We start from the raw sequence: 72,089 nt of genomic DNA, 5'->3' as shown, positions 1-72,089 counted from the left end.
ACTTCTTGCATCTGTTTTGTAAAGACCCTGGTGATTACATGAGGCTTCCCTGCATAACATCTCGCCAATACCAGATCCTTAATTTAGTCACATCAGCCAGCCCTTTTCACTATATGATGTGACATATCCACAGGGGATTGGGATGAGGGCATTTGTTGGGGTGGATTATTCTGCCAACTACAGGCCCTCACCAAATGCTCCACTGTGTGCCTACGGCATCCTCTGTGCTGTCTGGCTCCTACGTCAGCAACCGTGTTACAGCATTTTCAACTATTTGCTAAAAATTCAGTCGTTTGCCTGAGAAATCCCAGCCCTTGCCATTTGTGTGGTCCACTTGCTTGCCCTTGGATCTATTTCTGGGCTGTTTTATGCTCTGTTCCTTAACATAGTGGGACTGGCCCCCAAACCAGGCCTGCAGCCCCCATCTGCTGGTTTTGGGTTGGGTTGGGGAAGTCAGGGGAAAGGAGAAGCTGGGACTTTCCTCTGCTTCCCTCTGTGCTGGGTGGAGCTCCTGGCCTCAGCTGTGTGTTCTCTGTGGTTTCCCCTCCTGCTGATGGTTCCATTCCTCCTCTTGTCTTCTCCATTTGTTTCTCCAGTCTCCTTGTGCTGCTAATCTCTGGGTTGCCTCCCTTTCTACTGTGTGTGCTTTCAATTCTTCTAAACACCTTTGCATTTAATTCTCCCAGTTATATTTCCCTATTAAATTATCTGATGGGGATTTTGTTTTCCTGGCTAGACCCCGACATACCCGCCGTTTCAGCAGCAGTGGAGAAGTAGAGATAAAAATGGTTTAGCCTTCTTCTCTCAGAGGTTAACAGTGTGGCTGAGGACACATCAGAGCAGTGTTGCGCGAAACACGATGAGATAAGGGTGACAGGTGCCCGTCAGCAGGATGCCATGGGGGCTGCAGACAGGTTCTCCAGAGAGATGTTAAGCCTAACATCTGGTTTGGAAGGACAGAAAGAATTTCAAGGCAAAAAGGTGGGGAAAGGACATCTCAGGAGGAGAGAAGAAATCGGTAGACACGGAGGCAGGACCCTGCAGGGAGCCCTTGGGAATGAAGAGTACCAGGTGTGGCTGCGGGGCTGGGTTCACACACCCAGGAGGGGTGGGAGAGAGTGTCCTAGGGCCACTGGAACAAACTAATGTACACCAGCTGGCTTAAAACAACAGAAATCCACTCTTTTGCAGTTGTAGAAGCTGGGAGTCTCTAGAAGTCATTGAAGTCCCATATTCATGAGCTGTAGGGCCATGCTCTCCCTGAAAAATCTTCCAGTTTCTGGGGGTGGCCAGTTATCTTTGGTGTCCCTGGCTTGTGGAAGCATCACCCAAATCCCCACCTCTGTTTCCTGTGTGTGTCTTAGTGTCCAAATTTCCCTCTTGTAAGAACACCAGTTGTTGTATTTAGGACTCCTTGGATTTAGGACACCTCTGTCCAACAGAAAAACTCCCTCCCTACATCTTCACCTAGCCAATGCTTACTTGTCTCATGCTAAAAAAGCGGTAAGCAGAGAAAGACAGTGAAGAGCTGAGTATTGCAATTATCTTTCTATGATTATCGATTCACCCACCCTCCAATTCTCTCCCCTTAGGACAGACTCCACCCAAATCGAGTCTGACCTCATCTTGATTACATCTGCAAAGACCCTATTTCCAGTTAGAAGAGAAGTGATGTTTGCAGGTACTGGGGTTAGGACTTGGACATATGTTTGTTGGGGTCATAATTCTGCCAATAATAGGCTGGTTTATGAAGAGCCCCAAATGCCATGCTCAGACATGTGTTTGGTGCTAGGCTGTTATGTTATCTGGGAATGACACGAGGAGCATCTCCTCTACTGTTACACTGTCATGAGCATTTAAACCAACCCCAATCTCCTTTATTAACAAAAACAAAAACAAAACAGCAAGTTTCCCAACCCCATGAGTCCCTCTGACTCTCTTCCTTTTAGAAACCAACTTGTCTACCCTTGATGTCCCAACTCTATACCTTGCATCTATTCCACCACTCACTGAAATCTACATTCTGTTCCCATTACTCTCATCTGCTCCCTCTGCTATCAGCCACCATCTTTCCTTCTAGCTGCAGAAGATGCTTCTCTCTGCCAAATAGTGTCACTTAGCTGCCGCACCCCATCTGTAACTCAACTTCTCCGAAACCCAGTTATTCACTTCTCTATTTTTGAGTCCTCTGTGAGAGCAATGAATAGCCTTACTACTGCCCTAGCTCCCAAACCAGAGCTCTAAAGTCAACCTCAACACCTTATTCTCACTCCTGCAATATCCCTAACTCTGCATAATTGCACTATCTTTCACTAAAATTGCTGCAACCATCTCCTAAATGATTCTCAGGCTGTCGGTCTAGGTGCTATGAAATGCTTATAGCAGCCACAGAGCTCTTTCATGAATGGAAATCTAGTCATATGGCTCTCCTGCTTGAAACCTCTCCATGCCTCCAATTGCCTCCAGCACAGACTGGCTTCTCATGCTGCTGACCTGGCCCTGCAGGGCTGGACCCAGCTTGTTTCTATTCCTATCATGCAACGTATATATTGCCTTACATGCACTATCTCAAGTACTATACTACACACATTTCTGACCCCTAACTATGCTGCTTCTTGTCCTGCAAAGCTTTCGTCCAACAGAAAAACTCCCTCTCTACCTCTTCACCTAGCCAATGCTTACTCGTCTCATGCTAAGGAAGCATGAAGCATGAAACAGAGAAAGCAAGTGAAAAGCTGAATATTGAAATTATCTTTCTATAATTATCTACCCCCCCATCCTCCAATTCTCTCCACTTAGGACAGAATCCAGGTGTCCTCTCTCTTGACACCTCAGGATGCAGGAGTGCAGGGCCAGCAGACAGCCCCCCACACTGAGCACTAGGAGAGGCCAGGCAATTCCCTAAAGGAGGGGAACATGTCAAATACTCTTCGGTTCCCAAATGGACAGGGTAGAATTGGCAGTTAAAAAAGCTCTTTGATTTCCAAGCCAAGAAGATATATTTTACATAAATGACAGGAAATTTGTGCTCCTTTACATCAAAGCCCTGTGCAGTGCAGCATGGACTTGACCATCTGTGGGGGGATTGACTAACAGAAACCACTTCTAAAAGCAAATTCCAGTGAAATTTGCCAATTTGTATTTTGGGAGATATCAAAAATGTCAATGCTGAAAAGGGCCTTAGCCATCACCTAGGTTCAACTACTTTGCCCTCTATAGGTAAGAGCATGTGGATTCAGAGAGATCAGATGACTCACTTAAGGTGATTTAACTCACTGAGGGATGAGCAGACGCAGGCAGTGAGTGTCCCAAGCTCCATGCCAGTGTTCCTTTTATAGACACTTTCTATCATTTCTGATGATACTTTCCATTCCCATTATAGTGAAGAGAAAAGGTCAAAGGAGATTTACAGTCTAATCCTGTTGAACTGCTTACCAGCTTTGTGATCCCAGGGAAGCCATTTGTTTAAGCCCAGACTTTCCATCTCTACCATGAAGATGTGGTTTGGCTGTGTCCCCACCCAAATCTCATATTGAATTGTAGTTCCCATAATTCCCATGTGTTGTGGAAGGGATTCAATGGGAGGTAATTGCATCATGGGACCAGGTCTTTCCCATGCTGTTCTCTTGGTAGTAAATAAGTCTCACAAGATCCGATGGTTTTATAAAGGGGTTCCCTGCAAACATGCGCTTGGCTGCCACCATGTAAGACCTTACTTTGCTCCTCCTTGCCTTCCACCATGATTGTGAGGCCTCCCCAGCCATTAAACCTCTTTCCTTTACAAATTACCCGGTCTTGGGTATGTCTTTATTAGTAGCTTGAGAATAGGCTAATACAGTAAACTGGTGCTAGGAGTGGGGTGCTTCTGTAAAGATATGCAAAAATGTGGAAGCAACTTTGGGACTGAGTAACAGGCAGATGTTGGAACAGTTTGGAGGACTCAGAAGAAAGCAGGAAAATGTGGAAAAGTTTGGAACTTTCTAGAGACTTGGAGGGCTCAGAAGATAGAAAGATGTGGGAAAGTTTGGAACTTCCTAGAGACTTGCTGAATAGCTTTGACCAAAATGCTGATAGTGACATGGACAATAAAGTCTAGTCTGAGGTGGTCTCAGATGGAGAGGAGGAACTTGTTGGAAACTGGAGTAAAGGTCATGCTTGCTATGCAAACCAACTGGTGGCATTTTGCCTCTGCCCTAGAGATCTGTGGAACTTTGAATTTGAGAGAGATGATTTAGGTTATCTGGGGAAGAGCTTTCTAAGTGTCAAAGAATTCAATAGGAAGCAGAGGATAAAGGTTTGGAAAATTTTCAGCCTGATGATGTGATAGAAAAGCAAACCCCATTTTCTGGGGAGAAATTCAAACCAGTCATAGAAATTTGCATAAGTAAGAAGAAGTCAAATGTTAATCACCAAGATAAGGAAGAAAATGTCCCCAGGACATGTCAGAGACCTTCATGGCAGCCCCTTCCATCAGAGTCCTGGAGGCCTAGGAAGGAAAAATGGTTTCCTGGCAGGGCCCAGGTGCCCCTGCTATGTACAGTCTAGGGTCTTGGTGCCCTGTATACAAGCTGCTCCAGCCATAGCTAAAAGGGGCCAAGCTACAGCTTAGGCTGTGGTTTTGGAGGGTGAAAGCTCCAACCCTCAGTAGCTTCCATGTTGTGCTGAGCCTGCAGGTGCACAGAAGCCAAGAATTGAGGTTTAGGAACCTCCACCTAGATTTCAGAGAATGTATGGGAATGCCTGGTTGCCCAGGCAAAAGTTTGCTGCAGGGGTGGAGCCCTTATGGGAACCTCTGCTAGGGCAATGCAGAAGGGAAATGTGGGTTCAGAGCCCCCACACAGAGTCCCTACAAGGGCACTGCCTAATGGAGCTGTAAGAAGATGGCCACTGTCTTCCAGATCCCAGAATGGTAGATCTGACCATGGACAGCGTGTACCATATACCTAGAAATGTCGCAGACACTCAATGCTAGCCCATGAAACAGCCATCTGGGGTGCTGTACCCTGCAAAGCCACAGGGATGGAGTGGCCCAAGACCTTGGGAGCCCACCTCTTGCATCAGCATGACCTGGATGTGAGGCACGGAGTCAAAGGAGATCATTTTGGAACTTTAAGATTTGACTGCCCTGCTGGATTTTGGACTTGCATGGGGCCTGTAGCCCTTTTGTTTTGGACAATTTCTCCCATTTGTAATGGGTGTATTTATTCAATGTCTGTATCCCCATTGTATCTAAGAAGTAACTAACTTGCTTTTGGTTTTACAGGCTCATAGGCAGAAGGAACTTGCCTTGTCTCAGACGAGACTTTGGACTGTGGACTTTCAAGTTAATGTTGGAATTAGTTAACACTTTGGGAGACTGTTGGGAAGGCATGATTGGTTTTGAAATGTGAAAACATGAGATTTGGGATGGGCCAGGGGAAGAATGACATGGTTTGACTGTCTCCCCACCCAAATCTCATCTTGAATTGTAGCTCCCATAATTCCTATGTGTCATGGGAGGGACCCAGTGGGAGGGAACTGAATCATGGGACCAGGTCTTTCCCATGCTGTTCTTATAATAGTAGATAAGTCTCATGAGATATGATGGTTTTATAAAGGGGAGTTCCCCTGCACACATGCTCTTGCCTGCCACCATGTAAGACATGACATTGCTCCTCCTTGCCTTCCACCATGATTGTGAGGCCTTCCCAGCCATGTGGAACTGTGAGTCCATTAAACCTCTTTCCTTTATAAATTACCCAGTCTTGGGTATGTCTTTATTAGTAGCATGAGAAGACTAATACACATGGGGTGTCATCCATCCTGTTTCTGTCTTTGTCTTATAGCAGAATTTAATATTCTCAGATAATACAGCAAATGCACATTATGCTTTTTCTAAATAGTTCTTTAGTTAGCAGAAAATTTGCAATGTAAATTAAGAAGTAGTTAGAACAACAGTGAAACTCTGCTTCAGAATCTGGTGGGATGCTGCTAAAGCAGCACTTACTGGTACATTTATAGCCTTAAATGGTTTTATTTAATTTGAACAAATAAAATTATATTTAATATTTAGTCTTACTAAATAATAGACATATAATAAGTACTTAAATATTTAAAGATTGGAATGAGAAGAAAGGTGAATCAATTATTCAGAAATTACTATGAAAACTGAATGTCTAACCTAGGAAAAAGAAGCCTATGGAAGGATCTACAAAAGGATGGGTGAGACTCAGTTTATTTGATAATTTAGGGATAAATATAATGTACTTGTTTGGAAGTTATAAAAAGTCAGATTTCAAGCCGTTGTAAGTAAAAGACATCCATCTAACAACTGGGAGTGTTCAAATGGAGCAGGGTGCCCTGTGGAGTTGCATCCTCTTGGTTCTTTCCGGAAACAGTTCAAGACAGTGGGATTATCTGTGAGTAATGGAGAGAAACTAAATGAGAGATTCCTTCGCTTGTAGGAGACTCTGGATCCTGAGTCTATTGATCCAGAATAATAATGTGATACTGTGTAGTCAATTCTAGTATTTAAGAGCTGCTTTCTACCAACAAAACTCTATTATGTATAAATTTTAGACAAATGTGATCTTGTAATCATGTTCCTGGGGCAGTGAGAGCCACTCCAGATTACTTTCTTCCTAGCACTCATTATGATTAGCAGCTATCTTATTTATTATTTGCTTATCTGTTGCTTATATTATTATATACTATTTTCTTATCTGCATATTGCCCTTGTTCTCCTTCCTGAGAACAGAGGCCACTTTTTCTGAGATCTCTGCGTACTTGGTACCTAGTAATGGACTGGCACATAGTTGATGCTTGGTACATATTTGTTTAAAGAAAGAGTCTAGAGTTCCCAACTTTCTAAATCGTCAATATGTCTGGTTCAAGAGATACACAAACTCTTGAAATTTGCATCTAAATTGGGTCTGTTGGGGGAGAAAGTCTATAGTTTCTATCAGATGTTTAAATGGCCCCCAGATCCAAGTAGGGCTGAGACCATGAGTTCAGTAAGGGCAGGAAGAAACAAGCAGGAGTTTATATTTTTTCCTCTAGAACATTGTGGAAAATTTAGATCTAGTGCAAAGTTCAACATTGAAGCTGAGCTTCAATGTACTTGCTCTGTTGGAAAAATCTTCATGTGACCTTTCTAGAAGTTGACAATTTGTATAGGATGTAAATCTGATGATTCAGCTTTAATCACAACACTTGACTCAACAAATTCCCTCTCCTACCCTATTAGATAATAGATTTATTCTGGATATTTTTTTTTTCGGTTTTGAGGAATATTTGTATTTCTTAATACCATGAAAAAAATTTCAGAGATCCCTAAAACACCTTTCTCTCTCTTTTTTAAAGCACCCACTGGTTTTAGCACAGTGCAGACTCCTGGGGTGGAATTACTGCTCAGAGAAGCCCTTGCAAAAACACAAAAATATACATGCTTGTGCACACACACACACACACTGGTGCACACACACAGAGACTCACTGTATACCAAAGGGGGAAAGAAAGTGAATTTGGACAGTTTAGATGGATAATCTACATCATTTAACTGGATCATTTTCATTCCTGTATGAGTAATTTATGATTATCTCATTATGGTAGAGACTGTGGCTCCATTCTGATAGGAGTTAAATATACACTTAAAATTAATCCCACTGGCAGCTATGATTGGAATATAAAAATAAAAGTTGATAAGAAATCATAAAATAGTCTGGGCCTTGGCCTCTTTCTGTCTTTAGATGAGTTACTCTTGCTTCTGCAGGTCTCTCATTCTCTGTCTTCCTTCGTATCTATTATTTGCAGTCTCATAAAACTCACAGAATATTACAATCAAACCCCAGATTGCGATGGCAGCCCTGAAACGCCAGCTTCTTTATTCCCATCACCTGTCTCCTTCTTACAGGACTAGTGGGCTCTTTGACAGAGGACAATAAAATTGGTCAGGCATGTATCACCATTCTTCCAGCCCTGTCCAGCCCTGAAATGCAAGTAGAAGTCCCACTTGAGAATCTTCTGTGTGACCCCACGTGCAGGAAAGAAAGTGTCGGCCCTACCTGTGGACGCAGGTGAGGGAAACCTTTTTATTATCCAACGTGATGCTCATTCAAGAGGGGTAAGAAGGTTCTAAATGAGAAAATATAGCCTCAAAATATTCTTTCCATTTTGTCCTTTGACCTGGAGCTAGAAAATAAGTCAGAGAGACCTTTTTTTCTTTCTTTCTTTAGGGGGCAGAGATGAAATGGAGGGAATACACCTAGTTACTACTTCTGACTTCCAGAGATTCTTTTCAACTGGATAGAAGAAGGAAATCTGTCTAAACCAAGAACTAATACTATGAATTTGTAGGGTAATTGCATGTTCATAGACCTTGTCCCCTGGAGCATGTGTTAATCTCTTTATACGTGGAGCATCTGGGATTTTCGGTAATTAAAAGAAAGCTTGGAGCCAGATATTTCCGTAAGGAGCCTGGAGAGATTTAGGCTCCAGGTTCTGTGTAACCCCTGCCACTCAATGACATTTCCAGTACATTGGTTTAAATTGGGCATTGTAGATATATTTGGTGGTGAGTACTGGCAACTCGAATGCAATAGGGATGCATAAATGCAGGTAGGACAGAGGTTCGTTTGTGGGTGTCAGGCACTCACACCCCAGCTGGAAGTGTGTTTCTTGCAGTTATTTGTGCCAGCAGCCAGTGGCTGTGGAATTTGCATGTGTCCTGCACTGTCACTTGCTTTGGGCCTGGTCACTTCCTCCACAACTGTCCTTTCCCCTGCCTCTGCCTGGGTCCTTCTCTACGAGATCCACATTGCATCCCCTGGCTTCACGCGGGGATGCCACCCAACCCGTGCCTGAAGCTGCTCCTCCTTGATTTTGTGATCAAACAGGCTGTATTTCTTGTTGCCTTCCTTTTTCTCCACTTGGCCCCGCTTTTGTATTTTCCTATCACCTCTGTGAATGAAATTGGTGGGGTCATGATTTCCCAGGGGAAACAACATTCCTCCCCCACTCCCTAGCACCACATTTGAAAGGGAATTTTTTTTCCCCCCAGCTACAATCCATAGAATTTCTGTATTTGGACTCAACTTTTATAGCCCGTCTCTCTGCAGCCGTTCAAAGCTTCCTGGTATAAAGGGGCAACAAGTGCTGACCACCTGAGTGCTCACTGAGCTTAGGACCACTTGTATAAAGGGCATCAATACTGACCAGCAAAACAGCCCATTGTGTGTGCAGGGCTGCCCTGAGATGGTTCCACCCTTGAGTGATGAGCAGGGCTCAGCTGCTCCCAACTTGAGGTAGCACCCAAATTCATGATCATCCCGAGGGCTGCTCTTTGGATTCCACACCACGCTGTGCCATGTAATTGCAGAGTTCAGGTAGATGCAAACACCCTCAGAAGCCATTGCTGCAGTCCATGTTAATTACTCTTCTTCTCCTAGGAATTCAGCGGAGTCAGGCTCCAGGGTTAAGAACTCTCACCCTGCCAACTCCAGGCTCTGTCAGAATCACCATTCGAGAGCACTGGGTAAGGACCACAACAGCCCCTCCTCAGATCTTCCCCGGGGCATTTCCTGTCTTCTCAGTGAACACAAATGAATTCCCTTCTTCATACCTAAATAAGGCAGCTGATGGACGTGGCACTAAAAGGTGGACTAAGGCAAAAGGGCAAGAGCGAGAATGGGAAACATTCTTTGGAGCCCCAAACAGGAAACACATTTACTTTTGCATTTCTGCAGACATTCAAAACAATTCCTGAACATTAAGAATCGTGCACCCATTTGGAATAATTGAAACTGAAATGTGAAAGGAATTACATTTCACTAATCCATTTACAATGGTATGAATTGCTTCTCATAGCCAACTGCCAGATGGGCTGCTTTATTTAATAACTTGAATGCTAAAGTTCCCCCAGGCAAGGAGACAGTTCTACCACCAACTGTGGAATTTTCTTTCCCTTTCTCCTTTTTCTTGAGGTGGCCTGGCTTTGGTCCAAAACTTCCTGAGCTCTCAGCCAACAGGAGTACCTGCTCGCCTCTTCCCAGTTCCACCCGCCCATGCTGTGCCTCAAGGGGACAAAAGGGGAAATAAAGAACATGTCCTGTTTTGTTCCCACCCCATGACGGCTCAATTTCTCATAATTCATAGAAATAAAATATGCATGACGGCTACACTCAAAGCACGGGAACAGGAATTCTTAGGACTTTGTGTCAAATAGAATCATCAAAAAAACAAAAACAAAAACCTTTTGAATCAAGGGCACTTGGGGAAATGATGTCAGGAAGGCCATCTTGGTTGTGCAGCATAGCAAGGCTCAGGGAATTGCTTTTCCCAGGAATCAAAGCACTCGGAGGGCGCTCCAGGATAGTCCTGTTGTCCTCTTCTCAGAGACTCTCAGCTCCTTTTTAATCAGGTTTGATACAGAGTCCAATTATTTGTCTATTTGAAGGTTTGAGATTGCAGATATGTCAGGAGGAAAAAAAGGGTTAGGGCAGAGGTTCTCCACGTGTGGGCTGTGGAATCTCTGAGACCCTTTCTGTGGACCATGAGGTCAAAAGCACTTACATCATATAACCAAAAAGATTTTCTTAATGTAATACTATGGTGCTATTTGCCCTTTTCTTTTCACTGTGTAGACATTTGCACTGATAATGCAAAAGTGATGTTAAGTGTATCAGTCAGAGTCCTCCAGAGAGAAACAATAGGATAGAGAGATAGAAGAGTGGGATAATACATATATATACAAGATAGATAGATAGATAGATAGATAGATAGATAGATAGATAGATAGATAATTTTAAGGAATCAGCTATGTACTTGTGGGAATTAAAGAATCTGAAATCTGCAGGGTATACTGCAGGTTAGAGACTTAGGGAAAAGTTGATGTTTTAGTCTGGAACCCAAAGGCGGTCTGCAGACTGAATTTCCTCTTCCTTCAGAGAGTTTAGTTTTTCCTTTTAAGACCTTCAACTGATTGGATAAGACCCACCCACACTGTGAAGAATAATCTGCTTTACTCAAAATCTATGGATTTGAATGTTAATCTCATCTTTTTTTTTTTTTTTGAGATGGAGTTTCCCTCTTGTTGTCCAGGCTGGAGTTCAATGGCACGACCTTGGCTCACTGCAACCTCTGCCTCCTGGGTTCAAGTGATTCTCCTGCCTCAGTCTTTGGAGTAGCTGTGATTACAGGCACCCACCATCATGCCTGGCTAATTTTTTGTATTTTCAGTAGAGATGGGGTTTCACCATGTTGGCCAGGCTGGTCTCAAACTCCTGACCTCAGGTGATTCACTCACCTTGACTTCCCAAAGTGCTGGGATTACAGGCGTGAGCCACCACCTCCAGCCTAATCTCATTTTAAAAGTACCCATGCAGAAACATCTAGATCAGTATTTGATCAAATAATTGAGCACCACTGTGTACTCAAGTTGACATAGAATTTAACCATCACAGTAAGTAAAACTGCTGGTACTTTAGGATAAAGGAAGGCCATGGATTCAAACTTAATAGGAGTCAGCCGGGCGTGGTGGCTCAAGCCTGTAATCCCAGCACTTTGGGAGGCCGAGGTGGGCGGATCACGAGGTCAGGAGATCGAGACTATCCTGGCTAACATGGCGAAACCCCGTCTCTTACTAAAAAATACAAAAAACTAGCCAGGCGAGGTGGCAGTCGCCTGTAGTCCCAGCTACTCAGGAGGCTGAGGCAGGAGAATGGCGTGAACCCGGGAGGCGGAGCTTGCAGTGAGCTGAGATCCGGCCACTGCACTCTAGGCTGGGTGACAGAGTGAGACTCCGTCTAAAAAATAAAAATAAAAAAATAGGAGTCATTGAATTCTTCTTGATGAAATAATCTGAAATAATTAATTTTATTAAACCTCAAATCCTGAGTTTGTCTTTTTTAAGTTTAAAAATCAATTTTAATCTCATCACCTTTCACTGTTACCATATTTGTATAATTCTTTTCATATTTGCAAGCATAGCATACATGCATTTTGATACCCTTTTTCATTTAATTTTAATTAATTATTTTGTTGGTATATAAATGTGCATATTTTGGAGGTCCATGTGATATTTTGATATTTGTATAAAACGTGTGATGATAAAATCAGGGAAACAGGGATATCAATCACCTCAAACATATATTGTTTTTGTGTTAGGACCATTACAAATCTTCTTTTCTAGGTATTTTGAAGTACACAATAAATTGTTATTAGCTATAGTCATCCTACTCTGCTATTGCTATTGAACTTTAGAGCTTATTCCTTCTATCTAACTGTATTTTTGTACCCCTCAACCAACTTCTCTTCATCCCTTCTCCCCACCCGCTCCTTTCCAAGCTTCTGGTAACAATAATTTCCCACTGGGAAGATTTCCCTTCACCACCATCCTTCAGGGGTGTCCCAGCAAGGGGCTGTGGTGCTGCAGCTGTCCACTTCTGGGTGGTGCCCACACATGGTGCAGAACCGTCTGTAAACCAAGCCCGAGTCTTCCCTTCCTCTGTCGCCTGATCATAGGGAACTTCCCATGAGGCCACGGTGCAGGCTGGAAGAGAGAAGGCAGTGTAGCAGGAGTGGGGACCATGGAAATTGGGGTCAATTCTTCGTGTAACTTACTATTGTTTTAGGGCCTGCTTGGGCCCAGTCACGTGCAGACCACTCCTGTCTGATGATGGACTGCTCCTGTGCATGCCCAACTTTATGGCGTGGTAGGTCATGTGCATGCCCAACTTTATGACCCAGTTCATGATGGGGACCTCAGGTCACATGGTAACCTGGTAGCCCATGGCAAAGTGTTTAGTTTCTATCAAGGCCCAGTTGCCGGCCAAGAGCCTGTCTCAAAAGAAGAGTGGTTGTTTGTGGAGGATGGCAGAGCCTTCCTCCAAAATCCTAGAGGTCTCCACTGTGATTCACCTATAGGAACTGCCTAAAGCTCCACACTACATTCCTCTCTGCCACTGACACCTCCAGCACCATTGGATCTGCTGGGTCATATAGTCCAGGTGGCAGGGCAGTTTGAACAGCAGCCTGGGCCTGTTGCAGAGCCTTCTTCTTTTCTGATCCCCACTCAAAACTAACAGCTTTTTGGATCACTTGATAAATGAACTGGAGTAACACCCAAATGTGTTCCCTCCAAAATCCAAATGGTCCCGCTAGGTGTCGTCCCTCTCTTTTGGTTGTAGGAGGGGCCAGCTGCAGCAACTTATCCTTCACAGTAGAAGGGATGTTTCAACAGGCCCCGTACTGCTGGACCCCTGAAAATTTCACTAAGGTAGAAGGCCCCTGAATCTTAAATGGATTTCACTCTCACCCTCTGACATGCAAATGTCTTACCAATAATTCCAGAGTGATTGCTACTTCTTGCTCACTAGGTCCAATCAGCATAATGTCATCAATGTAACACACTAGTATGACATCTTGTGGAAGGAAAGGTGATCAAGTTCCCTGCAAACAAACTTGTGACTAGAGAGGTGGATAGGACTAGTGAGATGATAGGCCCTTGAGGTAGGACAGTGAAGGTGTATTGCTGGCCCTGCCAGCTGAAAGAAAACTGCCTCCTGTGAGCCTTATGGACAGGATGGCAACAAAAGCATTTGCCATATCAATAGCTACATACCAGGTACCAGGAGATGTGTTAATTTTCTCAATCAATGAAACTACATTTGGTACAGCAGCTGCAATTGGAGTCACCACCTGGTTAAGCTTATGAAAATCCACTGTCATTCTCCAAAATCTGTCTTCTGCACAGGCCAAGCAGAAGGGTTGAATGGGGATTTGATGGAAATGACCACCCCTGCATCTTTCAAGTCCTTAATGGTGGCACTAATCTCTGTAACACCTTCAGGGGTGCAATATTGTTTTTGATTTATTATTTTCCTATGTAGAGGCAGCTCTAACAGCTTCCATTTGGCCTTTACTGCCATAGCAACCCTGATCTTACAGGTCAGGTAACCAATGAGGGGATTCTGCCATCTGCTAAGTGTGCGTCTCTTCTAATTATGCATCCAGCACTGGGGAAATGACCACACATGGGTCTGGAAACCACCTGGGCCTACTGTAAGTCAGAACTGAGCCAACACTCCATTAATGACTTGATCTCAATAAACTCTACCCTAATTGAATGGACCCAGTGATGTTTTAGGTTCAGAGGCAGTGTCTAGTAGGTCCTTGAAAAATCTGATTATTTCCTTTCCCACAATGCACAGTCACTCTGGCTAAATGCCAGAGGTCCCTTTGGGAAAGCATCAGAGAAAGTTTAACAGTATACATTTTCAGTAGTGTACCAGTGTCCTTCCTCAGAGAGACCTGGTCTCCCTTTCATGCAAAGGGCTCTGCATCTGAAACTGGCTCATGTCCAGAAATTGGTTGAGGGCTCATGATTCAGTTTTTATGATTTGAGTTAGACTTTTGTTCACCTGACCTGAAAGCTTTTTGCTTATACAGACCAAGTAAGAATGTAGTAGACTTCCCATTTATTCCATTTCTAGGAACACCATGATTAACTCCAATGTCATAGGCCAACATGAGTCAGACTTCTGATTGCTGAATTGCCTCTGCTGTCCATTATGGTAACTGCACCCACCTTGCCTTTGGGGATTGAGTGCTGCCGCTCGACTCCTGCCACACCAGGATCCAATTATCCCCATTGCATTTCAGTTTTCCAATTGAGTAATCATGGTTCCCACTGTAGGATCTGGCGTACAAGGAACAGCAATCACAGAGATCTCCAGGGATGCTGGGGCTTCCGTACGAACCTGTTTCTCAAGGAGTTGGTGAAACATCTGTTTTCTGGATCCACCAGTGTGGGTGAGTGGCTTTTAAGCGACAAATCCACTCTAGCATTCTGGTCTGCCTAAGCCTTTGAGTCTCTGCCTCTATATTAGCCCAAGGGAGATCAGGTGTCTCCAACTCACTCATAGCACACCATCTTTTGGTCCGTGTTTCAGCCAACCAACCAAACAATTATTGCCTGTTTAAACTCCCTGAGCTGCAACGTTAAACGCAGAATCCCTGCTTAGTGGGCCCCTATTAACACAATTTTCCTGATCTAACTTTATGTTCCTTCCATCATTTTCTAACATTCTTAATATGCATTCCCACATGTTTTCCAGATTTCTGCTTGTATAAATTAGAAAACTCAAGTCATGTTTTTGACTGTACCACACCTCCTCATGTGTCACCCTGTGTATCTGACCTTTAGGGTCCAGCTGGAACTTCAGCATAGTTACAGGTCTGGAAGCAGAGGGATGGTGGGGCTGGGTCCTGAGGAGAATCAGCATTGTCTTGCCTGGCAACTGCCTGAGGGGAGGCCATTACCATTTCCTCGGGCAATGCAGGGTTATGCCTCTCAAACAGGTGGAGAGGGCTACATCACCCGGGATGCCACTGCCATTGAGGGTGAAGAGGCTGCTTTCCCGGGAAAACAAGATTCATCAGAATTTAGGACATCAGTGTCCTGAGCTTCATCAGGGTCTTCCCGCATGGCCCCATCCCAGCTCACAGGGTCCCATTCTTTCCCAATCAATGCCATGATTTTAATAGTAGACCCCTGGCAAGACTGGGAGTTCCCTTTTCATTGTAAGTCAGCCAATCTCAGGATGAGGGCTTGTGTTTGCTTTGCAGCAATGTTAACCCTGTGGCTGCAGAAGAGGAGATTCTCCTTCAGGGCACATTTAGAAGCTTTTGGGCTATTTATGTGCATCTGGAGCAGAGAGTTGGAATCCCTGAGCTCATCCTTCTTTCATCACTTTGTCCAGTGATGTTAGGAGCAACCAACTGATGTTACTATATTGTGTGGTTTCCCATAAATGCTCAAAAGTGTCATCTACAGAGTCAATGAGTTCTTTGCTTCATAAAGAGGTGAATTAGGAATATTAAAATGATTTATTTTGTGTATCTCTATTAACAGTTCATGCCATGGACTATCAGTGCTGTCTGTACTATTAGTACAATCTTTCGCATTTTTAGGTCTAATCAGATTAGAGAGCCAAGTTGAGAAACTCCAGAACCATTTAAGAAAATTCATTCTTAAAATTCCGTTTCTTTGGAATCACTTTTGGGAGCAAAATCTGTATTAGAGATTGAATTACTGATTGAATCTTACTGATTGAATCAGTGAGATGTATGGAAGGGGATTTATTAGGGGGAATTGGCTCACATGATCACAGAGGCAAAGTCCCATGATAGACCCACTGCAGGCTGGAGAAGCAGAGAAGCCATTCATGTGGTTCAGTCCCAATCCAAAGCCTCAGAACTAGGAATCCCCTAGGGTAGCCCTCGATTAGGCCTAAACGCCCCAGGAGGCTGTGGTGCAAGTCTCAGAGGCCAAAAGCTGAAGAACCTGGTGTCCGATGTTCAAAGGCAGGAGGAGAAAAAGCATCCTGCTCCACAAGGGAGAGAGAAAGCAGAGACAGCTCTCAATCCCACTTCTTCTGCCCGTTTTGTTTCAGTCAGACCCTCACCCAATTGGATGCTGCAAACTCACAGGGAGGGTGGATCTCCCTCCTCAATCCACTGACTCACCCACCAGTCTCCTCTGGAAACATCTCACAGACACACCCAGAAACGATGCTTCACCAGCCATCTAAGCATCCCTCAACTCAGGCAAGTGGTCACCTAAAATTAATCATCTCACAGCTTCACTGCAGCTGACTCTACCTTTTTGGCCAGGCCAACTGGAATCAATGTGCGCCATACTGGGCACCTCCTCACCATGCTTCCTGTCCAATGCCCCTTTCCTGGCCTCATGTTCTTTCCTCATCTTTTATCTTTTTGCAGACCACTCAATCTCTAGTTCCTGAGCGACGTGCCCTTCAGACCCATCTGGCCTCCAACTCTTCTTATTCAGTTTGGACACACACAAACCCATCTCAGATTCTTCCTCTGTTTCTTCTATCAGGGACATTCTTCTGACACTTGCATGGCCCAGCATCTGCCTTCGTTCATTCTCTGCCCACATATCATCATCCTTGGGACACCTCTCTGAGAACAACCCTCTGGAAAGGGACATGCTGGCCATTTTCCATCCTCTTACCTTGCTTTATTTTCCTTCTTAGTTGATATGGTTTGGCTGTGTCCCCACCCAAATCTCATCTTGAATTGCAGTTCCCATAATCCCAACACGTCATGGAAGGGAAATGGAGATTATTGAATCAGGGGACCATTTCCACCATGCTCTTCTTGTGATAGTGAGTGGGTTCTCACAAGATCCGATGGTTTTATAGGGGGCTTCCCTTTTCACTTGGTGCTCACATATCTTCCTGCCACCATGTGAAGAAGGACATGTTTGCTTTCCCTCCTGCCATAATTGTTTCCTGAGGCTTCCCTAGCCATGCTGAACTGTGAGCCAATTAAACCTCTTTCCTTTATCAATTACCCAGTCTTGGGTATGTCCTTATTAGCAGCATGAGAATGGACTAATATCATCATTTGCCATGATATTTCTCATTTCCTTTTTACTTGTTTATTGCTTTTCTCCTCCTGTTTCTTTCACTACCATGGACATGTGCCTGTTTCATTCACTATCATGGCCCTTTATTTAAAACAGGACCCGGCACATAGCAGGCACTCAGTGCATATTTATTGAAGAAATGAATTCACTCCCAAAGTCTCCTTTTCCCTTTTGATGTACAAATAAGAGTTCTTAAAACTTGCGTTTTTTTACAAAAGGAAGAAAAATCATTTCATTCTGGAAAACAAAATGCTTTCTTTCCTCCCCTTCCTTCTTCAATTCCTTCCACCCAGCCACACCCCACGACTCAATACCTCTTAGAGACAGTGTCCCTTGGTGGCATAACACACATGGGGTCAGCATTTAACTTCTTGATTTGGGAGTGGCGTGGACACAGGCTCATTTGCCCCAGTCAGATAAGATTTCTGTCCCCACATCAGGAACTCCAAGTCATTGCCCAAAGTGGGAGTGGGAATGAGATGAGAAAGGAAGAATTTTGTAATTCATCCGGGCTTCAACTCTAAGCATTTATTTAAAAAATACTTTATTTTTTTTACTATGGCAGCATATATATTGTAGAGAATTTGAAAACTATAGAAACTTAGTTTTATTGATTGATTAATTTTGATATGCCCATGTAGAATGCTTTTCCAGTGCTAGACACTCTTCACAACAACTCTGTAAGGTAGGTACTATTATTATCTTCTTTTATAGATGAAGAAATTGAGACACAAAGGTTAAGTATTTTGCCTGAGGTCACACAGCTTTCAGGGGAAGCAGAGGTGGGGTTTAAACCTGAATCTGCCTCCAGAGTCTGTGCTCTTAAACACTGCGTGAAAATAAAATAAAATAAGATGTGTGATTTAGAGATAACCAGTGGCTATTTTTCTCTCTTCTTTGTGAGATTTTGTTTTCCTTTTTCTTGCTCTGTCTCTGTCTCTGTCTCTGTGTGTGTGTGTGTGTGTGCATGTGTGTATGTGTGTGTGTGTGTGTGTCTATAGGCAAATTCTGGGTCATATTATAGATTGCTGCTTTGTTTTTAAGTAACGTACTTCATAAAATATTACATACCTTACATTTTCTCATGTCATTAAGTGCTTTTAAGACGTGATATTAGGCCGGGCATGGTGGCTCACGTCTGTAATCCCAACACTTTGGGAGGCCGAGGCAGGTGTCAGGAGATAGAGAACATCCTGGCTAACATGGTGAAACTCTGTCTCTACTAAAAATACAAAAACAAAATTAGCAGGTCATGGTGGCGCGCACCTGTAGCCCCAGCTACTCGGGAGGCTGAGGTGGGAGAATAGTGTGAACCCAGGAGATGAAGCTTACAGTGAGCCGAGATCACGCCACTGCACTCCAGCTTGGGCGACAGAGCAAGACTCCGTCTCAAAAAAAGAAAAAAAATATATGATTTTAGTGGCTTCACAGCATCTCATCCTATGGATGTCTCACCGTGAATGTGACCTGCTCTGATTGTTGAACACTGAGGTTGTTCTGTGTTTTCACCATGAGGAATCCTTTCCATCTGCTGGCCGCTTCCGTGAAGCCTTATGGTGACAGCTCAGCTGTGGCCGCATTAACCTCGCTGCTGTGGTTCTGCGGGATTGGATTAGGAGAGTGAGGCTTTGGCTGACATCACTAATGGCTTTCTTGTATTTATATATTCGTGATATTTTTACATCTGAATCCAAGCATGGGTTTCCATCATCATCCAATGACACTGCAGTCAAGAACAACCTCATTTGCTTAATATGCAGTGAACACACAGGTGTGACTCACCCACCCCATGCCGGGAGTGAATCGCCTGATGGTCCCCACCAAGCAGCGGATTTATGAGGCTGTGGAATAACCTTTGCAGGAAACAGAGAGCTTCTATTCTACCACTGCCCCATTCCCAGACTTTCCATCTCAGCATGCCAGTATCACTGATCTGCGAGCATCTTTGAGAGACACACGCTGCTGAAGCACATTTTCCAAGTAACAGAAGCCATTACCTTGGAAAACGTTACACATTTTTGATGGAAATGATGCTAACATTCAGCTTCTCTAGAGCAGGGGTGTTCACAGCATCCCCAGGGCTCTGACCTATGATCAGACCCTGAACAAATGCTTGTTAATGTCCAGAATAAATGAAGGTGGTGAGGCAAGAAACCGGCGTCTGATTCTGCAAAGTGAACCTGCCTCTTCCTTTTCTCCAGGACCCAGGATGATCCTCTCCAGCTCTCATCCTTCCCTGCATGTTCCCCCAGTGGCAAGCAGGCAGATGGCCACTCCTGCAGCAGGGACCTTTGCTGGGGTCTTAAGATTGCACCTGCTCTTAGTGGTTTCTCTCTTCCCGCACCCACTGCTGCTGTGGTGCAGCCTCTAATCTGATGTTGGCCCATAATGACCAATGAGCATTTGTGAATAGTACAGTTAGCAAAGAGATGTTTACCCATGACGTGTAAAGCAACGAACAACCAAGTTTGTTAGCACATGGATGTATTTTCTACATCTGAGGGATGTTTCAGCCCACTAATGACAAGCCTGTGGCCTGTAGAGCTACTGTGTAGGGGCCAGAAAACTACAGGTGCCTGTGGATGGGCTCAGGACTTGGTTTGATGCCATTTTCGTCACTGTTTTTCAGATACACAGAGACATTTGCTGCAATTTTTTTTTTTTTTTTTTTTTTGAGACGGAGTCTCGCTCTGTCGCCCGGGCTGGAGTGCAGTGGCCGGATCTCAGCTCACTGCAAGCTCCGCCTCCCGGGTTTACGCCATTCTCCTGCCTCAGCCTCCCGAGTAGCTGGGACTACAGGCGCCCGCCACCTCACCCGGCTAGTTTTTTGTATTTTTTAGTAGAGACGGGGTTTCACCATGTTAGCCAGGATGGTCTCGATCTTCTGACCTCGTGATCCGCCCGTCTCGGCCTCCCAAAGCGCTGGGATTACAGTTTGCTGCAATTTTTAAGGTAACAGGGACTTGAATGATTTTATTAACATTTCTAAAGAAAAAGCATTTATTAGCCCTGGAGAAGGGCAGCAGCCAAAAAGGAAGAGCATTTGGCCTGAGTCCAAACATTGCTTGGGGACAGGGCTGGCTTCTGGAAACTCAGTTATAAATAGAGAAAAGGGGGTCCCTTTATTTTAGGTGAAGAGGGGATCCTACCTGCTGGGCACTCTGTACACAAAATTTCTGACACTGTGCATGTGGCTTGGGGTCCTCCAGGAAGCTGTACCTAGCAGAATTTGATGTGCAGGAGCCTTCCTGGGGGGCTGTCCGTAGTGCAGGTGGGCAGGGAGGGCTTCAGAGCATCATGGGGTCTGACACATGCAAGGAAAGGAGGAGGAGGTAGGGTTGGGTAGAAAGAGCCTCACTCTGAAGTAGAGCCCTCAGAGAGTCTTGAGCAGGCTGACAGGGATCCCAAGACTGCCTTAGAGGTGGCCTGCATTGGCAGAAACGGCCTGGCTCTTGTACTGTATCAGAGCTGCCTAGGGAGAGAGTGGCCTCCGCGTAAACACGGCAGCAGATCTGGAAGATGTGGCAGATGGGTGCTGTCCACAAACTGCACTCCTGGCTGCAGCCTTTTCTCAAAGGGTGGGCTGAGTTGCCCATACCCATAGCTGCCCCACAGTGCATGTCTACCCACATAGGTGGAGGGGCCCTGGGGAAGGTGGACTGTCAAGGGTGGTCCCCTTCTCCCTTCTGAGCTCATCCCGAACTGTCCTCATGCCCCTGGACCTGGCTGTGCACAGGAATTCCTCTCCCAGGAATGCTGGTCCAGATCAGAAAAGGGCCACCATGGTGTGAAAGAGGAAACAGCTGATGGAGAAGTAGAGTCATCAAGAAGGTACCAGGCAGGAAAACACATGGCCCTGACTTCATTTTCCAACACCACAGTTACCAAGAAAGAAGACACAAGCTATAGCTGCAACACTGAGGGATCAAGGGAGGGTGAGACCTTTGACATGGAAGCTACGGCTGAGTAGCATTTCTCCTTTTAATCTTGGTGATGGAAGGGACACTTCCAAGGAGAAGAGCTAATCCTATCTATGTAGCATAGACCAGGTATTAAGCAGTAAGCACTTAGCCATCACACGTATTGTCTTATTTCCTTCCCATCCCATTGGGTACTGAGGCCATTTTACAGAGGAGGAGACTGAGGCACAAAGATTAGATAGCCATGCAGCTAATGCATGCTAGAACCTGAGATTAAACCCAAGGTCTTTGACTTTATAGTCCACATCCAACCTTATGTATGTTTTCTTCTTGATAAGTATTTCATTTCCTGATTTTTCTTTGATTTTCTCAGTAAAATGTTTCAGATTTTTCTATAGATCAATAGCTAAAATTGATATTATTTTCAAACATTGAGGTATAATAAAATATTTTTTTCCCATTTTAGGTTATTAAAACATACAAACTGTTGTGTCATTGACCTAATTTGGACTTTTTCAATTCTATTCTTAATATTTGTTTAATAGTCCAAATGTCTTGACTTCATTTTTCACTGTGGTGGAACTAGTATATGCTGGACTTAGTTCAATTACATTGCCAATGAATAGTGAGGTAACATTTGTCATAGAGACACTCAGTTAAAAGTAGTTATGAGAAGGAAACTAAATAGAATGAAAATATAACATTAAATAAAGTATATTCATAATATGCCATATATGTGATTAAACTTACAAGCAGACTTTACCTGTACGCTTTCTTAGTGTAATTTGTTAAAATTTTTATTTATAGATAAATTAGTTAAACATAACTGTTTTTAATACACGGCTCTTATTTGAAATTGTTATTTATGTTGAAATGATGGTTTGAAGTTCCCTTTTCATGAGTTACCATCGCTGAAGTTCAAATGGTGTGTATACTAAAACCCACATAAGCATAAAATGGAATCTCTGACGTAGTTTCTAAATGCATTCCTGGCCCCAAACCCATCATGAGTGAACCAAAACTTATCACCAAAAATTTGTTACAAGAGGTAAGACACACAAGACACTTTGACTTTTAGCCCCTCCTCTAAAAAATAATTCAGATATTATAAGCCTGTCTCTCTCAGCTGTAACAATCTTTTCTCTTTCATGTTTCTTTTCATTGTGGTAAAATATACATAACCAAAAATTTACTATTTTCAGTCTTTGTAGTGAACAGTTCAGTGGCATTAAGCACATTCACATTTTTGTTCAAATGTCTCCAAAACTATTTCATTTTCCCAGATGGAAGCTCCATACTCATTATATCAAGGTTTTTGAAGCTTGACTCAGCACTCAGTATATTGTCTACCTGTTACAGCTAGTGTCACGTGAACAACCGATAACCCTATGGCCACCATCCAATTGCTGATAAAATACAAATGCCAGAAGTCAAGATTATAATCCTTCTACATGCCAATACAGAATCCATTGATCTCTATAACGACTCATTAGTCAGCACTCTGGAAGCAATTGTCCAACTGGCTTACAGTTCTTCTAATTATTCCAAGTTTTCCTCATCAGTCTCCATTGCATTCACAGAATGTAGGAAAGTCTTTGTCAAAGGACTCCCTGAACTCAAGCCAGCTTTCCCCTGGGGTCTTAATCTTTGAGATGAGGTCTAACAGATCATCCCGATCTAACAGATCAGTACTCTTGCCAGAAAAAGAAAAATGATGCTTTATCAGGACATCCTCTTAATGACCCCATGCTCGCTAGTAATTGCTGTGTTTTGCTCATGAACGCATCTGCAAGGCCAACAGGTGTCCAGCATGTTCAGTTGTTTTCATCAGGAGGATTAGCCAGGGTGCCTCCTTGTTCATACTACAAAGTGAGAGGGACAGCAGTGCAAGCAGAAGGTACCTCTTAGGTGGCTGCTCACTGGCTGGCCTGGCCATGCCATACCCTGGTCCCAGGTGGCACACATGCCCTCCACTTTGGCAACCTATCACCTCCTCCACATCTTGGCACTGCCTGGGACTCCTTGGACTGCCTACCAGACAACTAAGTGACCCTGAGCCCTCCCAGGTGTCACCATCTCCTGCAGTTCTTTTACAATAGCATCCCTTCTGAATTTTCTAGTAAGCTCAAATCCATCTTTTCTAAACCAGCTTTGTGTGTCTGGTTTGTCCTGAATTCCTTCTCCTTACTATTATGGTCTTCAAGAGACCACATTCACTTTGTCCCAAGATTTCTGGAAATTTACTTTTGGAAATGTTTATTCAACACCACCTAGCACTTGCCAGACGTTGTTCTCTTTTAACCCTCATGACAATCCTTTCAGCTAAGTACTGTTTATTGCCTCCAGTTTCAGAGGCAAGATGGGTATGAAAAGGTTAAGCAGCTTCCCAAGCCCTGGGGCCATGTGAGGCTATCTGGCCCCAGAGTCCAGGCTCCTAGCCCTGTGTTCTCTGTATGCTGTGTCTCCAGAACAAACCAGCTCTTTCTTGGCAGTTATATTAAATGTCCCCTTGTTTCTTCTTGGGATAAAATTTTTAGCATTACTGGTAAGCCAATAATGCATTAGATGTTCTCACTAAGATGAATGAGACTTCCCTTAGACCTCTTAGGCTGGAAACCCCCACCATTCTGGCCCCAGAAAGATGCAGATGGTGTTTTCCTAAGGCCCGTTATAGGGGAGTCCCTTCTTTTCCCCTTACACACAAGCTCTTCACTGCATAATCACACTCTGTGGACTTTCACATAGTCCAGTGTCCTCTGAACACAGAGTGCCTCAACTTCGTCTCTTCAATTAAACATTCAATTATGAAAGGAATAAAGCAAGGTAAGTGTTGCAAGTCCCAAGGAAAAAGTGTTCTTATCTTTGGTCTAAAATCGTAAGTGTTCTTCATAGAAGGCCTAGCCCATCTTGTTTCTTTCTGCCTTGCTCTTCTCATCTCTGAAATGGAGTATTATCCGTAGCTAGCTCATAAAATTGTTGTACAAGTAATCAATAGATAGCAACTAATTCACAAAACTATATCAGCAGCTGAGGCATGGTAATTGCTTTCTACCCTCCCCCTTGAAATTATTCAAAAGACAATTTTAGCTAAATACATCAGGTACATTCTCTAAATAATTTATTTTTCTCCTCAAATAAAATTATATAGCTGCTTAATTCAAACAGGCATTCAAACCCATTTCCCCTTTAGAAGTAATTCCAGGTTAAAAACAGGAATGAAGTCCATATTTACTGTATAAATAAAACAATCCAGAGAGATTTTAGTGAGCTCAAAGAAGTTAGCGAAGTTTAAAAACATCTCTTAAGTCTTACAGCTTTGGCTCTGAGAAAGCATACATTAAAACTCAAAGCTTCAGGTAACCACAAAGACACTTCTTAATAATAAGGTATTTCCTGTATTTGTACCATGAACAATTTAAAGTTTTTTATTACTCATGTTTGTGCTCCCAGAAGTTACTGTTAAAATTATTGTAGCCCTCTGGTTTCCTTTTTGTTAGATTTGTAATAATGGATCTTTCTTCGGTGACATTTACCTGACTTTGGCCATCCCCCATTATAGAATTCCTGGAATAGAATAAATTATTCTCCAACAGAGCTTTTTGAATTATAAAGTTTACTAATTCCACTGTCTCACTGAATCCTCCCAGCAGTCCTGGAACGTACTATAACCATGCCCACTTCGCAAATTCAGAAACTAAGACTGTACAGAGTCACAGTCGTCTTTTGGGAGTGAGATGTAGAGGTTTATATAGTAAAGCTTTTTAGGAGGTTGAGGTCATACTAGAAAAGGAAGGGCTCTGGTTACACTTTGGATAAATCATATTGTCTTATCAGACTTTTTTTTCCCCTTATGTTACCGGTAGTTTCAATCAATGATCTGTAAATGATGTATGATTCTAAGCTCTTGGAATGGAAAATATCCGTATGTACCATGTGGCAAAACCTCTTTGCTGTCTCTGGGTTGACATGTTTAATTTGGTTTGTCTCAGAAATTTAGACTTGAGACTTTCAGAAGCAAAGTCGCGTAATTGCGTCGTTTGACTCCCAAAACAGCCAACATGTTTCCTTAAGGCCTGGTTACACATGCCTGGGATGCTGTGAGTTTCTTTACTGAACAGAGAGTTCCTTGAGAAGCAAGAGCATGCCCGTCATTTCTTTCTTCCTTGGTCCTTGCCACATGGCCGGTGATTATTAAACATGTTTCCAATGGAGTTCCTACCATATGGACATCATTAGGTTAAGGGCTATGGGGGATACACGCCATGTTCTGTGCAGAGCTGGCTCTAAGGACCGCCAAGCTTGGCCAAGGAAACACGGGGTGGCTTCCTCAGCATCAGGGCTGTCACTGTGCCAGGTTGGACCGCAAGGGCTCTGGGTCTGAGAGAGGAGCAATGGTCAGGCTGGAGAGAATTGGAAAGGCACTGGGAGGAGCTGGCACATGGCTGGGCCTGGAAGATGGCCAGGGATTAGATGGGAGTGACGAGTCTGTCACTATGGAAGATGGAGCCTATGGTCCAGGTGTGTCTGGGCCATGACTACTAGGACTGATTCCTCATGGGGAGGGGTTGTTTTGGGAGTAGAGAACAGGGTCTCAGTCTGTCACCCAGGCTGGAGTAGAGTGGCACAAACATGGCTCACCGCAGCCTTGACATCTGGGGCTCAAGAGTTCCCACCTCAGCCTCCAGAGTAGCTGGGACAATAGGCACACATCATGTGATATGGTTTGACTGTGTCTCCACCCAAATCTGATCTTGAGTTGTAATCTCTGTAATCCCCACGTGTTGTGGGGGGGACTCTGTGGGAGGTAATTGAATCATGGGGATGGTTCCCCCACGCTGTTTTCATGATAGTGAGTGCGTCTCATGAGATCTGATGGTTGTATAAGCGTCTGCCATTTCCCCCTTCACTTGGCACTCATTCTCTCTCCTGTTACCCTGTGAAGTGGTGCCTTCAGCCATGATTGTAAGTTTCCTGAGACCTCCCCAGCTATGCAGAAATCTGAGTCAATTAAATTTCTTTTTTAAATAAGTTACCTAGTCTCGGGTATTTCTTCATAGCAGTGTGAGAACAAACCAGTACATCATGCCCAGCTAATTTTTAAACTTTTGTAGAGACAGGATCTCACTATGTTTCCCAGGCTGGTCTCAAACTCCTGAGCTCAAACAATGCTCCAGCCTTGGCCTCCCAAAGTGCTAGGATTACAGTTGTGAGCCACTGTACCCAGTGTGGGGAGAGTTTTTAATAAAAGTTGAGTTGTGGGAAGGTTGGAGATATCAGCTCTGACCCCCCGAGGTGATGACTCTCTTCCCAGATCCCCTGTCTCTGAATGCTGCCTTTAGTAACTGGACTGCTGACAGGCGTGAGATGCCTGCCAGCAGTGGCACTGAGCTAGCCCTGGGTGCTGCCAGCCACTCATCAGTGAAAAGCAAAGGCCGTTTTCCTTTCAGGTAGAAGAGAGAAAGGGAAAACACAAAGACCAAGCTGGGAGACCAAACACTGTCAAGGTGGCATTTTGCCAACGTGCCACAAAAGCAAGCGCAGACGCCAAAGCACGAGCAGTTGGCTGGAGTAGAGACAACACCAGGAAACGGAAGGAAAATGGTGAGAAATGAGGCAGAAGCCACGTGGATGGAGAAATATCAAGATGACATGCACATTCTAACACCAAGCCTGTCGCCATACGTATGGATGGGTCAGAAGTATTTTTTCTCACCCCATCCCTCACTGTGTTGTCTTTGTTTATATCAAACATTTTCTATTTTAATCACTATATGCATCAACATGCTAGGACACAATACTGTGTGATTCAGGTAAAACAGGCAAATTTTCAAAACTCATATTTGAGGTATTCCTAGTAACCACCCAGAAGTCATGATTTTTTGTACAACGTGTGAGTTAGGGAGTTGTTGACTTTGCGTTCTTGTTTTTCAGATTAGTTAATAGTGAATGGTCTGTTGCTACCGATCTTGGCAATGCTCACGTGGTTTGGAAGGTTTTCCCCTGGACCCATTGGCAGTAGGAGATAAACAAGCCATGTCCCAGTAGGGCGACGTGCAGGCTCAGTTCCAGCTTGGCACCTTTCCTCTGCTATCTTCACAAGCACTCCCTGGAAATACTACCTCCAATCTCATGATGAACTGCACTGTGGAAAAACACCTATTTGAGTAAAACCAAAAGCTTCCTAGTCATCATTCATAGATAGTGCAGTGCAACGGACTGCACATTTTGTGGGGCAACCATGGAGTTACAATGATTCCCAAATGCTATGTGGACTGATCAGTAATATCAGAGGCAAATACTTGGCAGGTGAAGTTGCTGGAACTCTTGGAGTTTTGGCCAACACAATGTGGATGTTTTTGAATCGTACTTTTTGTCAGCTCATAGCTTCAGTGGTTTACCACTATCCCTATCATTCTGTCTTATATCAAACCCTCCCAACCCTTCTGTTTCTCACCTGGTTTGAACTGGCTAGGCCTCACAATTGTAGATTCTCATGAAAGCCAGAAGTCTTCCTCAGTTACTGTATTACACATTCATTTTGAATACTTATCTGTTTATGTAACTGTCTCTTCTCCGATATCAAGAAATAACCATAAAGGCAGTAACCACATTTATCTAGTTGTCTGTTGCCTTCCCAGGATCTAGCAGAGACTGCATGCATACTTGTTGAAATAATTGTTAGCTAGCTGGTAGGCACTGCAATGTCCCTGAAAGAATGCAGGAGGGATCTGTTACTTCACCAAGATTAACATGTAAATTAGAAGACAAATCATTTTAGTGTCTTCACTCCTGTGTGTGTGTGGGTGGGGGGGAGGGGGAGCGGTGGGAGCCTGTTTCTGGTCCAGCCCTCAAATGTGAAAGTCTGAAATTTAAATCTTTTATGTCTGCTCAAGGCTTGGTTTTCTCTCCCAGAATGAGATGTACCAAGTAGCCTCCTTCATTGCCTGCATTTTGAATGCAGTTTGGCTGCACAGTGGAATGGAAATCCCTGTGCCAAGATACACCTCTTAAAAGAAAATAGGCTGGGCGGGGTGGCTCAAGCCTGTAATCCCAGCACTTTGGGAGGCCGAGACGGGCGGATCATGAGGTCAGGAGATCGAGACCATCCTGGCTAACACGGTGAAACTCCGTCTCTACTAAAAAAAAACACACAAAAAAACTAGCCGGGCGAGGTGATGGGCGCCTGTAGTCCCAGCTACTCAGGAGGCTGAGGCAGGAGAATGGCATGAACCCGGGAGGCGGAGCTTGCAGTGAGATGAGATCCGGCCACTACACTCCAGCCTGGGTGACAGAGCAAGACTCTGTCTCAACAAAAAAAAAAAAAAAAAAAAAAAAGAAAATAATATCTTCCTCTGTGTGTATGCGTGCATCTACATGTATATTGTGGGGACCAGAATATACCACCCCAAAATATAAATGACTGTTGAGCTGAAGGCAATTAAGAAGAAGTAGGTACAGGAAAGCGCTCTCCTCTCCCTTTATTTGCCTAAAAGTAGGACACAGGTTTATAAGGACAAAAGGAATCCTGCCCTGCCTTCTTCTCCTATGGGAGAACAAAGGTTAATTAACCATGGAAAACAACGTTGGACACTGATGACCCTGGAGATGATACCAGAGGCATCTCCAAGAGCAAGCTTCCCTAACTCGCCTTTATTTGCCATTATATGTCTTCCTGCAAGCCACTGCCCTGGAGAACCCAAGTCCTTTTCCTTGTCTTGTTAATTCCTTAAAAATGTACTGTTCTTTGTTAAAAATGCTATAGAAGCCAGAATTCAAAGCCACCCCTTTGAGAACTACCCATTCCCTTAGAGTCTTTCATGTATCTATGAAATATACATGTTAATAAACTTCCATTTGTTTTTCTCTCATTAATCTGTCTTTTGTTACAAGAGTCCATTCCAACTCCGAACTTACAAGTGTTAATAATCTTTCTTCCCCTGGCATTCATATGTGTGTGCATTCATATGAATACAAGTGAAACACTATTTTTCCTCATATGAAACACTATTTTTTCAACATTTTGCATTTTATGTTATCTATCTTAAGCATTCAAATAGGATCCCAAAGAGTAAGTTCATTTTTTATAATGTCATATAAAACCAGAGAGATGAAGAGAGGGGCAAAGTAGAACTGCTCTCAAAACCCTGCCATGCCTCTTTACCTGAATGTTTTAATTTGGGGTAAATATGAGACACTTCGTACACTTGTTTTAAATGACCAAGGAAGCAATTGTTTTTGACAGTGATAATGCTAGAAAAGGAATGAAAGCTTCAGTCACTATGAGCCCATTTCATCCTCAGGGTTCAGTAGAACCAAGACTGTCATGATTTGACCCTTTTTAACACAGAAAGATCATTTGAAGGATAATAAGATTGCAGGAAAATAAAAAGTTTTATTTTTATTCTGGTTTTGGAGATGAAGTGGGGTAAGCAGCCATAACAATCAATAGAAATCATTAGAAAGATTAGGCATAAATGACATATGCTTATAGGGTTTTAAAATACAGCTGTGATAGGTCTTTGGGACTAAGAGTTTTGGGGGTTGCTACGGTTGGCATGTGTCCCCCAAAATTCATGTGTTGGAAATGTAATCTGCAATGCAACAATGTCGGAAGGTGCGCCTTTGGGGAGGAATTAGGTCATGGTGACTCCATTCTCATAAATAGATTAATGTCATTGTCAAAGGGCTTGATGGAGAACTTTGGCTTCTTTTTGCCCTTCCATCCCTTCCACTATGTGAGGAGGCAGCATTCCATTCTCTGGAGGATGCAGCGTTCCAGGCACCATCTTGGGAGCAAAGACTAGACTCTCCACCAGACACCAAACCTGGCAGCACCATCATCCTGGGTTTCCCAGCTCCATAACTGTGACAAATAAATTTCTATTGTTTATAAATGACCCACTCTCAGGCATTTTGTGATGGCAGCACAAACAGACTTAGACAAAGATGTGTACTAGCCAAGCTTGACTGAAAAGAGCCATTTCTTCATCTGCAAGCAGAAGAATCCAAGTGCCATAGGTGGCTTTATGTTTTATTGTTTGCTCTCCCGTATATTCTAGGCCTTTGTGTGTTTGTCCTGTGAGAGGTGCAAACAAAAATATATTCACCACAATACTCAAAATGCATCCATCACAACTCCCTGCAGAGCTGAAGTTAACACAGCCTTTTTTGCAAGGGATGCAGATTGCAAACACCCTGGAGTCATCTCTTGACTACAAAGCTGATGCAGCTGAACCACTTAGCACGGGGGAGTTGATGTTTACAGCAGCTCTCATAGCGTGATGCTACTTTGCCTATGATATAGCTTAGAATTCCCTGATCTGTTTTTGTTCATATAAGGTCACTTCAAATTAAATCTAAAAGTGGTTTGACAACATGCAGATTTTCTCCTTGCCCTCCATGTGTGTGCCCCATTTCTTTTCTTTTCTTTTTTTTTTTTTGAGACAGAGTCTCGCTCTGCCGCCCGGGCTGGAGTGCAGTGGCCGGATCTCAGCTCACTGCAAGCTCCGCCTCCCGGGTTCACGCCATTCTCCTGCCTCAGCCTCCCGAGTAGCTGGGACTACAGGCACCCGCCACGTCGCCCGGCTAGTTTTTTGTATCTTTTAGTAGAGACGGGGTTTCACCGTGTTAGCCAGGATGGTCTCGATCTCCTGACCTCGTGATCCGCCCGTCTCGGCCTCCCAAAGTGCTGGGATTACAGGCTTGAGCCACCGCGCCCGGCCGTGTGCCCCATTTCTGTACTGAATAGTGAGATATCTTTTAGGCCGGCCCTTTGCATTTGGTAAATGAACTTCTCTGGAGCAGCTGAAGTGAGAGATCAACAAGGAACATTTCTGTTAATTCTTCTGCGGATGTTGTCTGTTGATATCATTTATGTTCCTGCCATATTTCTAAACATGCTCCCCTTGGGTGGACTCTCACAGTATCTTCTTCTTCTTGAGCGGCAGTGTGTTAGGCTGTTCTTGCTTTGCTGTAAAGGAGTATCTGAGACGGGTTAATTTATAAAGAAAAGAAGTTTACTTAGTTCATGTTTCTGAAGGCTGTATAGGAGGTATGGCATCAGCATCTGCTCTGCTTCTGGTGAGGCCTCAGGGAGCTTGCAGTCATGGTGGAAGGCCAAGGGGAAGCCAGCATATCACATGGTGAGAGTGGGAGCAAGAGAGAAGGAGTAGGTGCCACAGATTTTTAAACAACCAGATCTTGTGAGAACATGCTCACTATCAAGGACAGCACCAAGGGGTTGGCATTAAACCATTCATCAGAAATCTGCCTTCATGATCCCATCATCTTTCACCAGGCCCCACCTCCAACAATGGGGATTCAATTCAACATGAGATTCAGAGGGAACAACATCTAAACTACATCATTTCACTCCTGGCCTCTCAAATCTCATGTTCTTCTTCCACTGAGAAATATAATCATATGTATAATCATCCCCAGCCAATGGTTTCCCAAAAGGCTGGATTCATTTAGCATCAGTCACAGATCCAAAGTCACAAGTCCAAAGTCCCATCTGGAGATGAGTGCCTACCACTTATGAGCCTGGAGAATCAGAACAAATGATTTACTTTTAAGATACAATGGGGGTACAGGTATTGGGTAAACATCCCCATTCCAAAAGGGATAAATCAGCCAAAAAGACAAGGGCTACATTCAGCCCCCACACAAGTGCAAAACCAAGCAGGGCAGTCATTAAATCTTCAAGTTCCAAAGCAGTCTCCTTCAACTCCATGTCCTGCATCCAGGGCTCACAGGTGCAAGGGTTGGGCTCCCAAGGCCATGGCAGCTCTGCTTCTGAGGCTTCATGGTTATGGTTCAGTCCCCACAGCTGCTCTCATAGGTTGTGAACCTACAGGCTTAACACTATATGGAAGCCACTGAGGATGATGGCTTTCACCCTCTGGAGTGGAGGCCTAAGCTGTAACTTGGCCCCTCCAGCTGAAGCTGGAGTGACTGGAATGTGGGAAGCAAAGTCCTACGACTGTGCAGGGGGGTGTGGCCCTGGGCCTGGCCCCCCAAAACACTATTTGCTCCTAGACCCCATGGCCTGTGATGGGAGGGGCTGCCTCAGAGATCTCTGAACTGCCTTTGAGACCTTTTCCACCCTTGTTTTGGCTATCAGCACTTGGCTCCCTTTTAGTTATGCAAATCTCTCTAATAAGTGGTTGTTCTGTAGCTCACTTATATTCTTCCTCTGAAATTGGGCTTTTCTTTTCTACCACATGGCCAGGCTGCAAATTTTCCAGATGTTTCTGATATGCTTTCCCTTTAAATATAACTTCCAAGTTTAAGTCATTTCTTTCCTCCTATATCTAAGAGTAGGTTGTTAGAAGCAGGCAAGCCACATCTCAAATGCTTTGTGGCTTAGAATTTTTCTTTTTTTCTACCAGTTACCCTAAGTCATTACTCTTAAGTTCAAATTTCCACAGATCTCTAGGGCATGAATACAATGCAACCAATCTCTTTGCTAAAGCATAATATGGGTGACTTTTGCTCTAGTTCCTAATACATTCTTCATTTCCATGTGAGACCTCAGCAGGCTGAATTTCACTGTTCATATCACTATCAGCATTTTGGTCACAATCATCTAACAAGTCTCTAAGAAGTTCTAAACTTTCCCTCATCTTCCTATCTTCCTCTGAGCCCTCCAAAATCTTCTAACCTCTGTCTGTATCCAGTTCCAAAGTCACTTCTACATTTTCATGTATCTTTGCAGTAATATCTCACTCCTGATAACAATTTTCTGTGTTATGTAGTTCTTACATTGCTATAAAGGAATACCTAAGACTAAGTAATTTATAAAGAAAAGAGGTTTACCTGACTCATGATTTTGCAGGTTGTACAGAAAGCATGATATTGGCCATCTACTTGGCTTCTTGTGAGTCTTCAGGGAGCTTGTAATCATGGAGGAAGATACTAAAGAAGCCAGCATATCACATGGTGAAAGCAAGAGCAAGAGAGAGTGGGAGGAGGTGCCACACACTATTAAACAGCCAGATCTCATGAGAACTCACTATCACAAGAATAGAATCAAGAGGATGATACTAAATCATGCATGAGAAATTCACCCCCGTGATCCAGTCACCCCCAACCAGGCCCCATGTCCAGTGCTGGGGATTACAATTTAACATGTGATTTAGAGAGGACACACATCCAAACTATATGAATCAGTGTGTACAACAGCCTCTCTCGGGTCTGTAATGGTTTGGTTGTGTCCCTCCCCAAACCTCATCTTAAATTGTAACTCCCACAATTCCCATGTGTTGTGGGAGGAACCCGGTAGGAGATAATTAAAACGTGGGTATAGGTCTTTCCCATGCTGTTCTCGTGATAGTGAACAAGTCTCATGAGATCTGATGGTTTCAAAAATGGGGGTTTCCCTGCACAAGCTCTCTCTTTGCCTGCTGCCATCCATGTAAGATGTGACTTGCTTTTCCTTGCTTTCCACCATAATTGTGATGCCTCCTCAGCCATGTGAAACTGCAAGTCTATTAAACCTCTTTCTTTTGTAAATTTCCCACTCTTGGATATGTCTTAATCAGCAGTGTGGAAATGGACTAATACAAGGTCTGTAGGGGAAGTGCTGAGCTCTCTTGCCATTTCCATCTTCCTGTAATTTTGAAGCTTTGGTCAACTGACATGCATAGATGAATTCATAGTATTGGGAATAATACTGAATGATCATAGTAGCTGACATTTATTGAATGCTTACAATGTTGTTGGAGCTGTTCTGAGCACTTTTTATGTACACACTTACTTTATTTTCTCAGCCACTCTATGAAGCCAGGTATCAGTTAGGGCTCAGTGGGTCTTGCTTAGGATGATGGGAGGTCACATATGCTTGGAGCTCCAAAGTGCACAATTCTCAGAACTTTGCTTGGAAACTGCTGCAAATTTCCACATCTGTCTGGTGCTGATGCTCAAACAGCTACCTTCCACTGATCTCCAGGCCAACTCCAGAGAGTCCATGACAACCTCTCTTTGGCAGAATTTCCCTGGAACTTACTGGTACAGAAAGATGGGGTATGAATCCCCAGGCCTTACCCTGTGGATTAGGGGAGCATTTTGAAGGCAGATACCCCACTGAATGTCAACACATAGCATCTGGGACATAGAGAAACTGCTCTTATTTCCATTGTACAGAAAGAAAATTATGACATAGAGACATCAACTAACCATTGACGTGTCCAAGATTTTACAATTACTGAGTGGTGGATTTTAAAGACAAACCCAGGCAAACCGTTTTGTAGTTCGTGATTCTAACCACTTTGATCATGCTACCTTCCTGCTAGGTGTGGCATGGGCAGGTGCTGTGGTAAGTGTGCTTAGGCTGGGCCACCTCCTTTAATCCTTGTGACAGTCCAGGAGCTAGACAGCAGATGGTAGATACCGTCATTATCCCATTGTATGCAGGTAAGAAAGGATGCTCAGAGGTGTGGAACCCGTGGCAGCTTCTGTAACAGCAAAAGGGGGAGCTGACCACATTGTTCTTCCCTCTGAGCTACTCCACAGAAGGTGGCCAGGCCAGGGATGTCAAGAAAGGGTATCCATTAGAAAAGGGACACCTGAAAGTGAGCCACAGCATATGCCCATCATAGAAATCTCTTGGCTGGTGGCAGTGGTGGAGGGTGTGAGGTAGGCTCCCGAGAAATCCGTAAAAGAGCCCTGGGAGAAAAGGAGCTGGCATTTGAGCATCTTCCTTGGTGAAGGAGCAGACAGCACCTGCCAAGTCAAGATAAACTTTTGCATCTTCAGGTTCATGCTTCCTTCCTACTCAATACTGAAGACTACAGCAAGGAAGCAGCAAGGAAGTGGATCAAGGAAGGATGAAATGACACCCAGACATTATCCTTGCAGATTTTCCAGCCTAAATCACAGCTGAACTGCAGGAAAATCCAAAAGATATTAACATTTTGGAATTAGACTAGACCGGCATTTTTATATTCAAAATTGAGACTCTACAAATACCTGAAATTGACTAGAAAAGCTAGCTTCCCTGAGACATCACCCAACACTGCAGAATAGAAAATTGAAAAGTAGGTATGAAGATTGTAGTGGGTTAAAAGGAAAACTATTTCCTGATTACTACCTCCCAAGTTCAGCCCCTTCCATAAGCTGGTTACAAAGACATCATCATCCTTGATTTTCTCAAAGTAGTCTGAGGTGAGGCCACTATATCTATTTTACAAATGAGCACACTGAAGCTTACAGAGTTAACCGATTTGCCTGATTTGAGGTGATAAATCTCAAAAATAATCAGACACATTCACTTCACTGGATTAACACGGTTATGTTGGATGAAGACTGCCTGACTTTGTATGTGTTTTATGATTTCTCCTTAGAGAGTTTGTTCCTGTCTAGATGTTGAACACTTGGCTACGGTACTGTAATAAGTTCTGATGGAGAGATTATATCAATACTTAATGAGAAACTGGTGTGTAGTTAATGAATCATTAATATTCGAGTGAAGCATCCACTGATTGTGATATTTGGTAAAGAATCCAAGTCTACAGCACTGTTAATGTTTGAACCTGACATTGATTTGAACAGATTAGCATTAACGGTAGTATTTTATTACTTGGCAGGAGAGAGGATAGACTGAGTAGGAGATCAATAATCCCTTGTGGATTAATGATCAGTTGGGGAAATGAGAAATTGTGAAAAAGATAGAAGTCAAAGAACTATTGTTCCAGACTGAATTCGACCCAGGATAGTGGCCCAACTCAGAATCCTCTGCAGCTGGCATTCTGGTGCTCGGAGTTGAAGAAAGGAGATTGTAACAAATACTGTTCTTGCAATTACTAGGAGCCAGAACACTTTGTGAGCTTTCTCACAGCTGAAGGTTTACTAACTCTAGCACCATCTTGGATCTGGTAAAGCCACCCCCAGCAGTCAGGACAATTTGGTCCTGGTCCAGTTGTAGTGTTTGCCTCTAGCTTTGAAATATTTATGCCTGCAATGCCTTTTTTTCTTTCACTGTATTCAGGATTAAGCCTATTTGCATATCTATTTGCCCTTACAGTCATACCTTGTGTTGTTATTACTCTTGTCATCGTCGCCACTGCCGCCACCATCATCACCACTATATTGTAGGTCCTTTTTCCTCCACAAATATTTGCGTACTTTTTTGTAATCAAATTAAAACAATGCTGGAAGTCACATATTTTTGTCTCATGGAAAATGCCTACAATTCCTAAGCCCAGTAACCATGCCAAAGTTCTGAAAAGCCTTCAAATTAAATGTATAAGAAAGCATAATAGAGTGTAATATAAGGTAGCAGGGATTGAAACTCTATAAAAATGAAGTGTTGAAAAATTTAGTGAAATAGTACAGTAGAAAACTGAATGCTAACTTTAAGATACCATACAATGTCTTTTTAAAACTCTACCTTATATACTTGAATTATGCCTACTAAAAAGATATAAAATAAAAGCTCATGTATTTGAAGGGAACTGCTTAGAGTGAAATTATTAAAAATTCCCATTGCATCAAATAAAAATGGACTAATGATTAATTATTTCATACCTCAGGCCTTAAAAAAAGTTTTAAGACAATGTCAAAAGAGCATCTTTCAGGACTCTAACCTACAACAGCAAGGTGTGCTCATAACACACTAGTGTCACAGCAGCCAGGTATGAGTCATCTTTTTTTTTTTTTGTAAAATATTTCTTTTATTTTTTCTTAATAATTTTCAGCTAACACCTCCATAACTGAAATAAAATTCTTTTAAATTTTCATCAAAAGGTTTTCTTCTTTGTGTAAGAATCCCAGCAATTTCACAGCAACTCAGTTATAAGCTCAGAAATAAAAAATTACCTAAAAATTTCTATTGGACGTTTAATTCTTACATTGGCAACCAACTTCATTGATTTTGTTGTTACTGTTGAAAGAAAACTGTTTATTAACTTCACTATGTATTTTCTGACAATGTCTCTTTTTTAACTTTTATTTTGTGTTCAAGGGTACAAGGGCGGATTTGCTACACAGGTAAACTTGTGTCATGGGGCTCATTTGTACAGACCACTCCATCACCCAACTGTTAAGCCTAGTATCCAATAGCTGCTTTCCCTGTCCCTCCCCCTCCTCCCACCCTCCACCCTCTGAAAGGCCCTGGTGTATGTTGCTCCCCTCTACATATCCACGTGTTCTCATCATTTAGCTTCCACTTATAAGGGAGAACATGTGGTATTTGGTTTTCTGTTCCTGTCTTTGTTTGCCTGGACCTGGATTCTTCAGAGCTCTGGGGAGTTAGGACTGTGGAAGGTGGTGCCCACGGATGACTGCCTGATTCAATTGTCTTTACATTTGACATAAAATTCCAAGCAGAAATAGCAGCTTAGAAGTCATTTTCAAAGGTAAAACATAAAGATTTGTTAGAAACTCCAGCGTACATGTGATAACTTTCAGCACAATAAAGACATTGCTGTAAAAAATACAAGGGATGGAATTGAGTAGAACAGTGTGAATTCCACACTTTGTTGATTGTTGTGGCTTATGGGTTTTAGTGCACTGTGCTACTGAATCAAATAGAAGCTGTTTTCAATTCTTTACGTATTCCCTCTTCTCCTTCTTTCTAGAGACAGGCCTCTTAAACATAGAGTGAGCTGGTGACCTGAATGAATGGGGTCATGAAGAAGGTGCACTACAATGATTCCAGAGCAATAACTGGGATAATAAAAAGCTGAAACCTACTGTTTTCAAGATACAGTTAAGATCGTAATTACTTGGCAATGGATGAGTTATAAGACGGTTTTCAGAATCAACTTAGGTAGAAACAGGGTGCAACTCCTTGGTATTGCTATTATATAAATCAGATGTCTAAAATATTTTGTTACATTATTTAAAATACAATGGAATAATCTCAATGACATGTCCAAATATGAATACTATGAAGTAAATATTTTTGTGTGTGAAAATCATGAATAATGAATCCATCACCTCAAATAATTTAGATAGGATGTTAAATCTGTGTTATAGTACACCAACCTCTTCAGCCCTGATTTTATAAAGTGTGTGTGTGTTCTGAGCACAACAAGGCTACTATTCAAGATTCTTCTGGCTATAACTCACTGTTAGCTTATTTATTTATTTTTTTGAGACGGAGTCTTGCTCTCTCTCCCAGGCTGGAGTGCAGTGGCGCAATCCTTGACTCACTGCAAACTTCGCCTCCTGGGTTTAAGCGATTCTCCTGCCTCATCCTCTGGAGTAGCTGGGATTACAGGCACACATCACCATGCCTGGCTAATTTTTGTATTTTTAGTTGATACGGGGTTTTAGCATGTTGGCCAGGCTGGTCTCGAACTCCTGACCTCAGGTGATCTGCCCACCTCGGCCTCCCAAACTGCTGGGATTACAGGTACCGCACCTGGCCCACTGTTAGCTTTTTTTTTTTTTTTTTAAATCTTTCTACTATGAGAATTGATGTTTAAAATAATAATCATGGAGCTGAACAAGGAGGGTGAGGCTGGTCATGTTTGACTTTGAGATCCTAAGCCTAACACTCTGGACGTTTATCCCTGAATGGTGTTATCCTCTGCTGCTGCTGCTGCTGCTATTTTATTTTTACTTTTCGTTTCCCTCAGAATTTAAAGTATTTTTTCCTTTCTGAGTAGAGACCTGCTTTTATATCAATCAGTGCACGTGCTTAAGGAGGTGTAATGTGCAACCCTTTCCAGGGATGATGGCAATCTACCAGCAGTGAACTTCAAGCTGCAGAACTGAAATGTTCATTAAGAAATTCCAGGCACCACAGAACTGCTGGAAGAGTTGTTGGAGGGACATAGGAATATGGTCTTGAATCCGGGACATGTGGTTTTAATCAAACTGTCAGTACTATACTATTGTCTCTATTCTGTAGATGAGGAAACTAACACACTAAGAAGCTAAGGAATGTGGTGGTCAAAGTCTACCACATAGCTAATGAGTGGTAGAGTGAGATTCAAGCTCAGCTCTCCTTACCCCACACCTGGGCTCCTGGCATCCTGGTGTGCAGTGCTGGTGACATCAGAGAACAAGACGGCGCACACACGTTTCCTGGGAAACGCAGTGCTGCACAGGGCTGGAGAGAGAAATGGATGGAAAATTAGGAGCAGTGGGCTCCGGCCAGGCTTTGAACTAACTGTGCTCCAATTTTCAGCAAACCAAGGACCTCCCTGGGCCTCCAGTGACCATGCTGAGCCAGAGGCTCCCCAAAATCTCTCTCAGGTATGAATTATATGACTTTCAAAAAACTGTAATGTGTGAAGTACTTTACAAATTGAATAGAACTAAATAAGGTCTTCAAAAGAAGTGGAAGAAGTGCCATAGATGTATGTATTTAAAAGAAACGAAAACAAACTAAACAAAACAAACCCAAACACAGGAAAGAGCCTGACTTCAAAATACTGATTTTCATCAATAATAAAACAAAAAACCATATGGTTACTGTGTCCACCCATACAAAATAATTTGACGGACTAATAAGAAAAGTTAATTCCATGGGGCTTTTTGGAGGGGTAGACAGTGGGAGGAGGGAGAAGATCAGGAAAAATAACTAGTTGATATTAGGCTTAATACCTGAGTGATAAAAGACTCTGTACAACAAACTCCCATGACACAAGTTTACCTGTTTAACAAACCTGCACTGTACCTCTGAACTTAAAATAAATGTTAAAAAGAAAAGAAAATAAAAAGTTAAATTCAGTAACATTGTCATAAACTCTGTTTGGTTAAATTTTTTATTTTGTCACTTGACAGTACTAGTATTGAAGATGCAACATGGGTAAAGGCCTGGAGTGGCAGACAGGGGCCCAGGCAGTCACTGGACAAACCTGAACCTGCACAGCTGCTGGTTACTGCATCCAGGGAGGCCCCCAGCAGGCATGAGCCCAAGGCATGGGCATGACAAACCATCCTTTTCCAAAGTAGGCAGATCCTTCCAAGAACACATTGGGATATGCAGTCCAAGAGGGCAAGGAAAGCCTCAGAGTCTGGCCCAAATGCCTAAAATCCCAAGAGAATCCCAGAGGGAAGAACTTGTGGAACGAGACACTGGAGGAGAACAGAGGGATAAGATGTGACTTTAACACCATCCTTCAGGTTATCGAGAGGACAATGATGCCTGTTCTAGAATTTCATTGAATGAATGCAAATTGTAGTAACAATAAGCCAGGAAGATTTAAAGGACAATTTTTTTTCTATGAGGAAAAGTTTTTTAAGTAGTGAATTGATCGCAAAAAATAAATAAATAAATAAATAAATAAAAAATCACACAATTGACATCAGGCTCCTAAAGAAATATATTACGAACATTATTTTAACCCATGAAGTTTCGCTAAAAACTACTAGAAAGTAGCAAAGAAAATTAAGAAAGAGTTCATGGGAAGTTACCCTTTGAAGATCTTATTTCTTTTTCAACCCTTTCCCTGCAAGATTGGTGGTTAGGCTGAATTAGGTTGGCAATTCCTTTTCCTGGATATTTGGACATTGCTCCTGGCTTAGGAGAGTCTCATCTCTTGGTTTACTATTTTTAGAAGTAATACAGGTATTATGAATAGTTTAAAATAAAATAAAACAGGGATGCCCCTATGATATGCTAGCAATAAAAAGTAATTCTACAAAATTTGGGTATAACATAATTGGTGGTCAGCTCTGATTCTCTGCCCAGGGGAGAGGAAAGACTTGGAGAGAAAGTTGAGACGAGGAGGAAAATGTCAGGAGACCCCATTTCAAAAAGTGGGAAGACAAAGGGTGAGTCCTCCTGTTGCCAGTTTTCTCCCAGTTCACTTTCCTCAGATCCAATCCCACCAAACATATTGTGCCCAGTCACCAGGGGAATCCAGGAATTGCTGACACTTTTCTGGGCATCCCAGGCAGCCACAGGCCCCAAGCCATCCCTACCCAAGGGAAAGTCTGCGCGACACTGGCCAGCAGGGGGTGCCCGCCCCCTGGACAGGCAAGCTCACCCTGTTCATTCCTTAGCCTTTCAGGAGTAACCCCTGGTTGTCCCAGAGCTTCGTGCATGGCAGTGGCACTGCTGCTGGCTTTTACGTTTCTGCTCATTGAAGGGTGTCATAAAATGAACATTAACCCTCTAAGAAAGATTTCAGTGATTTGCCCTATTTTTATGCTGCAAGTAGATAACTATGCCACCTTTTAAAATCAATTCTCTGGCAAAGCCACAGCCCTGCTGTAACTTTCCATACATGGCCTTTATATATTCTCAATAGTCCTCTCCCTCTATTCCTCTATTACACCTGTCCACGCTCTACTCCGAAAATTTCAGAAGACTCTCAGCTACCCACCAGGTTCCTCTTTGCGGTGATTCAAGAGCGACAGATTCCTGGGACTGTGTTAAACAGAAGACTCAAATGTGTGCAGTTGGCAAAGCTTGGGGTAGAGTCAGGTAAGGAGCCATGGGGTGATATCTTCACTCCACACTGGTCTTAAATCAGAGCTGACACCTACCCGGTTGCCACCTTAACCTACATTTTGGCTTTGTTTGCTTGGTTTTGCTTATTAATTTATTACTATTATTAATTATTATCAGAGACAGAGTCTTGTTCTGTTGTCCAGGCTGGAGTACAGTGGTGCAATCACAGCTCACTGCAACCTCCATCTCCCAGGTTCAAGAGATTCTCTCATCTCAGCCTCCCAAGTAGCTGAGATTACAGTCATGTGCCACCACATACTTTATTTATTTATTTATTTATTTATTTATTTATTTATTTATTTTTATAGAGATAGGGTCTCCCTCTGTTGCCCAGGCTGGTCTTGAACTCCTGAGCTCAAGTGATCCTCCCTCCTCGGTCTCCCAAAGTGCTGGGATTGCAGGAGTGAGCCACTGTGCCTGGCCTGGTTGTACTTCTGAAGTTGGCTTCAGCAGTGAGTCTTTCCTGGTAAGGAGGCACAGAAAGTAAAATGAACTCTTTCTCATCATTTTCCCCTAACGTTAGTCTTTTATGGAACACAGGATGTGCAAGGTTTGAGCTCCTCTGTGTCTTAAGGCAATGTAAGGAAGCACACCCAAATGAACCAGTTATTTCAAGTTCTGGCAGAACACTACCCTTTGCACTGCCAGGCTAACCTGGGCTATCATTTGCGTTGCTGGGCTGGTCACCTATGTGGACAGTCTTCCCAATGCTCTCTCTCCTAATTTGCAGGTACAAACCTGCTGAGTGACTCAACCTGTTTCCTGTGTGAGCCTAGGGCAAATAAGAGAAGCAGCTGTTTGTCCTAACCTGGAAACTTGTTTCTGTCTTCACTGAGACTTTTGGAATTTGATAATTAAAATTGTTTTGTAACCTGTATGTTTCTATCACCCTTGTTGTTTTCCTGCTGACCATCAGCCAAGGTGGGTCTCCAGCACTGCTTGAGTACCTGCTGTATACCCTGTGGATATCAACTTGCCCCATCCACACATGGACCTTAAGAGGTTGATGTGGTTTGGATCTGTGTCCCTATGCAAATCTCATATTCAACTATAATCCTCAATGTTGGAGGTCGGGCCTGGTGGGAGGGGATTAGATCATGGGGGCAGTTTCTAATGGTTTAATAGCACCCCCTTGGGTGCTGTTCTCATAATAGTAAGTGAGTTCTCATGAGATCTAATTGTTTAAAAGCATTTAGCACCTCCCTTCTTACAGTCTCTGGTTCCTGCTTGGGGTCATGTGAAGTGTCAGCTCCTGCTTTGCCTTCTGCCATGATTGTAAGTTTCCTGAGGCCACCATGCTTCCTTTACAGCCTGTGGAACTGTGGCCAATTAAACCTCGTTTCCTCACAAATCACCCTTATAAATTATAAATGGATAGAAGATTTCTTTGCGAGGTGAAGTATTCTAAAGTTTCAAGTATGTCTTTATAGCAGTGAAAGAATGAACTAATACAGAGGCCGAGGCCATTCTCCCCAAGGTACAGCTGCTCTTATTTGTAGGTAATGTGCCCAGGGTCACCCACCAGTGGGATGTGAACACGGTCATCTAAGAGGGTGGCTTAGAAATCAATCTTCAAAAATAAGCCCTGAACTTCACACATTGGTGGTGGGGAGGTAAAAGTGTGTAGCCACCTTAGAAAACAGTTTGCCAGTTTCTCAAAAAGTTAAAAATAGAGCTAACACATGACTCAGCAATTTCACTGCTAGGTATATACCCAAGAGAAATGAAAAGAAATGTCCACAAAAACCTGCACTTGAATATTCATTGTGACACTCTTCACAATAGCAAAAAAAAGTGGAAACAATTCAAATGCCCATAAACTGAAAAATGGATAAAGAAAATGTAGGATATCAATACAATGGAATATTATTCAGCCATAAAAGTATGAAGTACAAACACATGCCACAACATGGCAAGCCTTGAAAACATGTTAAGTCAAAGAAGCCAATCATAAAAGACTACACATTGTGTGATTCCATTTATATAAAATGTCCAGAATAGGCAAATCCGTGAAGACAGAGTAGAACGGTGCTTGCCTGGGGTATCAGGGTTGGATGGGATAATGGGAACAAACTGTTAATGGATAGAAGATTTCTTTGGGAGATGAAGTATTCTAAAATTAGACTTAGTGATGGTCTTCGGCTTTTACAGTTTATTTATTTATTTACTCATTTATCTGTTTGTTTGTTTTTGAGATGGACTCTCACTCTGCTGCCCAGGATGCAGTGCAGTGGCACAGTCTCGGCTCACTGCAAACTCTGCTTCCTGGGTTCATGCGATTCTCCTGCCTCAGCCTCCTGAGTAGCTGGGATAACAGCCGCCTGCTACCATGCCCAGCTAATTTTTTTGTATTTTTAGTGGAGACGGGGTTTCACTATGTTGCCTAGGCTGGTCTCGAACTCCTGACCTCAGGTTATCTGCCTGCCTCGGCCTCCTAAAGTGCTGTGGTTGCAGGCTTGAGCCACCACGCCCGGCTGGCTTGTACAGTTTAAATAGGTCAGCTGTAGGGGATATGAGTTCTCTCTCAGCAATGCTATTATTTTTTTAAAACATTAGCTTTGTAGGTCATAATTACTTGGGTATATTGGGTATAAGTTAGAGGCAGAGAGAAAATACTTGGTCCTTACAGCCGAAGTTTGGTGGTTAAGGAGGGAGCAGGAAGAGTTTACCCTCTTGAGTGCTCAGAGCCATTATTATTTTTGTGGAATTACTGACACATAGGAATAGAGCTTTGAAAAATTTTAACCATTCTCTTCTGATGGAAAATAGTAATCGGTATCTACACAAGCAAATACAGATGATCGAGGATCAACCCACATCAGTTCTTTTTTCATTTGATTCACTGAGGAAACAAATAATTGCTTCCAGAGCAACATGGAATGAACAACTGCTTCATTACTGGAAAAACTTTAACCCCCCTCAGAGTTTAAATAGGAATACATAAAAAGCATAGCTTCTTCTTCCAATTTCTTATTTTATAGTAATGAAAACAGATAATTAATAACAATAATCTGACACTTTATAGGCTTTTACATATTCTTAATAACATAGACACTCTTTTTTAACTTTAGCAATATCTGTGTGAGAAGAATAGCAATGTTATTCACATTTATTTTTATATATTTTTTTAAGATGGAGTTTCACTCTTGTTGCCCAGGCTGGAGTGCAATGGCGCGATCTTGGCTCACCGCGACTTCTGCCTCCCTGGTTCAAGCGATTCTCCTGCCTCAGCCTCTGAGGTAGCTGGAATTACAGGCATGCGCCACCACATCTGGCTAATTTTGTATTTTTAGTAGAGATGAGGTTTCTCCATGTTGGTCAGGCTGGTCTCAAACTCCTGATCTCAGGTGATTTGCCCACCTCAGCCTCCCAAAGGGCTGGGATTACAGGCATGAGACAGCGCTCCCGGCCTATTCACATTTTATAGGTAGTTAGTATCAAGGATTAGAATGGTTAAGGATTTTGTGCTTAATCATACAATTCACTAAAATCCAAGTCTCAAGACACTTTCTCATACTGACTGCTCCATTTTAACCCAAAAATAGTAACTTCCTTCCCCTACTGTCATGCCCAGAGACATATACATACAGAGATTATAAAATTAGAATTCTTTCTCTAATTATAGTTTTCAACTTCTATATGTAGTCATGCCTCCAGAACAGAAAGATTTTACGGAAACGTAAACATTTCCTCCTGGATACAATCACTTCCAGTGGAACTCCCTTGTCCTGCTCCAGTTAAGAACCTGGAGAGCAAACAGGCCTGGAAGCACATGTCACCTTTTTGAGGAGGCAAACCCTACCCTACCCAACCCAACCCAACCCAACCCTACCCTACCCTACACTACCCTACTCTTCCCTTCCCTTCCCTCCCCTTCCTTCCTTCCTTTCTTCCTCTCTTTCTCTCTCTCTCTCTTTCTTTCCTTCTTTCCCTCTTTTTCTTTTTTTTTGAGATGGAGTCTCGTTCTGTCACCAGGCTGGAGTGCAGTGGCGTGATCTTGGCTCACTACAACCTCTGTCTCTCAGGTTCAAGTGATTCTACTGCCTCAGCCTCCCTAGTAGTTGGGACTACAGGCACCCACCCCCATGCCCACTTAATTTTTGTATTATTAGTAGACACAAGTTTTCACCATGTTGGCTGGGATGGTCTCGATCTCTCGACCTCATGATCCACCTGCCTCAATCTCCCAAAGTGCTGGGATTACAGGTGTGAGCCACCACGCCCAGTGGCAAACCCTCTTGAAAGACTAAGGATGATGCTTTTCTTTCAGAGGCCCATTGTGTGGCCTCTTTTATTTCTTTACCTGATGCTTTAACTGACTAAGTAGGGGGCTGGAGGGCTGGAAAAGGGAAAGAACAAAGCCAGACTATTCCACCCATTACTTATTCAACTCTGGAGATGAGGCCACAAGAAGAGAAGAGAGGAGATGACAACCACATCCAGAGAGGGGTGCCACACGGAGAGATGGAGGCTTGGATTGGAGTCGATTCACGAGCCCTGCATTCGACCTTTAGCTCCACTGTGACATAGCAAGCTCATCTTGACTGAACACTCTGAAGTTTTGATTATTTCACCTACAATCCAAGAACTGGGTTGCTGAGAATTTTATGTGAAACAGCATCCATGAAGGCAGTTTGTTACCTCTAAAGTTGAGTATTTATGGCCATGCTTAATGGACATTTTAGTGAATTGAGTCAGACTGGGCAGTTTCCTTGATTTTTTAATAAAGTGTACCAGCCTGGTGCTAATCAAGATGAAGAAGTGAGTTAAAATAGAGAACGTTAAGACTGACAGAATAGACTCCTTGTGGCAATAAGACACCAAATTATAAACAAGACTTAAGGCCATGCGAGGAGGAGTTAGGTTATACACCTCTGCACATAAAGAGTCAACTATGTTCTGCTACAAGGTTTTTCCTTTTCTCCAGGTAAATGAGCACTGGCCTGGCCATAAGCAATATTGAAACAATTGTAGCTCACCGATGGACAGATACTAACTGACCTCCTCACCTCACCCAATCCCACAAACCATACTACAGCTTATTTGGAAAACAGACTAATTTTAGTAACTTTCTCCGATAAGAGACCAGCAACCACAGACTGGTGGTCCGGCAGGTCCACAGAGGCTGCACATTGAGGACCTTCCTGTCCTCTGCTTCATCTTTTTATGTACACAGACTAACTTTAATGCATTTAAATGTTATGTCTCCACCCCAAAGTGAACCTGGGATGCATATTACATGCAGGTTTGCTTACCATGCATGCACATACACCCCTCATAAATATTCACAGCCCCTCCTATAGCTTGTTAAATATATATACTTAGCCAACCCATTCAGCATAAATTCCTGTCTCACCCACCCTCCTTCGCAGTAGCTGCTTTCAGTCTCTGCTAAAGGCTATGCTTCCCAGTCTTTCAGGGTGGCCAGAGGCTGCAACCCTTTATGAGAGATTAAGCTCTCTTCTCCAAGTGTATGAACCTTGGGGTTCTTTTGTATACAAGTGTGAGAAATTTGTCTTTGATGTCCTCTCAGTCCCTGAATTAATGTCCTCTCAGCACGTAGTGACTTTCCCAAACCTCACACATCCGATCTTCCTCCTCCTGGCTCTTCCAGGAAAGAAGGCAAGGAGCCAAGCATTTACTGAGTCAATTGAGTTTCAGGCACTCTATCAAGAATGTTTATATGTGGTAACTCTGCTAAGGTGTTCATTACAGAGGCTACATCAGGTAGTCTGATAAGGGATTAAGATTGAACCCTGCCCAGAAGTTATGTTTTAATAGTGAGAAGTTAAAAGTAATAAATTTTTTGATTCACCCCAGCATTTCTTTATTTGCTCAACAATCATTTATTAAACGTCTACCAACTGGTCATCCTGCCAGCTCCTGTGGGTTATGAAGGTGGACTCACACTGTCAGCCTCATGAGTTGATAACTTATTGTCAAAGCCCCCACGGAGAGGGTGGGCAGCCAGAGCTGGCCTGGCAGCAGCAGTATTACGGCTACACCAGTCACTAAACATGCAACTTTGGGCTAGTTTTGCAACTTTTCCAAATTTTGGGTTCCTTGTTAGCAAAACGGAGAAAGTAATCCTCTCTGGCTCATAGGGTGTTCAACGCGTGAATGACTATAAAGAGGTCCACATGGGAGGAACACGTAGTTCTCAGTAGAGACCTGATATTGAGCTCCATTCAAGCGTATGAGCCCTCAACAGCCCCCAGTAACGTTAAGTGGGTAAACAGCCTGTGGGGAATATTGTGGGAAAGTCGAGAGAGGGTGCCAGATCACAGCCTGGGTTACAGGAGGTGATACATTAAACTGGCTCCAGATGGGTAATGGTGGGCTCTCCCCTGGCAGAGAGAAAGGAGCCAATTTCTGGAATGACATATTTGGGTGTGTTTTGGAGCTGTGGGTATCTGGTGGTGTGTTCGGAATTGGCGGGTTCCAGATCTCACTGACTTCAAGAACCAAGCCACGGACCCTTGCAGTGAGCGTTACAGTTCTTAAAGATCGTAGTCCAGGGTTTGCTCCTTCTGATGTTCAGAGGTGTTCGGACTTTCTTCCTTCTGGTGGGTTCGCAGCCTCGCTCGCTTCAAAAGTGAAGCCGCACACCTTCGCGGTGAGCATTACCGCTCTTAAAGCAGCATGTCTGGAAATACTCATCCCTCCGGGTGGGTTTGTGGTCTACGCTGGCCTCAGGAACGAAGCTGCAGACCTTCCCGGAAAATGTTACAGCTCATAAGGACAATGCAGACTCAACCCACGAACAGCAGCAAGATTTAATTACAAAGTAAAATGACACGGCTATTACACTCCTCATGCAAACTCCACAGGTTGCCGCTATTGGTTTCGGCAGCCTGCTTTTATTCCCTTATCTGACCCCACCCACATCCTGCTGATTGGTCCATTTTGCAGACAGCTGATTGGTCCGTTTTGACAGAGTGCTGATTGGTGCTACACACAAAAGTTCTCCAAGTCCCCACTAGATTAGCTAGACAGGGAGCACTGATTGGTGCGTTTACAAACCGTGAGCTAGCCACAGAGTGCTGATTGGTGCATTTACAATCCTTTAGCTAGACATAAAAGTTCTCCCAGTCCCCACCTAACTCAGGAGGCCAGCTGGCTTCCAGTGGATCCCGTGCCGGGGCCACGGGTGGAGCGGCGCCGCGGAGCAGGCGGCGGCGCCTGTCGGGGAGGCTCGGGCCGTGCGGGAGCCCACGAGGGCGGGGCTCGGGCAAGGCGGGCTGCAGGTCCCGAGCCCTGTCCCGCGGGGAGGCAGCTGAGGCCCACTGAGAATTCCAGCGCGGCACTGGCGGGCAGGCAGTGGTGGGGGAGCTGGTGCACCCTCCGCAGCTGCTGGGGGACCCGGCGCACTCTCCGTAGCTGCTGACCCGGGTGCTAAGGCCCTCACTGCCCGGAGCTTGCGGCCCAGGCCGGCCACTCCGAGTGCAGGGCCGGCCGAGCCCGCGCCCACCTGGAACTCGCGCTGGCCCGCGAACGCCGCACGCAGCCCGCGTTCCCGCCCGCGCCTCTCCCTCCACACCTCCCCGCAAGCGGAGGGAGCCTACTCCGGCCTCGGCCAGCCCAGGGAGGGGCCGCCACAGTGCAGCGGCGGGCTGAAGGGCTCCTCAAGTTCGACCAGAGTGGACGCCGAGGGCGAGGAGGCGCCGAGAGCGAGTGAGGGCTGCTAGCACCATGTTGTCACCTCTCAGTGGTTCTGGGACTTAGGGTGCCTGTGCATTGGGTGGCGTGGGGGAAGAAGATGAGTTTTCAGGGTGGGATGTATTTTATTTCCTTTTTTAAGAGATGGAGTCTTGCTCTATCACCCAGGCTAGAGTGCAGTGGTATGATCATGGTTCCCTGCAGCCTCTCACTCTTGGGCTCAAGCAATCCTCCTGCCTAAGCCTCCTGAGTAGCTGGGATTACAAGTTCATGCCACCACACGCCGCTAAGTTTTAAAAAATATTTCTTTGTAGAGACAGAGTGTCACTGTATTGCCGAAGCAGGTCTTGAACTCCTGGGCTCAAGTGATCCTGGCACCTTGTAATGGCGAAGTGTTGGAATTACAGGTGCAAGCCACTGTAGGAGGCCTTGGATGTGGCTTTGAAGGGCCCTCTGTGGCATGGGATAGAGGTTGATGTTTATCAGTGAGAACCTAGTTTAAAGCAGAGTTCCCAGAATGTATTCCCATTCCCCTAATTCTGTTACTTTTTACCTTAGTAAAAAGTATCTGATTTCTGTAAACAAATTGCCTTAGGAATATACACTTGTTGCAATGAGTGAAGTGATACAATGTATAAAATGTTAATAGTCTCTCTCCTCCCCCAAGTGCCTTCCAGTCCCATCCCCTGACCTAACCGAAGGTAATACCTTGGCTGTGTCTTTCTCCACACACTTTGGGAAATCCTGGCTTAAAGGGAAAACCCTATCACAGTAAGGTGACCGGCAGCAGAGGTGACATTCTCAGTCAAAGGCTTTTTCTGAAGATTCCCCAAGTCACATCCCTCCTTAACTGACTTCAAGTCAGGTTTTGTGTCTGCCACAAAGAGATAGGTTCTTGATAAATGAAATGCTGTAAATGTTTTGTATGTTGCTATAGAAAAAAAGCTTATAAATACATCTCTAGCTATCATGCTGATAAAAAGATCTGATGTTATATGACCTGAAGGAAGGAAAGCAATGTAGGCCACCCATGGTTAAAGTAGCCATGAAAAAAAATAGTGCAATGCATTTCTTAACCCACAAGAGACACACAATATTTTATTTTATATAATTTTTTAAATCAGCCATTCAGAGATCTGGCACAATAAGCATAAATATCCCTTATGTGTGGACTTGCTAGTTCTGGATGAATTGTTTTGCATTCTGAGGGAAGACGAACTCTATCAGTCTGGCTGTGCTAAGCACCAAAGATTCCGCTGGGTCAGGCTCAGCTGGGTCTGAAAACTGCTTCCCAGACAAAGGCAGATGAGACACAGGTGGAGGCAGTAACCGGGCCTGGAAGCCAGGAATTCAGGTTTCCACTTCAAAATGCATATCCAGTAAGCTTAAAATACTGTTTGGATATCAAATTTGTGTAACACAATTTACTTTTAAGATTGTTTTGATTCTCACTATTCTATTTGATACATTATAAAATAGGCACACTGACCGTATTTATGGTAAGCTCGTTTTTGTAGGCTAAAGATTCAGCTTCTAAAGTTAAACTCTGTTGCTTGCAAGAGTATCTCTAGTGTCATAGAAAACTAAAAGCAAAAGGCCACCCAATGGAGCATCGTTATAACATGTCCTTTGGTGCAGATGTGGGTCTTCAAGGCCAAGGTAGGCAGAACATGACGTGATGAGTCTGAACAGTGGAACTAATTCTTCTCTTTGACCCTAGAGGGTTCCTGTTAGGTAAGGAATTGGTGTGCTTGCCCTGTCTCTACCAAGTTCCCAGCTGGGAACAGATGGCAGGAGCAGTGAGCAACTGTGAACCGAGGTGTGGGCACCAAGTAAGAGAGGATGACATGCCTCAGGAATGGCCCCAGCACAAAGCTTCTGCACTCCTAAGAGTGAAAGGGCAAGCAAGGGGAGCGAAGGGTGTTACAGGACCCTCATCATGGTCAGAGGAACCACAGAAGCATGTTGCAGACAGGGCTTGTGGAGCAAGCCTCTCTCTTTCTGTGCTTTGGGTTCCTGTCCAGGTCTCTGTTGGCCAAACCCAATGGAATCAGTGTCTTAATTCATTTGATCTGTGGTAATAAAAGTACCATAGATCAGTGGCTTATACATAACAGAAATGTATTTCTCATAGTTCTGGAGGCTGGAAGTCCCAAGATCAGGGTGCCAGGACATTCGGGTTCTGGTGAGGGCTCTCCTTCAGGGCAATCTGGTGAGGGCAGATTGCAGACTGCTGAATTCTCATTGCATCTTCACAAGGTGGAAAGAGGGTGAAATAATTCCTTGGAGTCTCTTGGACAGGGACAGTAATACCGCTCTGAAGGTTCCACCCTCATGACCTAATTACCTTCCAGAGACCTCCTGGTAGCATCGCATTAGGCCCTGGCACAAAGCTTCTCCACTCAGTGAAAGGGTGATGGGAGCGAAGGGAGTTATAGGACCCTCATCATGGTCAGAAGAACTGTAGAAGCGGGTCGCAGACAGGGCTTGTGATCATTAGGAATACAGCCACCCACAAAACCCCAGTAGGAGAAGGAGGGAGAAAGGCTATGTAATTAGACTGCTGTCTTTCTGCTCTCTGGGTTCCTATCCATGTTTCTTTTGGCCAAACCCAGTGGAATCAGTGTCTTAGTTCATTTGACCTGTGATAATGAAAGTACCATAGATTCGTGGCTTATACATAACAGAAATATATTTCTCATAGTTCTGGAGGCTGGAAGTCCAAGATCAGGGTGCCAGGACATTCGGGTTCTGGTGAGGGCCCTCTTTCAGATTGCAGACTGCTGATTTCTCACTGCATCTTCACCAGGTGGAAAGAGGGTGAAAAAGTTCCTTGGAGTCCTTGGACAAGGACAGGCATACCATTCATCAGGGTTCCACCCTCAAGATCTAATTACCTTCCAAAACCACCTAATGGCATCACATTAGGGCCCAGCACAAAGCTTCTCCACTCCTAAGAGTGAAAGGGCAAGGGGAGCAAAGGGTATTATAGGACCCTCATTATGGTCAGAAGAATTGTGGGAGGGGATTGCAGACAGGGCTTGTGGTCATTAGGAATACAGCCTAATGAGAGGACCCAAGCATTTAAACCTTTGCAGTGAGAGCGCCAAGGTGATGCAGTCCACAGAAATCAGCTGCTTAGGGCACAGAGAGAGCAGAGAAAGGTGGAGGGGTATAGAGACCAGCCAGTACTCATACTACCTGGGATACAGTAGTCAAAACTACATCCTTATTACAGTGTTAATGTTATAAACCAAAATTAGTTGAATCTGCATTTTTATTATATTTCTATACCTGTAAAGAGTTCATGGGCTATTGCTGTGAAACAGGATCTCACATGAAGAATAGCATGGCTTTAAGGTGACAAAGACATGTTATTTAGTAAGCAGTCTCCATGCTCACTCAGAAATGTTGGTAACTATAGTCTGTAACTTTCTGTCTCTTGCTCATGTGTTTCTAAAACAGCTATATGGAGACGTAATTCATATACCATATAATTTACCCATTTAACGAGTGCAATTCAGTAGTTTTCAGTGTATTTACAGTTATACAGCCATGGTCAAATCTGACTGTAGAACCTTATTGTCACCACAAAATGGAACCTGATAGTGTTTGGTGGTTTGTTCTGTCCAAATCTCATACTGAAATGTAATCCCCAGTGTTGGAAGTGAGGCCTGGTGGGAGGTGTTTGGGTCAGGAGGGGGAAATCTGATTGTCTGAAAGTGTGTGGCCCTCCCCCCTCACTCTCTTGCTCTGTCTCTTGTTCCTGCTCTAGCCATGTGACGTGCCAGCTCCCTTTTCACCTTCCACCATGGTTGTCAGCTTCCTGAGACTCTTGCAGAAGCTGAGCAGATGTTGGTACCCTGTTTGTACAGCCTGCAGAACCGTGAGCCAATTAAACTTCTTTTCTTTATTCCTAGTCTCAGCTATTTATAGTAACACAAATATGGCCTAACATAGAACTCTTTACCTACTCCAATTCGCCTTTTCCCATTCTTCTGTTCTCTTTCTACTCCGTCTTCTCTAGCCCTAGACAACTAGTAATCTATTTTCTATTTCTATAAATTTGCCTAGTCTGGGCATTTCATAGACTTGGAATTATACCACATGGGGTCCTTTGTGACTGGCTTCTTTCTTTCTTCCTTTTTTTTTTTTTGAGACGGAGTCTCGCTCTGTTGCTCAGGCTGGAGTGCAGTGGCGCCATCTCCACTCACTGCAAGCTCCGCCCCCTGGGTTCACGCCATTCTCCTGTCTCAGCCTCCCGTGTAGCTGGGACTACAGGTGCCCGCCACCGCTCCCGGCTAATTTTTTGTATTTTTAGTAGAGATGGGGTTTCACCATGTCAGCCAGGATGGTCTCAATCTCCTGACCTCATAATCTGCCCGTCTCGGCCTCCCAAAGTGACTGGCTTCTTTCACTTAGCTTAGTGCTTTTAGGTTCATCCACACTATAGTAATTACTTCATTCTTTTCTATTGCTCAGTAATATTTTATTATATGGATATACCACATTTTATTTACCTATTCATCAGTTAATGGACATTTGAGTTGTTTCAATTTTTAGCTATTATTAATAATACTGCTAAAATATTGATGTACAGGTATTTTGTGGATGTATGTTCTCATTTCCCTTGAGTTGATACCTGGGAGTTGAATTGCTGGGTCACGTGGTATCTCTATGTTTAACTTTTTAAGGAACTGCCAACCTGGTTTCCAAAGTAGCTGTGCATATCTCATTTCCAGCAACAATGAATGAGGGTTTCCATTTCTTTACAACCTTGCAAAGATTTGTTACTGTCTGTCCTTTTGATCGTTAGCGAAGTGGTATCTCATCGTGGTTTTGATTTGTATTTCTTTGATAACTAATGATACTGAGTGTCTTTCCATGTGTTAGTGGTCATTTGCCCATGTTCCTTGGAGGAAAAAGCCTAATCACATCCTTTGCCCATTTTAATTAGCTTATTTATTTTAATCACTGAGTTGTAAGAGTTCTTTTTATAGTTTGAATACAAATCCCTTATCAGATTTATGACTTGGAAATATTTTCTTCAGTTTGGTGGGTTGTGTTTCCATTTCCTTGATGTTATTCGCAGCACAAAAGCTTTTCAATTTCGATAATTTTGCTGAAGTCTGATGTAGACTTTTTTTGTCACTTGTGCTTTTGGTGGTCTACTGGAGAAGACTTTGCATAATGCAAGGCCACAGGGACTCACTTCTGTGTTTTCTTCTAAGAGTTTTATAGCTTCGGCTCTTACGTTTACATCTATGATCTATTTTGAGTTACTTTTGTGTATGGTGTGAGGAAGGGTTTCAGTTTTATTCATTTGCGTGTGGATATCCAGTTGTCTCAATGTCAAAAGTTTAGTCTTTCCCCTTGAATTATCCTAGCACCCTTGTTGAACATCAACGGGCCATAAAGTTAAAAGTTCATTTCTGGATTCTCAGTTCTTATTCTGCTCCATTAATTTATACGTCTGTACTGATGCCAATACTATACTGTCTTGACTACTGTAGCTTTGTTGCAAGTTTTGGAATTGAGAATTATGAGTCCTCCAACTTTGATTTTCCTTTTCAAATTTGTTTTAACTATTTCAGTCAACTGCATTTTCACATGAATTTTAGGTTGAACTTGTCAATTTGTGTAAAAAAGCCATCTAATATTTTAATAGGAATTGCAGTTACTCTCTAAATCAATCTGGGGAGTATTGACATTGTAATAATATTGTCTTCTGATCTATGTTAATGAGGTGTTTTATTTAGGTCTTTTTTACTTTTCCCAGTGATGTGTTATAGTTTTCTGAATACATGTTTTATGTTTCTTTTGTTAAATATATTTCTAAATATGTTTCTAAACATTTTATTTTTTAATGCTATTGTAAATGGAATTGATTTCTAGATTTGATTTTTAGGGTGTTAATTGAAATGGTATAGAAATATAGCTGAAATTTGTAAATTGATCTTGTATCCTGCAATCTTGCTCAAATTGTTAGTTTTAATAGTTTTTAGTGGGTTCCTCAGTGTTTTCTATATACAAGATCATTTCATTTGCCGATAAATAGTTTTACTTCTTCCTTTTCAATCTGAATGTCTTTTATTTCTTTTCTTGCCCAATTACCTGGATAATTTTTTTTTTTTTTTTTTACAATATTGACTAGAAGTGATAAGAGCAGACATCCTTACTGTGTTCTTGATCTTGAGGGGAAAATATTCAGTCTTTCACTATTAAATATTATGTTAGCTGTGGGGTTTTGTAGATTTCCTTTATCACATTGAGAAAATTCCTTTCTATTCCTTGTTTGCTGAGTAGTCTTATCGTAAAAGGGCATTGGCTTTGTCAAATGTTTTGTCCGCATCTATTGAAATGATCTCAAAAATTGTATTCTTTATTGTATTAATCTGTGTTATAAGCATTGATTTTTCAGATGTTAAACAACCTTGCATTCCTAGGATAAATGCTATTTGGTCATGATGTACAGTTCTTTTGTGTATTGCTGAATTGGGTTTCTAGTATTTAGATGAGAATTTTTAAATCTACTTTTATAAGGCATATTATGAAATTCATCCACTGCAGATTCTGTCTGTAGTTTCCTTGTGATATATTTGTCTAGTTTTGGCATTGGGTTAATACTGGCCTGTGAAATGACTTGGGAAACAATCCTTCCTCTTCTAATTTTGGAAGAGTTTATGAAAAATTGGTCTTACTGGCTTTTCAACTGTTTGGTAGAATTAACCAATAAGGCCATCAGTATCAGTGCCTGGGCAATTTTTATAGGTAGTTTCTTTTTTTTCTTCTTGGAAAATTCTAATTAGTGTGATTACTATGGAACTGGAAGTAATTATTTTTTTATTTATTTTATTTTTTATTTTGTTTTAAGTTCTGGGATACATGCGCTGAAGGTGCAGGTTTGTCACATAGATATACATGTGCCATGGTGGTTTGCTGTACCTATCAACCCGTCATTTAGGTTTTAAGCTCCACATGCATTAGGTATTTGTCCTAATGCTCTCCCTTCCCTTTCTCCTTTTCCCTTTCCCTGCAGACAGTGCCCAGTGTGTGATGTTCCCCTCCTGTGTCCATGTGTTCTCAGTGTTCAGCTCCCACCTATGAGTGAGAACATGCAGTGTTTGGTTTTCTGTTCCTGTGTTAGTTTACTGAGAATGATAGTTTCCAGCTTCATCCATGTCCCTGCAAAGGGCATGGACTTATTCTTTTTTATGGCTGCATAGTATTCCATGGTATATATGTGCCACATTTTCTTTAGTCTATGATTAATGGGCATTTGGGCTGGTTCTAAGTCTTTGCTATTGTAGATAGTGCTGCAGTAAGCATACGTGTGCACATTTCTTTATGGCAGCATGATTTATAATACTTTGGGTATATACCCAGTAGTGGGATTGCTGAGTCAAATGGTATTTCTAGTTTTAGATCCTTGAGGAATTACAACACTGTATGTGGGTAGTTTCTTGATAAATAATCCAATCTTCTTACTTACTGTATGCCTACTCAGATTTTCTACTTCTTTTTTAGTTGGTTCCAGAAATTTGTGATTTTCTAGCAATTTGTCCATTTCATCTAAATTATATAATTTATTTCCATATAATTGCTCATAGTACTTCCTTATAATCTAATTTAGTAGATCAACAATAATATTTCCTGATTCTTTCCTAACTTCAGTAATTTGAATCTTTCTTTTTCTTAGTCAAGCTAAATAAAGGTTTCTTAATTTTGTTGATCTTTTCAAAGAAACAACTTTTAATTTTATTGATTTTCCATTGTTTTTCTATCGTTAATTTCATCTCTAATATTTATTATTTTATTTTATCTACTTGCTTTAGGTTTAATTTGCTTTTGTTTTCTTCCCTAGTGTCTTCACGTAGTAGGTTACTAATTTTAGATGTTTCTTATTTTTTAATAAAGGCAATTGTAGATAAAAAATTCCCTCTCACTGCTTAATCTGCATCACATACATTTTGGTGTTACATCTTCATTTACATTCATCTCAAAATATTTTCTGATATTCCTTTGGTTTCTTCTTTGACATATTAGTTATTTAGGAGCATGTTTAATTTCCAAATTTTACAACTTTCACAAATTTTATATTGTTACTGATTTCTAATTTATTTCACTATGGTGAGTGAACACAGTTAGTATGAGTTCAATTCTTTTACATTTGTTTGGGCTTTTTTTGATGGTCTATGTGGAGAATGTTCCATGTGTGCTTGAGAAGATTGTGCATTTTGCTGTTACTGGTTGAAGTGCTCTATAGATCAGAGATCCCAAACCCTGGGCCATGGATTGATACCAGTCCATGGCCTATTAGGAACCAGCAGGAGGTTAGCAGCGGGCAAGCTAGCGAAGCTTTATCTGTGTTTACAGCCAATCCCCATCACTCACATTACTGCCTGAGCTCCGTTTCCTGTCAGATCAGCAGCAGTGTTATGTTCTCACAGGAGCACGAACCCTATTGTGAACTATGTATGTGAGGGATCGAGGTTGTGTGCTCCTTATGAGAACCTAATGCCTGATGTTCTGTCACTGTCTCCAGTCACCCTCAAATGAGACCATCTAGTTGCAGGAAAACAAGCTCAGAACTCCCACTGATTCTACATTATGATGAGTTGTATAATTATCTTATTATATAGTACAATGTAATAATAATAGAAATAGAGTGTACAATAACTGTAATGCACTTGAATCATCCTGAAACCAGCCCCTGCCCACCCTCCACTCCCGACTGTGGAAAAATTGTCTTCCCTTAGGCTGGTCCCTGGTGCCAGAAAGGTTGAGGATTGCTGCTATAGATGTCTGTTAGGTCTGGTTGTTTATGGCATTATTCAAGTCTATATCTTTGTTGACTCTTTGCCTAATTTTTGTATTTATTATTGCAAGTGAGATATGAAACTATTATTTGCCTAATTTTGTATTTATTATTGAAAGTGAGATATGAAACTATTATTTTTGCATGGTCAGGTTCGCTTTACCTATTTTGGAGACTCTGTTGTTTGGTGTATATACGTTTATAATTGCTATATATTCTTGACAAATTTGTTTTTGTCTTTATAAAATTTCCTTCTTTATCTCTATAATTATTTTTGTTTTAAAGTTCATGTCATCTGATATTTATATAGCTACTCCAAGTCTTTTATTCCTGTATACAATTTTGTATTCTCTTACTTTAAACCTATACATATCTTTGAATTTGAAGGGTGTCTTTTGTAGATATCATATAGTTGGATCTTGTTTTTATTTTGTCCAATCTGACAATCTTTGCCTTTGGTCAGGTAGCTTAATTCATCCACATTTAATGTTGGTATTGATATGTTTGGATTTGTCTGTTATTTTACTTTTTGTTTTGTTTAAAACTATGTCACATGTATTTTCTGTTTCTCTATTTCTCATTTACTACTTTATTTTGCATTAAGTGAATATTTTCTAATGCAGCATTTTGATTTATTTAGTGAGTTTTTTACTATATATTTTCCAATTTTCTTTTTACTGGTTTATCTGGGATTTACAATATACATATTAATGTATCAGATTCTACTTTAGATTTAGGCTAACTTAATTCAAGTGAATTATAGAAACATTATTCTTATATAATTCCATTCCTTCATTCTCTTTTTAATATAATTATAATGTTATATGTTATAATAATAAATATTTGTTTCCTATTTTACATTTCTGTTTGTCTATTTCTTCCTGTAGATTTTAGTTACCAACTTGTGTCGTTTTCTTTCTCTGATATAATTTTGCTTCTACCTGCCTCCTTTGTGCTATTGTTGTCAAATATATTACAATTTTGTAAGTTATGGGCCCAATAATATAATTCCATACATATTATCTTATGCACTTGTCTTTTAAATCAATTGAGAGAAGAAAGAAGAAGAAATATTCAGTTATACTATCTTTTACAATTAACTATATAATTTGTTGGGACCTTTTTTGTTTCATAAATTTGAATTACTCTGCTGTCACTTGCATTCAGTTTGAAGATATTTCTTTAGTATTGCTAATAAGGCAGGTCTGTGTGCCATAAATTCTCTGCCTTTTTTGCTTTCACATTAGAAAGATTGTCTTGCTGAATATAAAACTCTTGGTTCTGTCTTTCTCTTTTAGCATTTTTAATGTCATCCACTGCTTTAGCCTCCATTAATTCTGATGAAAAGTCGGCTGTTGAAATTATTGCAGTTTTCTTGTATGTGTCAAGTTGTTTTAGTCTTGCTGTTTGTAAGATTTTTCTTTGTCTTTGGCACTCAACGTTTTGTCTATAATGTGTCTGGGTTTGGATCTCTTACATTTACCTGACTTAGAATTTATTGAGATATTTGGATTTGTAGATTAAAGATTTTTATTATATTTGGTCAGTTTTTAGCCATTATGTCTTTAAAATTTTTCATACTCTTTTCTCTCTTTGCTTCTTTGATATGCTCATTGCACTTCACTGCTTGAAGTGTTTGATGGTTCCCGACATTTGCTGAGACTCTGTGAATTTTTCTTTATTCTTTTTTCTGTTCCTCCAATTGCATAATCTCTATCTACTTATCTTCAAGTTTGCTGATTCTTTCTTCTACTAGCTCGTATTGACTTTTGAGCCCCTCTAGTAAATTTTTCATTTTGGTTAGTGTAATTTTCAACTCTAGAAATTTCATTTGGTTTGTTTTAATAATTTATATCTCTTTGTTGATATTCTCTATGTGATAAGACATTGTAAACATATAGACTTTTACTTTTTTAAACATGGTTTCTTTAGCTCTTTGGAAATATTTGTAAGAGAATCTTCGATGTTTTCATCTAAGTCTCTTAAAGGTGCTTTCTGTTGCCTGGTTTGTATTTTTTTTTTTTTCTGTGTATGTGTCATTCCTTCCTATTTTTGTTTTTGAATGATCTCTTTCTCTCTTTCCCCTCCTCTCTCCATCTCTGTTTCTCTCTGTCTCTCTCACTAAAACATGGGCATTTTAGATAATATATTGTAGCAACTTTGGATACCAACCTCCCTCCCCCGAGGCTTGCTGGTGTTAAATTTGTTTTTTTTATCTGTTTAATGACTAGTGACTTGGCTGAACCAGTTTAGTGAAGTCTGTTTCCTCTGCAGTGTGTCAACTTTGATACTGTGCCTCACAGGGTACAGACTTGGACATGCATGACAACAGTTTTAGCCAGGCTTTCTGTGACCAATCTCTTTGTGTGATTTCCCCATTAAGCTTTGGGCTGTTTTCACTGTGTTGAGATCACACTCAACTATTAGCCTCCACCTATTGCTAGCTGATTGCACTATTGTTTTTTGCACTGCCCTGCGGCATACATTGCTCCACCTTTAATCCAGTTAAAATCAGGCCCCTTTGCAGAGGTAGTTTTTGAGGCTTTCTCTGACTCCAGATGACTCATCTTAACTGATTCTCCCCATGGTTCTTTCTGTTAAACTTCTAGCTTGTCTCCTATTTCACTTATTGATATCATGAAGCTATAAGCCTTCTCTTAATTGTTTACCACCACAATCTCCATTGTTTTTGACAATGCCCTTTAGCTTGGATTTTCCTATGCTCTGTTCCAAATAAAATTAGTCCTGTTAGGGACAGCTACAGAGTTCTCTCTTTTCATAGCCTGTCTCTCCCTTGGGAAGAGATTTCAATTCTTTCAACTTCTCTTTTAGATACAAGGGGTACATGTGCAGGTTTCTTACATGGGTACGTTGTCCATACATAGTGAACATAGCATCTAATAGGAAGTTTTTCAACCCATGTGCACTCCCTCCCTCCCTCTTCAAGTAGCCTGCAGTGGCTGTTGTTCCTGTGTTAATGTCCATGTGTGCTCAATGTTTAGCTCCCACACATAAGTGAGAACATGTGGTATTTCGTTTCTGTTTCTGTGTTATTTCACTTAGGATTATGTCCTTCATCTCCATCCATGCTGCTACAAAGGACATGATTTCATTCTTTTTTATGGCTGCATAGTATTCATGGTATATATGTACCACATTTGCTTTATCCAATTCACCATTGATGGGCACCTAGGTTGATTCCATGTCTTTGTTATTGTGAATAGGGTGGTGATAAACTTATGAATGCATGTGTCTTTTTGTTATAACTATCTGTTTCCCTTTGGGTATATACCCAGTAATGGAATTGCTGGGCCGAATGGTAGCTCTGTTTTAAGTTCTTTGAGAAATCTCCAAACTGCTTTCCACAGTGGCTGAACTAATTTACACTCCCACCAACACTATATAGGCATTCTCTTTTCTCTGCATCTTTGTCAGCGTCTGTTGTTTTTTTATGTTTTGATGATAGCCATTCTGACTGGTGTGAGATGGTATCTTATTGTGCTTTTGATTTGCATTTCTCTGATGACTATGCTGTGCTTTTTTTCATGTTTGTTGGCCGCTTGTATGTCTTCTCTTGAGAAGTGTCTCCTCACGTCTTTTGCCCACTTTTTAATGGGGTTGTTTGCTTTCTCTTGTCAATTTGTTTAATTTCTTTATAGATGCTGGATATTAGACCTTTGTCAGATGTACAGTTTGCAAAAATTTTCTCCCATTCTATAGGTTGTCTGCTTACTCTGATGATAGTTTCTTTTGCTGTGCAGAAGTTCTTTAGTTTAATTAGGTCCTACTTGTTAATTTTGTTTGTAATTGCTTTTGAAGACTTAGCTAAAATTATTTGCTAAGGCCCATGTTAAGAAGGGTATTTCCTAGGTTTTCTTCTAAGATTTTTGTAATTTGAGGTCATACATGTAAATCTTTAATCTGTCTTGAGTTAATTTTTGTATATGGTAAAAGGCAAGGGTATAATTTTATTCTTTGGCTTATGGCTAGCTAGTTATCCCAGCACCATTTATTGAACAAGGAGTTCTTTCCCCATTGCTTGTTTTAGTCAGCCTTGTCAAAGATCAGATAGTTGTAGGTGTGTAGCTTTCGAAATAATAAGTGCCGTCTATGGCAAACCCACTGCCAACCTCATACTGAATGAGCACAAGCTGGAATCATTCCTCTTGAGAACTAGAACAGGACAAAGATGCCCACTCTCACCACTTCTAATCAACATAGCAGTGGAAGTCTTAACAGAGCTATCAGACAAGAGACAAAAATAAAAGGCATCCAAATAGGAAAGGAAGAAGTCAAACTATCTCTCTTCACTAACAATATGATCCCATACCTAGAAAACCCTAAAGACTCCACCAAAAGGCAATGAGAACTGATAAAAATTTTTTACAAGGTTCCAGGATACAAAATCAATGTGCAAATCAGTAGCATTTCTATACAGCAGGCAAAAGAATCACTTGAACCCGAGAATTGGAAGTTTCAGTGAGCCAACATTGAGCCACTGTACTCTAGCCTGGGTGACAGAGCAAGACTCCATCTCAAAATAATAATAATAATAATAATTTCAGTTTTATTAACTTCCCATGATAGCAGATGAATACTGAGTTCTATTTCACTCTACCATATCACTGACATTTGCTTCCATCATGAATCTCTCAAGATAGTTGTCATATTAATCTAGATCCATACTACATGTTCATATTTTCAGTATCCAGTGTTTCTGAGTAGTCCCAGTATTCATAGCTGAGCTACACAGAGTAATGCTTTCTTCCCCTTCTCATTTTTAAAAATTTGTTTTTTCCTAAAGTTAATATTTGTCAGGCTCTCTTATTTGCTTGGTTTCCCGTGTCATTATTACCAATTCCAAACTCTCTGTCATTTATATAATTTTCCTCTTATTGTGTTCAAGCACCCAGACATTTAAAGACATCTCCGGAGAGCTTCTGACCAGATTCTACCTGAGCTTGTTGCTCTCTGGTCTTTGGATGCAGCTGCATCTTAGGACCCTCACCGTCCACTTGGACAGTCCCTTTATTCCTGTCTTGTTTCAGACTTTCTGTTTTCTGTACCTCAGGTCTTCTTTTTTGGTTTCTCCTTTTGTTTTAGTGGAGCCCATCCTTTGGTAACTCCCTGATAAAGCACATAGGGGAGGTAAAGTTTTTCAGACCTTGTTTTATAAAAGTGTATTTATTCTACTTACTAGGTTGCTTGGGCATTAAATTCTAGGTTGGAAATAATTTTACCTATGGTTTTGAATGACTTGGTCATCTGTTCTCTAACTTCTAGTACCATTTTAAAGAAATCCAATGCCATACTGATTCTCAATCCTTTGTATTAAATGTAACTTTTTTTTTTTCCACTAAGAATTTACAGGATGGGTTGCTGCTGTATCCTAAAGTGTCACATACGTGTGCTGAGGTGGAGGTCTACATTCTTCTGTTGTGCTAGATATTTGATGGGCCCTTTCGGTTTGGAGAATCATGTCCTTTGAATCTGAGAAGGCTCCTTGGATTCTTTGAGGATACTCTTCCCTCCATGTGATCTCGCCTCCTTCTGGAGCTACTTTAAGTCAGATGTTAGACTCCATGGGCTAGTCCTCTAATTTAAAAAATTTCTTTTATCTCTAATTTTCTTTCTTTAATTATTTTCTATTGACAAAATTGTTTAATAGTAGCATTTCTTTATGTTAAAGAAAAACAAAGTTCAAATGCCTAACCATAATTATGTTAAACACTTGGTGTGCATGCAAATAAAGACAAAGGGCTGCTGAGCCAATCTGAATTTAAATAGAGGTGTTGTAGGTATAATTAACTGTAACTTATTTTTTGAATAAGTAAGAAAAAAGTTACTGGACAAAGGATTATTAGAGATGTATTTTCCAAAATTCATTTATCTGGACTGCCTCTCCCCACCTCTGCCCCCTGCCAACTGAGCAGACTTCCCACTATTAAATCAAAATGACTACTCACTCTCACCCCCCAGCAGTTACAGTACACAACATCACTGCCCCACCGGAAAAGGAAAATACTGCATTTGGCCTGTGACTCTGCAATCTTGTTCCAGCTTCAAGAGCCTAACAGATGCCTGTGATCACCTGAGACTTCTTAAACCGCACCAATACTTCTATCTGGTTGGAACCTTAAATGCCACCACCCATCAGAGACAAGGTTCTCAATAGATTCTAAACCTGTTATTTAAATTACTTTTCAATTTAAAAAAGGAGAGACAGAGAAGAAACTTATTGGAATAAGGCCACCTAGGAATGTTCTTAACCTCTCCATTCAGCTTTTGGCTGATATATGAAACTACACATAATAAATACAACTTTTCCTCCAGGTGCACAGCTAAACAACAGCTTCTGGTACTTGACCTCCAGTGTTCACAAAGACGCACTGCCTAGAGTCAAGCTAGTGTGTAGATCCGGTGGCCTCTGCCAATGAGGGCTTGCCAGTCATCAGAGGACAGACAAATAGGATCCAGCACACACAAGCAGGATGTGTGTGAGGGGAGTAGCCCATACTTCTATTGAAGGATGGCTGTAGTACTCTTCAGGGCACAGCCTGGACAGATGATAACAAACTTTCCAGGCACAGATAAGTCAACTGCAGTGGAGCCTAGGCAACATTCAGGGCTCTGGCCATCCCTGATGTGTCCCCCATCAATGACCAAGGACAGTCGAAGCCAGAGGTCTTGAGACTCCTTGACATTCAGAGAATTGGCCTGGGAGCTGAGGCTGGCACTGGTGAGAACAACAGGTTCCCTAGACACTTAGGCCAAGTCTTGCATAAAGGCATGATGAGGAATCCAAATGCCTACAAGAGGGGCAAAGGGGTTCAGGTAATTGTCCCGCTCTTCTAAGCATTCCATCACCAGGTCACTGATCCTGGTAACAGGTCTTTCAAGAGCTCCTTGAGTACTCTCCCATGGCAGGACCTTGTGCATCCCTGCATCCTGGCATGGAGTCTGGAGCCCGGCATACGCTAAGTGTTTAGTACACATTACCCATTCCAGACTCCTTGGTGAGCCTGGACAAGCCCCTCCTGCTCTCTTTAAATTTTTGCTTTAATTTCTAGATAATGGTTTCCAGCCTTTCTACTGAATTTTCAATTCTGCTATCATGTTTTAATTTCTAAGAACTTTACTTTTGATCTTTGAATGTTCCTTTTAGAAAAATAACATGTATTCTATTATTACAGATGCAATATTTGTTATCTTCTCTCTCTGAGAATAATGGTTGATTTAATGACATTGTCTTCTTGCCAAAGAGTCTTTTCCTCTGTGTCACTGTTTTTTCCTTTTGTTTGTCTTGGTCACTGTCTTTTAGAATAGACTTTTTTTTTTTTTTTTTTCAAATGTCTTGGCTCTTGAATATTTAATCTCTGCTTGCACTTAAGAATTGTAAAATGCTGGTTGGAAGCTCATTGACACTCATGTATTCACTGACTCTCTAGAGCACTGGTTCTCAAAGTGTGGTCCATGGAGCAGCAGTGTCAGCCTTCCTGAGGTGCTTGTTAGACGTGCATGTTCTTGAGCCCCTCCCAGACCTTCTGAGTCAGAATCTGGAGTGGGGCCCAGCAATCTGCATTTTAATGCCTCCCTCCCACCATAATTGTTATTCATGCTACAGTTGGAGAAGTACTGAAAAGTTAAGGGTGGTCTGCCTCAGTGGCTTCAATGGGGGGATCTTCATGGCAGTATCTTTGTGCCTCTTCTTTTGGACTTACCAGGTATCACAGTGTCATCTCTGGCTGCCAGACTCCTAAGAGCCTACTAGAGAAAGAAGGTGGGGAATCTGAACCTTCAGTATATGAACATTTCTTTAACCTCCTGTTTTCAATTTGAATTCCATTTTCAGCTGTGTCTGCTGTCATTCAGTCCAGAGACTGTTTATCCCTCTCTGGAATTAGACTTTGGGGCTTCGGTCAGATGACTGAGGGGCAGTTCCCTTTTGTCCCTCTTGCTGGTTCTGCTACATCTCACCTTCAGTTGTCTTGGTTTCATCATCTCCCATGTTGGCTCCCACATTCCACACAGAGCCCCCAGAGCTCTGCAGGATCAGCCGCTGCCTGTGCCTCCTGACTCTCCTCTTGCTTGCCACACTCCGGCAGACCAAGCTCCCAGCCATTCCTGGTCACTGCAGCAGCCCTCCTTGCTGAGGGCCTCAGCATGTGCTTTTTTCTCTAGCAATGCTTTCTTCTTCCATCCTCCTTCACCCAGTCTAATTCTTTGCTACCTGTTAATGGCTGAAATGTGTTTCTCTAAAAGATGTTGAAGTTCTAACCCCCAGTACCTGTGAATATGACCTTATTAGAGATGACCAAGTTAAGATGCACTCATTATAGTGGTTTCTAATCCAATATGCCTGATGTCCTTATAAAAAGTAGAAGCTTGGACATGGACAGGTGCACTAGGAGAACACTATGTCGACACCAAGGCAGAGAACGCCATGCAAACATGCAGCAGAAGCCGAGGAACACCCAAGATTGCCAGCAGATCACTAGACACTGAGGGTAGGCCTGGAAAAGATCCCTTTCTCAGAGCCTCGAAGGAACCAACCCTGCTGACAACTGGATCTTGCACTTCTGGCCTCCAGAATCATCAGAAAATGTATTTCTGTTTTGAAGCTACCCTAGCATGTGGCGCTTTGTTACGGCAGTCCCAGGAGAGTAAGTCAGCGCCCTCTCTGGTCCTCCTCATGATGCTGTCTGATCACTCATCCTTGGTTAGCACCTCTTTGCCGTATCTCCCCACACCTTACACTTTTTCTTCCAAATACTTTCCATAGTACAATTATGTAATTGCAGTTTTCTTTAATTATTCAAATGTTTAGCTACTGGTGCAATTATTGCGTTATTTGCCCCCATTAGTCTTCTTGTCAGTCCTCTGTGCACGCAGGGGTTAGGGTCATGTCTGTCTTATTTACCAACATACCCCAACCGTTTAGCACAAGACTTGGAACACAGCGACTTTGGTTAGCACTGGTCAAAGGATTTAATTTTCTTTGATTTCTTCCCTCTCCTTCTCCTTGAGGGTCGCATTAGTTTTAGACGTATAAAGTAGTCTGTGACCTTGGCCCTCCTAGTGGAAAGGAAGCTCCAGGCCTGCCCCCAGCTGTACTTACTGCAGACTGGCCCCTTACTGCCCTTCCTGGGCTGCTGTCAGGGAATGAGGGAACTCATCACCTACACTTACAGCTGTGGCCTCCCCCGGGACACTGGACTCACCTGGGGCTTATAAAATGCAGATGCCTTGTCTTCACAGCAGCTCAAGCTCTCTAGGTGACTCTGATATGAGAATCGCTGAATTTGAGCCCGTTTACATCTATCTTGAGTACAGTAGTAATTTATTTGGTCACTTGTATTCCTAGTTCATAGCTGATTAAAAACCAGAAATGAATATGGGGGCTGGGTATCAGAAACTGTTCCAAACACCAAACAATTGAGTTCCGCCAAATCAATGGGAACACTAAGTAGAGTGACAGCTGGGCCTCTGACCTACACTGTAATGTTCACAATGATGGGCTTCAGTAAATAAGAAAACTTTAGTTATGCTCCATGTGCGTTCCTTAACAAGGTGGAAAATGATAAATCCCTAACACTGCCACACTGAGCTTATCTGATGTACCAGGCACAGCTCTGAGCAGAGATGATGTTTGATTTAAACCTTACAAGAACCTTATAGGTTAATAGGTTATGTTCTGTTGGCATTCCCATTTTTCAGATGAGGAAACTGAGGACTAGAGAGAGCCAGTGACTTTTTCCAGGTCACATTACTAGTAATTGGAGGGACAAACTCAGATCTTCATCTGTCCAACTTGAAAGTTGGTAATATAAGTGTTTTTTGAGCAAGTTCCTTTTGTCCCCATACAAGACAGTTATTTTTGTGAAAATTCGTTTATGATGGCATTGCCTACCAGTGCCATGTTAATGACATTACCAGTGTCAGTGACCCACCAGCACCATGTTAATGGTGTGTTTACTTAAAAATTGCACACAAGAATGATGTGGGTAATGGTTGACAAATGTGAAATTTTCAAAAGTTATTTAATTTCTATTCAGACCACTTTGGTAGATAAAAAGAAAACTAGAAGTGATTCTATTGTGTTTTACTCCTTTGCACCTTCTGAAGAGAAGCAGGTGCTTTACTGAGTTGTATTTGCTAGGTTTTCCCATCTGATTAACAGTTAATAGCAGAAATGTGCTCTTTTACCTCATCTTCCCTTTTCTGGCCTGCTTTGAGGCTCTCTTGGTAAAATGTCTGGCCTAAGACAGGATGTTCTTTGTGGGCTGGTCCAGACCCCATCTTTTCCTCACTTTCCTGCATGATGAGTTCAGATCAGGTTGCTATTATAAGCTGATTCTCACAAAAGTCTATGAATAAGAAAAAGGAGAGCTTGTAGCACTGGGAGATTTACCTTCCTCTCCTGGTAGCAAGAAGGTCATTCTGAATATCTGTTTGCAGGGAAATACGCAGTTTGTGCTTTCTCTGCAGGTTCTAAGGTCTCTCCTCTAAAATGGATTGTTGCTGTTTCTTCAAGGGAGTCCAAACAGGGAAAAAGAGAACTAGAGTGAAAGGGCGTTTTGTATTCGCACACACTTCCTCCTCTATTGGTTGATTATGAAAACTCCCAACCTAACAGATGGCTTGGTGTGGGGCTCTTTGTTGAAGATACTATTATTAACAGATGAAATGCATGTGTCCTCCACAGAGACGTCTCAGGAGGGCAGCTCTCCAGCCAGATAATGGTCCAATACTCTATTAGCTTGGTGTGAAAAGGAGAGAATTTTAAAGCCAGTTACTTTCACTCTGAAGGGCAAGGGTAAGAGGTAATTCTGCATTTATCTCTTCCTAATTGGAAGAAGAAGACTTCTAAAAGTTTACTTTGTTGGCATTTGACTAAGACTCTAGTTTTGGTGGCTGGAGATTTAAATTCATATTAGACTCATTAAGAAACACAAGTAAAACTTTCAGAGTAGAAATGAATGGGCAATCCCTAAATAATTCAGTGGTACTTTTTAGCTTATTGAGCCAAATACACGGATAACTTTTAGGAATCCACAGTTACCCAAACTCAAGTCTCACTTGGGATTACGCTTGTGGCTTCTCAGTGTTGGAAGGGACCTCAGAAAGCTAAACACGTTTGAATGTGAGGAATCTAAAAAAATGAGGAATTACCAGCACTTATACAGTAATTTAAAAATCAGATTAGGGTTGGTTTGTACTTATTTTTTATTACTTTATGCTAATAAATAACACCAATAAATAGTGATCAATCTGTGTTGCTGCAGGGGAAAAGTACCCAGACCTTGTAACACTTAAAATATATGCAAAATAACTTAAAGTCTTGATCATGACACTGTAAAAAGGTTGAAGGAATGACTTTCTAACTTTGCTGCTTGTTAATGAGTGGAGATAGAAGGGGAGATGTGTGTTAATTTTGAGGAAACTTCTGTCTTTTTCTATACTGTACAGCTCTCCTGGGTAATTTTCTTTTGAGTCAACTCTAGTGTGAAGAACGAAGGCTTAGATACCTCATGAAAAATTCACTGGCTCTAGGCTCATAGAATATCCAGCACTGTCCAATATAACTGTCTGCAATAATGGAAATGTTCCATATGTCAGCACTGTTTAATGTGCCAGCCACTCGCCATGTGGCTACTGAGCACTTGAAATATGGCGAGTTGCAGCTGAGGATCTCATTTTGTTTAACTTCAATTAATTTACCTTTAAATTGAAATAATCATGTAGCTAGCAGCTGGCGTATTTGACAGTTGTAGAACTGTATATAATAACCTCTTAAAGTTCACTGGTATCTTTTTATAATTAAGAAGTAGACTTGTGCATGCTAAAATAAAACAAAATTAGTAAGAACACATCTATTTAATCAAGAAGGCAATTTCATGAAATTATATATTCCTTCTCTGTCCTACTCCAGTCTGTCTTTTGAGATGCAACTATGGGTAACAGCTTCTTATAGATCTCTCCAAGAGCTTTGTATGCTTGCATAAACATAGAAATGAATACACATTTCTTTACAGGAGTGGAAGCATACAGTATCCACTAATTTTATTTCATTACTTCTTCAGCTTCAAAATATCTGGAGATCTGTTATATGAGCCCTAAAGCTGCCTTGTAATTTTAATAGCTGCATAATATTCCATAATCTAGACAAATGATTATTTAATTGGTCCCTAATGGTGGATGTTTGTTTTTTTTCCATCCAGTTGCTATGGTATAATCACAGAACTGACCATTCATCCAGTTATATTTTTGCATATGCATGTGTGGTTGGTATTTTCAATGACAGTAAATTGCATGAGAAGAGAAATCTCAAAGACAACACCAGGATGCAAGTCATTCAGGATTTAATAAGTTTTTGTCCTTGAAATGCTCTCAGAAACAAACAAGCGTGAGTATAATTTTCATACAGTGAGCATAATGTTGACTGTAAGCATCGTGTGAGAAACAGTTGCTGCCTGTTTTGTCTACCGATATATCCTATGTGTTCACGATGCTAGCCAGTAGCAGGGGCTCAATAAATCTTTGCTCAATGAATAGGTCAATGTCCTGGTTGTGGATCACATTCTGAGTCTTTTACTTCCTTTGGAAAGGATCTGCCAGAGACGGAAGAGGTTACCTTTGTCTTAAATAACAAAAGCTGTTAATATCTCTCACAGTCACATATTATTTAGTTTTCAGGTGCTCCTCACCCATCCTTGGAGTAATATGCATTACTATTTCTAGAGAAATAGTTATGAAAAAGTTAAAATACCTTACAAATACTGAGAGTTGCTTTTCAAGACTTTTCTTAAAATGTGATGAAATCTTATAGGCATTGGCAGACAGATGTCATTGGCTATCCTCTGGACTGCGGGTGCTGCTTCTAGTTGCTCTCAGTGGGCCTTCCTCAGCTGAGAGGACACTGCCCTCAGCCACCCTGGCACATGCCATACCTCTGCAAGGCAAAGGCTAGACACTGTGACCCAGGCAGTCAAGTGGACTTGAATCTGGCCCCCTCCTTACTCTCCAATCACAGATCTCCATAAATACTCTATGCCTTTTTTTCTGTAAACCACTCACTATCCTTCCCATTCCTGAAAAACATTCACTTCTGCAAGGACTTGCTCTGTGTCAATGCAGAAAACAGGCTCCGTCTCCCCTGTCACTTCCTTTATTCTCAACTGCTGTTTCCATGGAGTTTTGTTTCTGACTTCTCCCTACCCCATGGCCCAGCCTTCTGGAGGAGAATGAGGAAGTGAACCTGATGGGGTACCGTGATGGTTAATTGTATTTGTCAACTTGACTGGGCCATGGGGTGCCCAGATAGCTGGTGAAACATTATTTCTGGATGTGTCTGTGAGGGTGTTTCTGCAAGAGACTCACATTTGCATTGGTGGACTGAGTGAAGTAGATGGCCCTCTCCATTGTGGGTGGGCCTCACCTCATCCAATCTGTTGAGAGCCTGAGTAGAACAAAAAGAAGAAGGAAGGTTGAGTTTATTCTCTGCCTGATCCCTTGAGCTGGGGGATGTTTTCTTCCCCCAGAGTTCTTGGTTATCAGACCTTCAGACCCAGACTGGAATGTATACCACTGGCTCTGCAGCTCTCAGGCCTTTGAACTACACCACTGACTTTCCCGGGTCTCATCTGCATCATGCTTGCAAATGTCAAGGCGTGAGACTTCTCAGCCTCCATCACCATGTGAACCAGTACCTTACAGTAAAATGCTCTCTCTCTACACACACATATATGTATAGGCATGTACATAGGCACACACACACATATGTATACACATATACATATATACACACATATCAAGTTTCACAAATGTAGTCTATATTTATCCAATTTGCTC

This window comes from Rhinopithecus bieti, unplaced genomic scaffold (assembly GCF_001698545.2).
Source record: "Rhinopithecus bieti isolate Rb0 unplaced genomic scaffold, ASM169854v2 scaffold_11744, whole genome shotgun sequence".
Classification (NCBI taxonomy): Eukaryota; Metazoa; Chordata; class Mammalia; order Primates; family Cercopithecidae; genus Rhinopithecus; species Rhinopithecus bieti.
This window is presented reverse-complemented; position numbering follows the sequence as displayed.